The sequence below is a fragment of the Capsicum annuum genome, chromosome 11 (genome assembly GCF_002878395.1).
Source record: "Capsicum annuum cultivar UCD-10X-F1 chromosome 11, UCD10Xv1.1, whole genome shotgun sequence".
Lineage (NCBI taxonomy): Eukaryota > Viridiplantae > Streptophyta > Magnoliopsida > Solanales > Solanaceae > Capsicum > Capsicum annuum.
The window spans coordinates 577,320-649,408 of record NC_061121.1 but is presented as its reverse complement, the minus strand read 5'-3'; the positions used below and the strand labels follow the sequence as shown (position 1 = coordinate 649,408).

General features: G+C 33.1%; 4 protein-coding genes and 1 long non-coding RNA gene across 8 annotated transcripts; 3 read left to right on the top strand and 2 right to left on the bottom strand.

Annotated features, from left to right (window-relative positions):
• The first annotated feature begins 5,316 nt into the window (after positions 1-5,316).
• On the top strand, positions 5,317-8,579 carry LOC107852860 (uncharacterized protein At1g66480). The gene is made up of 2 exons (XM_016697912.2): positions 5,317-6,222; positions 8,110-8,579. The coding sequence occupies exons 1-2, from the start codon at positions 5,515-5,517 to the stop codon at positions 8,170-8,172; spliced, it is 771 nt and encodes a 256-aa protein (XP_016553398.2). The 5' UTR covers positions 5,317-5,514; the 3' UTR covers positions 8,173-8,579.
• A 5,635-nt stretch (positions 8,580-14,214) lies between these two features.
• Positions 14,215-23,637, bottom strand: LOC107852846 (putative 1-phosphatidylinositol-3-phosphate 5-kinase FAB1C). Its single transcript, XM_016697887.2, has 11 exons — positions 21,822-23,637; positions 20,320-21,102; positions 20,048-20,201; positions 19,621-19,965; positions 18,092-18,814; positions 17,661-17,995; positions 17,412-17,538; positions 17,128-17,292; positions 15,450-16,982; positions 15,040-15,306; positions 14,215-14,724 (listed from the first exon to the last, which is right to left on the bottom strand). The coding sequence occupies exons 1-11, from the start codon at positions 22,340-22,342 to the stop codon at positions 14,470-14,472; spliced, it is 5,208 nt and encodes a 1,735-aa protein (XP_016553373.1). The 5' UTR covers positions 22,343-23,637; the 3' UTR covers positions 14,215-14,469.
• Positions 23,638-41,883: 18,246 nt separating this feature from the next.
• On the top strand, positions 41,884-47,811 carry LOC107852855 (probable U3 small nucleolar RNA-associated protein 7). Its single transcript, XM_016697900.2, has 8 exons — positions 41,884-42,156; positions 44,109-44,174; positions 44,289-44,378; positions 44,458-44,590; positions 45,457-45,575; positions 45,910-45,977; positions 46,337-46,385; positions 46,644-47,811. Exons 1-8 carry the CDS (start codon positions 42,100-42,102, stop codon positions 47,649-47,651), a joined length of 1,590 nt encoding a protein of 529 aa, XP_016553386.2. The 5' UTR covers positions 41,884-42,099; the 3' UTR covers positions 47,652-47,811.
• Positions 47,812-48,862: 1,051 nt separating this feature from the next.
• On the bottom strand, positions 48,863-55,275 carry LOC107852854 (nicotinate-nucleotide pyrophosphorylase [carboxylating], chloroplastic). Of its 3 annotated transcripts, none has more exons than XM_016697899.2 (11): positions 55,122-55,242; positions 54,660-54,725; positions 54,116-54,258; positions 53,114-53,247; positions 52,948-53,011; positions 52,794-52,876; positions 51,652-51,735; positions 51,408-51,560; positions 50,627-50,803; positions 49,789-49,856; positions 48,863-49,133 (listed from the first exon to the last, which is right to left on the bottom strand). In XM_016697899.2, the coding sequence occupies exons 3-11, from the start codon at positions 54,243-54,245 to the stop codon at positions 49,037-49,039; spliced, it is 990 nt and encodes a 329-aa protein (XP_016553385.1). In that variant the 5' UTR covers positions 54,246-54,258; positions 54,660-54,725; positions 55,122-55,242; the 3' UTR covers positions 48,863-49,036. The 3 variants fall into 3 exon arrangements, with proteins under 3 accessions (XP_016553385.1, XP_016553384.1, XP_016553383.1); XM_016697898.2 differs by having other exon boundaries at positions 54,665-54,725; XM_016697897.2 differs by lacking the exon at positions 54,660-54,725 and having other exon boundaries at positions 55,122-55,275.
• Positions 55,276-64,761: 9,486 nt separating this feature from the next.
• LOC124888588 lies at positions 64,762-69,837 on the top strand. 2 transcript variants are annotated; one of them, XR_007047047.1, is made up of 4 exons: positions 64,762-64,855; positions 64,982-65,032; positions 66,482-66,630; positions 68,933-69,837. It is a non-coding gene; the product is annotated as an uncharacterized LOC124888588 (long non-coding RNA). The 2 variants fall into 2 exon arrangements; XR_007047046.1 differs by having other exon boundaries at positions 64,763-64,855; positions 64,982-66,630; positions 68,933-69,834.
• The last annotated feature ends 2,252 nt before the right edge of the window (positions 69,838-72,089 follow it).

Below are 72,089 nucleotides of genomic sequence, written 5' to 3'. Positions count from 1 at the left end.
ATGATGGAAAATATTTTTCATGGAGAATGTTTTCTTGGAAAATATTTTTCTGAAAAATAAGTTGGTTTTCTACTTATTTTATCATGTTTGGTTGGTGAGTGAAATGTTTTTTGAAAAATATTTTATTGTGTTTGGTTGGTGAGTAGAGAATATTTTTTAGAAAAATATTTTCTAGTGTTTGATTGGTGAGTAAAAAAATATCTTTTAGAAAATACTACTAACTGTTAACTAGTATATCAGTGACTTTAACAGCTCAACAAATTTGTAAGAAATAATTTAAGCATAACAAATAATATCAATATCGAATTCTAAAATACTACAATCACTAAATTTAAGCAACTATTAATTAGCAATATAGGAGACACTTTTTAACATTTTGTCAGGACAATCTCAAGATACTACAATCAACAGAAATATAACGAAACGACAAGCTTATTCAACCTCGTGAAATAAGTTACATCGATGACAAGTTAAAATATGCAATTAGCAAAAGTAACATAGTTAAGTCTTTCTCTATGAATATGAAAATAACAATACATTCAACGAACATTGAAAATGAAAAAAAACCGGGTTTCACTTTTTTTTATTTCAAGCAGTGAAAAATTGAAGCAAAACACAGTGAAAAATATTTTCGATTAATATAAATTTTTGAGAAATGTAAATTTTTTGAGTCATGTGAGTATGAGTGTTGTTGGGGTGGGGAAAAAGGATGGGGGTGGATCATAAGTCTCATTTATCATTTTCTGTCAAACAGAAGAAAATGAGTATTTTTCCAACATTTTATTACAACCAAATAAGAAAAAATTGAAAAACATTTTCCTATCGTACCAAACACACCCTAGATGTCACACATTTAGATAACTTAGTTCATAGTTTTAAAATACAATCCAATATAGTAATAACCTTCCACTGTCTCTCCACTAGTCATTTCGAAAAGTACTTTACAAATAGCATTGGAAAGTTAGGTCTATCCAATTTCAAAATTATTATTATTTGCTAGACCTTTCACTAGACTTACCCTACCTATAATTCAAGTGATGGACACCTCTTTTTATAATCCAAAATTGACTTAATGTGGTAAGTACTTTTTTTGAAGGTAGGTTGAACATCTGTCTCACCAATAATTTTTTTTATTTTTTTTTTTCATTTCCAAAATATAGCCGTTTATTTTTCTTTTGTGTAATGACAAAATATGTCTACATCCAAGAATTAAGAAAAAAATGTTAGGTAATTATCTTTCAATTTCTTGTTGGTTATTGGAATTCAAAATAAATGTCCTTTACACATTTAGTATTAACTTAAAGTGAGATGCTATATGTAATGAAGAATCATTCAAATGGCAAAGAGTTCACACTAGATTAATTGTCACTACGATATTCATTTTCATATAGATGAAGTGGAGTACTTAAATTACCAATTGATCTCAATTTTGAAACTAATGATCAATAATGATAAATAAGAAATAATTTTCGGTGCCCCAAAAGATTTATCTTGAAAAATCACTAAGGTCAATATATAACAATGTGAACATGAAAAAAAAGAAATTTGATAATATATAGTTCGATCGAAAATTTGACAAACATCCAATATCGTGCCTACGGTACATGAGATAATATAGAGGATGACAGAGCAATCACGCCTTGCTCCCACATGACATCTATTGGGAAGAAACCTAAATTGATAATTTTTAGAGAAAATATCCGATCATAACTTCAAATATGAATGTCAAATAGATCTATGAATTGTCAAAATTAAAATGCATAATTCAATATGTACGAACGAAAATTGTTAAAGCTAGAAGATCAATCGATCAAAATAAGCATGAGCAAGAAGATTTTTGGCTTGCAAAAACATTTATTGTTTGGCAAATGGAATAAAAAGAACAAATTTTTCCAAATATATCTAATTTATAAGAGTTTGATTTTGGTGGAATTAAAGGATGAACTCCATGTAGCAAACACATGGAATCAAAAGTTGAAAGTTTGACATAACTTTCATTGAAATTTCAAACAATTAGGTGTAATAGTATATTACAATATAATTTATTCTCAATAAAAATTAAAGAAAAAAGTATGAAATTAAAGTCATTTAAGTTGGCATGAAGAAATATGAGCCAAACATATCCATTTCATTTTTCATCAATCATGCTTTTTTAAGCAAAAATTTTCAGGATCTTATGTGTGTGTGTTTTTTTTTTTTGCATGTTGACAATCTCTTTGCCTAGTGTTTGTGTGGTATCTCGTGCCTTGAGCCGGGGGTCTATCGGAAACAGCCTTTCTACTTCATCAGAGGTAGAGGTATGGACTGCGTACATCTTACCCCCCAGACCCCACTAGGTGGAAATACACTGGATTTGTTGTTGTTGTTGTTGTTTTTGACAATCTCTTTGCCTAATAAAAAACAAAATAAAAATAAAAATTGTAAAATATAAAATAAGTGGCTAATTAATTTTTCAAACAAGGCTGACTTTTGGATTTAATTAGTCAAACATGTTGATTTCTGTTTTCAACTACCAAAATTGGATTTGTCTCCTGCTAGTCATCTTATATCCAAGCAAATTTTCATTTGTATTGATGCCAATACATACATATATATATATATGGTGGCGAATCCAGAATATAGGAGTCATGGGTGTTTGGGAGATTCGAACGCTCATATTTATATCAAAAGCTTTAAGATTACGTCTGAAAACCAAAACAATTAGCTATTCTTTTGGTTTCATGGGATATTCCAATTCTGCTTTGAGTTTAATGGATGTCGAAGCGCCACATATTTGAAATTAGGTTCACCCTGACTATATATTCCTTTTTATAGGGGCTATTCTGTAGCTTTTTTTTCACTTAATAGAGATTTGAATCTAAATCATCAAATTTTAACTTAACAAGTGTATTTTCTTTGTTTTATAATCTATCACTACTTATATTCGTGTTAATGATGCTTAAAATCAATAAGACATAATAGTCATTTAAAGATTCACGTACTGGTACATGAATCTCACAAAAGAAAAAAAATTGCATACTATTATTAATTGTTCAAGTGATTGAGCATCTTTACCATCAATCGATATATAAATGAAGGTTTGAATCGCGTTGAATGATAAATGAGAACACTATTGATTCACTATTTGTTATAAGTACTTAGGATGATTATATAATAAACAATTTGTAACATGCATTCATAATTCTATCTACGTGAATTCCAAGGATTAATATATTTTATTTGTTTACCATAACAAATTTGTAGACTTTTTTTGCATGGGGACAAGTTTATGGAAATTAGAATAAGTCTAATGTTTGGTGAAATTTTGATAATTTCAACATGAAATTTAAACAAGAGTCAAAAAAGCACATGAGATTATGACAAAAAATGGGATCTTTGTCAGCAATTCACGTATCCACACCATATTGTTATCATTACATTAATCCTATTTAATTATTAATTAATTACTTTCTTAGTTTCGTTTTTCGAATGTCAGTTTAATTAATTTTTTAAACTAAATTAGATCGAATTAATGTAAGTTCTTAAAATAAAATTTGGATATCCAAAAACAATACGAGAAATACTATATAAGTTTGCCATTTTTTTCATATCAATATGATAAAATATATAATACTATTTGCTTCTCAAAAAGCTAAGTGTAACAGGTAAAAATTATAATTAACCAATGAGATTAGATTAATATTAATCATGGACTTAATAACCAACAAATCAAGTCACACTACTAATTATGGTTCCCCACTATTTACGGATCACTTGTTTTCTTCTTTTTTTACTTTTTTTCTTTCTAATTTTTTTTCGATTGTCATTGAAGCCCCGACTAATTCAGATCAAACGTTGAGGATGATCTTTTTAAATTATTTTTCAACTAATCGTGATAGAATACGGGAAGAAGAATACATATATTTTTGAATGATTGAAACTTCTAAAGATTTTCTGTGTGAATTAGGAACTTCAACATGGTCAAATTTAATTTACTACCATGCAAAGATATTTATTTTACCTTCCATTAAACTTTTCATACAAAATTCTTCAGTTGAATGTTCAATTGGACATAGCACTTACATTTTGATTAGATAGCCATTAAGGTTGTTACTGCGACCATCTAGTTGTTGGTACTCCGCATCTTCACGGAGAATTCAATTTCATTGGTTTCATGTCGGAGATAACAGGGCAATCGTTATACCATTCATACAGGTTGCTACTTATGCAATAAGGAATTTCGGTACTTTAATTAGGACAGTTAGAGTTACTGCCGCTGTTTACCCGGGCTTCTATTCAAAGCTTATAACAGTTCTCCTTTCGACCTTATTATTAGCTTCCAACACCGGGTAGGTGTTAGACTTTATACATCGAGTTACCACTTCGCAGAGTCCTGTGCTTTTAATAAACAATCGCTACCCCCTCGATATGTGCCGCTTTCCTAATCGAAAAATAAGAGAGTACCCCTTCTCCCGAAGTTAGGGGGTCATTTTACCGAGTTCCTTCAACATGATTTTCTCAAGCGCCATAGTATACTCCTCTCCTCCACCTCCTCCCAAAAGTGCAGAATTTAACTCAAATGTATCAAAAATGTAAATATTTTCTTTTATACTATCGTCTATTAGGTCATTCAAACGATATCTTAAATGATTTATCATCTTGAAAATAATACAAGTTACTGTAGTAGGCGTTTGACCATCAAACTTTTTTTTCATTTTTTTCAAAAAATTATTTTACTTTAATGAAAAAAAAAAAAGTAAAAATAATGGTGTTTGGTCATAAAAATTATTTCACTTCAATGAAAATTATCAATTTATATTCATGACCAAATACAACATCAACTCCAACTCCAAAAAAATTATTATTTTCGTCACCAAACGGATACGTAAAACTATATGATAGTAGAAAGTCAAAGAAGTGCAAAATCGATTAAATGTGGGGGAACATTGTGGCTTTGTTGGCTACCAAAATAAGTAACGTCATCCATTAGATAACCAAATGGAAAATGACAAATTAATCTTGTTACTCATATTACATCATTTTGATCGTATTTTTCAAAAATATTATCAAATCCATATGATCATATCATTCTCCAAAAATTTACTATATGAAAATTTCGACAGGTAACTTTTCTTAAACTATGGAAAGTTGCATTCTTGAAGCTCGAACAAATTACTCATTGACTTGGCTAACGATATATATATAACTAAAACTCGTAATAAAAATAAAAAAGGTATTAAAAGTATTTTCAAAATTGCCAAAACTTGCAGTACTCTTTCTTTGACCCATACAAACAAACAGAACAACTATATATACTACTCATTAAAATCCCTTCAACCTTCTTTATTTTACACCCTTTTGTGCTCCACTCGTGCCAAGAGGATTCCAAGAAAAAACATATCCAAAATAAACAATATTGTTTCTTAATTGTAGTTCTTATATTATATACTCTTCATTGTATATATATATATATATAACACGAAGCAACAACGTTCAACCCTTCAACATATCTCAAAAAAAAAAAAAAAAGTGGATATGGGGAACAGTCTAGGAAGAAAAAAGAGTACAGAAGTTATGAAAATCGATGGAAAAACGATGAAATTTAGGACCCCAGTTTATGCAAACGAGGTTCTAAAAAATTATCCATCGATGGTATTATTAGAATCGGAAGAAGTTAAGCATTTTGGGATTCGAGCAAAGCCATTGGAGCCACAACAAGAGTTAAAGCCCAAAAGGCTTTATTTCCTCATTGAATTACCGAAATACCCCGAAGAGAGTAATAAAAATCCGAGGAGGGTCCGTTCGGGGATCCAAATGAGCGCGAAGGATAGGCTCGAGACATTAATGCTGGCACGGAGATCTGCGTCTGACTTGTCAATCATGAGGCCTGCAAGTAGTATGACTGAAGAGTACTCGTCTTATCATCATCATCATCATAATAATAATAGCTTCGCTTCAGGCCCGAGTAGCGGTAATGGGCCTCAGGCCCAGCCCATGAGGCTGAAGCTGAGGCTACCGAAAGCGGAGGTGGAGAAGTTGATGATGCAAAGCAAAGATGGGAGTGACGTTGGTGAGAAAATTATGAAACTTTGCATGAACAATAATAATAACAGTGGTGTTGGGACCGACTTGCTTCAAAGTAAAAGTGGACCATTAATGGAAGATGATCAAAGTCAATGGAAGAATAATAATAACAATAATGGAGGGATATTAATTAAGAAGGGAATTATTAGATCTCGAGAGGTAATGTTCTTTTCATTATGGACATAAAGATCCACTTTTCATGTTATGTTAATCTTTTTTAATTTAATTATTTTAGTTCATGTTCTTGCCATAATCCTAAACTTATAAAATAAAATGCATTACTATATAGTAAAAATTAGTTTAAATAATATAATTTACATTTTTAACTAAAAGATTACCTCAATGGGTTGAATCATATAGTATAATGTTATGTGATCGTATATAGATTCGCTCTGATCTTAATATGATAAATCGTCGATAAAAAAGAGTTTAAATTATATACATTAACAAATAAAAAGATTTTACATTATCAAGTTACGTATTTAGAAGGTATTTAATTATTTACGGATAATCTTTTCATTAGATATTTTTAATAAAAAAAATAATACGTGAAACTTTTAATTGGAATAATATATTTTACAATTATTAGAAATGTATATGAAAACAATATTTATGTAAGTCTTTTCTAGTTTCTCAAATCAAAATTGACTTTTAATTTTACTTTAGTATTTTTATCCTCTTTTATTCTACTGAGTTTCACAAAATAGAAATATCTCAAAAGTCAGAAGCTAGTGCATGGACAATTCAATTTTGTCAAATTACATTAACGATAAATATTTCTAGAAAAAAAAAAAAGTTTTCACCCAAGTGTGAAAATTTTCCATTTATGGAATTTAATTTCAAGAATGACTGCTTAATATTCTTTAAATTCTAAATTTACTTCAATCATCGACTTACTCTAACCATATTATTTAAATTATTTTAACAAAAGTCAAACTTTTATGATTTCAATGCTTTCTTATTTATATTACATTTTTGTATGCATATAGAGATTAAAAATATAAAATTGAGATCTCTAACCATAAAAAATAAGAAACTGGTTATGGAAAAGGAAAGTTTTATTTCCATATGTTAAAGAATACGTGCATGTAATGCTAGAAAATATTTTTAATTTGTAAAACCAAATTTGAAAAAATAAATGAAAGAGATTGAAGCTGAAGTGTGAAATAGTGCCTTATCAACTAATTTGTTACCTAACGTCTACCAAAAATAGTTTTTATTAATAAATCAATTTAGTTTATTCTTGTCAACTATCTTTATATAGCATTATACATTTTTTTTTCATGGATAAGATTTAGGAGTTTATGTATGATATTAAGAATAGGTCATACTGAAAGATCATTACTAATAATATGTGAATTTTTTATAGACTTTCTTATTATGACACAGTCGATTAATAGTCTGAAATCTCTTCTTGAAAAATCGTTGAAATTAAACTCGTCTGATTTTGTCAAAAATTTGATTTTTTCTAGTAGTGGATTAAGCTTTTAGATTTAACCTTAAATGTTAAGGAAGAAAACAAAGGGAGAAAACGAAGCGAGAAAAAGAGAATAACAATACGAGGTACTATCAGAAGTTGTGGTGCGATCGATAGATTCTCTCAGCCTTAATTTAGAATTCAATTGTGGATATAGAAAAATCTTAGTAAAAAACGTTTTCCTCGTAAATGGACCTTTTAACAGTATAATTTTTCGTTTTTTTTATTATGACATTATACAATTTATTTTTTTTTTTTTTTTTTGTATAAACATAACCGTCTATACACCAAACTAAACCAAACATGTACTAACACTAGCACGTGTGTGGTTTTAATTTGCCTGCCTTCACTATTGCACACGTAATAGATTCCTAATATTTTTTTTAAGAAAAATAAGTTCTTCACATTATTACTATATTGATTAATTCATAATTATAACTAACTATGATGTAAAGTTTAGTTGCACACCACTAACGTATCCAAAAAAATTATAATATTTTTTTAAACAATTTTTGATTATGCATAAAAATATTCTATTTGTTATTAACTTTTTTGTTAATGTAATGCAGAAACGTGTAGGGTTCTTGCCAATTACAGAAGGGGAGATTCAATTAGCAATGGCAGCTTCATAACAAAGAGAGCTAAAATAAATGAATCCATTTCATTATATTATATAGTTTTTGTGTAGTGTATGTATGTACAAGTCCTCTCCGAATTCACTTGCAGGATTTTTCAGCTATTTAAAATTAATACTATATAGGTCACGGATTCTAGCTGTTGGAAGCCTGGAACAATCACTGATGATTGTATTAGGGTTTGTGCGGCTCTTTTCCAAACTCTGCTAATGCGGGATGCTTTGTGCATCGACTGTTCTTTTTTTTGTTTTTTTTTTTTAATTGGGTATTAGTCATTTCTTTATAGTAAAAATTAAGAAGCTGAAAAATAGAGGTGAATTATGTGAGAACCTGCTTATGATATATTATATTACATTTGTATCAAATTTCAACTTGTGCTATTTCAAAGTACATTTATATTCAAATTTGGGTGTGTATTATTAGAATTTGCTCAATTCCTCTGTTAAACTTTTGGTTCGTTTATTAACGTTAGCAAATCACCTCGTATTTTGCCATTGTTATTAACGGAGATTCAGCATAAAATGAGTGCATTCCACGTGTCGAAATTCTTCTAGAAAAAAAGGTTTAAATCGCACAATTTCGACAAGTACAAATGTAAATGACCATTTTACCTTTTTTTCAATTATTTTGAAACGTTCTTTAGTATATTAAACAATGATTAAGTCAATCATGCATGATTATGGAAATTGAATTATTTGAGATGCATCTAATTAGTGTGTCAAATGGGTTGATAGATTCAAGTTGAAAGATTAAAATGAGTTGGATCAATAAACAGATATAATTAAATATATATTCAAAGTCAAGCCAAAATGAATTTAGTAACTTATCATAATTTGATTAGACTACGTAAAATTTGCATGAATTTTTCTTCTATATAGCCAAAATAATACTTAGCAATTTTAGAGTGTCAAATGCAGGTGCTTTGGTAAATTTTTGACATATAGCTCAAACTCAATGGATACGTCAATAATATCCATTAAGAAATTCAAAATCTAATGATAATATCCAACTTTTTTATTTTGTAATATATATTAGAATACTTTTTAAATTTGAAACATCCTCAAAACAACTGCAATATTTTGCAAATATCAAGATCATTTGCCTATGTATTTGGATGAATCACATGTACAAGACAAGAGAATGTGAAGTACACTATATAATAATGTGTGTAACAATGTTGGAAGGTTGTTCTTAATCTTTTTCACATGGCTGACAAAATCTTCATGAAAATATGTTTATCATAAAAGTCATAAAGTTAATATATTATGTTTCCATAAGGGTCCATTTTCTCTTAAAGAATTTCTCTTTTCTCCATACATGAAGGGAAGTGGCAGGAATAAAGTAGTGTACAACTCTTTCTTGAAAGAGTTGATGTTAATAAAAGTGGAACATGATATAGAAGACTCCTACTTTACTTTTCCATAAATCCAAAAGGAAATGGGAAGAAAATGGCTAGCTCTCTTAAAAAGACAATCCTTTTTTTTAATAACCTAGTGTTGGAGTCAGTTTGTGTGTGGCTCGAATATTTGTCCATCAAAGATTTGAACATATGAAATGATATTACCTAGTGGTTATGCCTACGAACCTGATACCTCTTAATGTTTAAGCTATATGCAAAACATACATTGGCAATATAGCCGCTCCCCAGCCTCCCTAGAACACGCCGATCGATTTTCGGCCACAACACGCCCGGACCCCGGGCCACTCACGAAACCGTGGGCTATAGCAAATTGATTTGGTCCGAAAACGCCCCGTTCATGTCGTTTTGCCCGTTTGACCACCCAAATGGCCCCGCCCACCCAAACGGCCCACACTAGGTCGCTCCCCAACCTGACATGCCTCGGTCGATTTTCATCCCACAGCACGCCCAAACCCCGGGCCCACCCACGAAACTGTGGGCTATATAGCACACTGATTTAGCCCAAAAATGTCCCGTTCGTACCGTTTCGCCCGTTTGACAACCCAAATGACCCTGCCCACCCAAACGACCCACACTAGGCCGCTCTCCAGCCTCCCTAGCATGCCCCGATCCATTTTCTGCCCACAACACCCCCGGATCCCAGACACACCTACGGAACCATGGACTATAGCACACCGATTTAGCCTGAAATGCCCTATTCGCGCCGTTTCGTCCGTTTTAACCACCCAAATGGCCCCGCCCACCCAAACAGCCCACACTAGGCCGCTCCGCAGCATCCCTAGCACGTTGTTTGAATTTTTGCCCACGAAACCCCCGAACCCCGAGCCCACCCACAGAATCGTGGGTTATAGCACACCAATTTAGCCCAAAAAAGCCCTGTTCACGCCGTTTCGCCCGTTTGACCACCCAAATAGTCCCGTCCACCCAAACGGTCCAAACTAGGCCACTTCTCAGCCTTCTTGACACGCCCCAATTGATTTTCGGCCCACGAAACCCTCATACCCCGAGCCCACCCACGGAACCGTGGGCTATAGCACATCGATTTGGCCCAAAAATGCCTTGTTCGTGTCGTTTCGCCCGTTTAACCACCCAAATGGCTCTGCCCACCCAAACAGCCCACACTAGGCCGCTCTCCGGCCTTTTTACCATGCCCTGGTTGATTTTTGGCCTATGGCACCCCTGGACCCCGGGCCCACCCACAGAATCGTGGGCTATAACATACCGATTTAGCTCAAAAATGATCCGTTCACGCCATTTTGCTCGTTTGACCACCTAAATGACCCTGCCCACCCAAACGGCCCATACTAGGCTACTCCCTAGCCTCCCTGGCACGCCACGATCAATTTTTGGCCCGCGATACCCCTGGACCCCGGGCCCACACATAGAATCGTGGGCTATAGCACACCAATTTGGCCCGAAAATGCCCCGTTCGCGCCGTTTCACCCGTTTGACCACCCAAATGGCCCCACCCACCAAAACGGCCCATACTAGGTCATTCTCTGGCTTCCCTAGCACGCCCAGTCAATTTTCGGCCTACGGCACCCCCGAACCCCGGGCCCACCCACGGATCCATGGACTATAGCACACCGATTTATCCCGAAAATGCTCCGTTCGTGTTGTTTCGCTCGATTGACCACCCAAATGGCCCCGCCTACACAAACGACCCATACTAGGCCGCTTCCCAGCCTCTCTGATACGCCCCGGTCAATTTTTGAGCCAAGGCACCCCCGGACCCCAGGCCCACCCAAGGAACCATGGGCTCTAACACATTGATTTGGCCCAAAAATGCCCCATTCGCGCCGTTTCGCCCGTTTGAACACTCAAATGGCCTCGAATAACCAAACAAACCACACTGGGACGATCCCCAACCTCCCTGGCATACCCCGGTTAATCTTCAGCCCACGATACCCTTGGACCCCGAGTCCACCCCCGAAATCATGGGTTATAGCACACCGATTTAGCCCAAAAATGCCCCGTTCGCGTCGTTTCGCCTGTTTAACCACCCAAATAGCCTCGAATAAATAAATGGACCACACTGGGACGATTCCCAACCTCCCTGGCACACTGCGGTCTATTTTCAGCCTACGACACCCCCGGACCCCGTGCCCACCCCCGAAATTGTGGGGTATAGCACATCGATTTGGCTCGAAAACTCCTCGTTCGCGCCGTTTCGCCTGTTTGACCACACAAATGGCCTCGAATAAATAAAGGAACCACACTGGAACGATCTCCAACCTCCCTGAGATGCCCCGATCGATTTTCGGCCCATGGCACCCCCGGACACACCCCCAAAATCGTGGGGTATAGCACATCGATTTGAGCTCGAAAACTTCCCGTTTGCGCTGTTTCGCCCGTTTGACCACCCAATATTTTAAATTCTATTTTAAAGTTCCAAGACAATCCATTAAGTAGATCGTCAGGGGCATGCTCAGGAAGTGTCAACCAAAACACATTAGCAAGCTCACAGCATAGGTCAACACACACGAAAAATTACAAAAAGTCATCAATTTCTAGTATCAATCTCATATATCTTTAGAAAAAACTTTGCACGTCCCTCCTAACCAACACGATACATTTAATATGTCTTAAAGGGCGTGCCTAAGAAGTTTCGCCCATAACCCTTTCGGACCCCCACCCCAGCAATCAATCCATAAGCTGACACAAACGAAAAATTGAAAAAATCCTCAATTTTTATTATTTTTGCTCATTTGTCTTTTAAAAAAAACTCCTGTCCACCCCTCCAAACCAGCAACTGTGTGCCCAAGTAGTTTCGCCCAAAATTCATTCGGACGTCCACACCCATCCATCAATCCACAGGCTAAAAAACACGAATAATTATTAAAAAAAAAAAAAAAAAAATCCTCAAGTTGGAAGAATAAAATGAGCCTCAATGGCTCAACCTACTCGAGTTTGTTAAAATCAGGATGAAAATAGGTTGATCATGTCATAATGTAAGTTAGGAATACCTTGTATTATATTTCGATTTTCTGGTAAGGAAGATAGCATTGGGAAAGCGATTGAGTAGAAACTCGAATTTCATTAAGATACACACTATACTCCCTTAAGAAATTTAAATTCTAATGATAATATCCAACTTTCTTTCTTTCTTTCTTTCTTTCTTTTTTATAAATAACATAAATCCCATCATTTTGAAATATAATTACATTCTCTCCCTTTTTTTCAATTAAAATTTTTCTCTTTGATTTTAGTTATTTCTATACATTATGTATCTGAATTAACTAATTTAACTACAATTAAGGAAATAAAATATCTACATTAAGTAAATAATGCAATTAACTCTATATTTATGCAATTGTGATTAATGAGTCACCTAAATTCAATAACATCTTTTCAGTCTTAAAATTCTGAAATATCAAAACAATTTCAACGATTAAAATAAGAGATTGAGAAATTTCGGGTTGATTTTGGCAGTTGCATCCTCTGTAATAATGTACGTTGCAAATCAATATATTAATTTAATATGCAATAAAACTTAAACAAAATTTTTCAAAACTTGAAAACATAAAACAATACTTAATACTAATGTCTAATATTATGTATATACGCTGAAATAAACACACATCAGCTTGTCTAACATAGTCATATACATAACGGTGTTACGTTTTTACCACATATACATAACAAATTTAAGTATATGGACTCATATACATAATAATGTTATGTATATGACATAAAGTAACAACAAATTTCATACATAAATATGTATATGATGTGACATAAACACTCCCGACAATGACAAATTCCATACATATACATTTCCTTAATATATTAGGTAATTTTCTTGATTTTAGGCACTATTTGAGGAGCACTAACAGTAGGTGAGATATGTATATGATGTTTGAGGAAAGAAAGTGTCAAAAAAGGGATTTTGTAATTACTTTTGATTGTTGAAATTTTATGTAATAATATAAATTTAAGTTGTAGTTTTAAGTAATTTTTCCTTTTTTTTTTTCTTTTTTTTTTGTATATTAGAATAATTTTTAATTTGAAACATCCTCAAAGCAACTGCAATATTTTGCAAATTTCAAGATCATTTGCCTATGTATTTGGATGAATCACATGTACCAGACAAGAGAATGTGATGTACATCATATACTATATTATATATGTAACAATGTTGGAAGGTTGTTCTTAATCTTTTTCACATGGCAGACAAAATCTGCATGAAAATATGTTTATCATAAAAGTCATAAAGTTAAATATATTATGTTTCCATTTGCTCTTTTCTCCATACATGAAGAGAAGTGGTAGGAATAAAGTAGTGTACAACTCTGGGTTAGCTTGTGTGTACTTCGACCATCTCCCACCAGCACAGGTACCTATGTTCATCAAAGATTTGAACGGATGGGATGATATCACCTAAGTGTTTATGCTACGAACCTGATACCTCACGATGTTTATGTTACATGCACTGACAGTATAAATGACGTTTACACAATCAGATCATTTTAAGGTGATTACACACTCAATGATAGTAGCGCCCCGGAACGCTAATGTCAGTAGATAGTAGAGCCCCAGAACGCCAAATAGTAGGGAACAAGAGTTGTCGCAATAGAAAAGATAGATAAATAACTGGTTTTGCAATAAGACACATTTGATTTTCATCAACTCAAATGAAGCTTTTTGTATGAATGTACAGATGGTCAAATGTACACTTTGCCAGAATTTTAATTAATAAAGATAACAGCCCCTACTTTTCTCATACCCTTTGAATCCCAGATGGCAAAACAAATATGAACCAACTGGAAAATATCTAACCTTTCCTTCATCTGCAAAATTTTGTGCAATTAGGAAAGGTATGCTTATTGACAGAAGGCTCTATAAGAATGAATAGATAATAAATCCAAGATTGTTCAAGATGACCATTGATCTGGTACTGTGAGAAAATAGGTAGTCATCGCTTTTCTGAATCTTTTCTTGTATTGTTTTGGAGAAACGATAGTTGGTGACGCGTTCTTTGGTCCTCCAAGTATGCCGGATGCCTTCACCCATGTCTCTAAGTGCTTGTCCCAAGTATATTGCCTCATGAAGTCTATGATCCCCAAGACTAGTTCTTTTCGTTCTTCATCCACCCCGACCAGCAATGAATAGTCCATCACGTCAACAGACTGTCAAAAAGTAGAAAGTCTATTTGCTTAACATTGACATATAGACGTTAAAGAAAGAGGAAAATAGATTCACAGCGCGCTGCTCCCTCAAGTTGTTCGTTACTTGATCAGCACCAGTAAACAGACATAAACAGTTATGTAATCAACTTTAACATCGTAAATTTGATAATTCCAAGCGTTTAAAAATTAAGCGCATAGTTCTCTACCACTTGACAGTTTAAAGGTGAACTCAGTAGAGTCACTAATTTCTACTTGATCCCTTATCCGATAGCATTATCACAATCTAGGGAAAGATACGAAGCGAAAGTAGCTTACTGCCAAAAAGGATGTATCATTCCAAACAGCTCGCTCGAGGCTTCTTTTGGCTTTGCCTCCAAGAAATATGGGTTTGGTATGCAATGTTTCTAAAAGATTCATATCCAGCAACACTTTGTTTGCACCAGTTGTATCTGCATTGTAGCGGGATCGTAGAGAACCCTTGAGATCATAGACCCTCGAAATCTTTCTTTCAAAAAAGAGATTCTCCATCACAATTAAATCCATTTTTGTTTCCCTGCCTCCTTTTAAGTGTTTGACCGAAACCTAAAACATTGTATACGAATATCAGTAAGTCATCTTTAACAACTAAAAACTAATTTGAAAATTAAAGGCACGCCATGTTTCACCATCAAGATAGGGATGTTATAGGAGCAAAGATAGGAGAAATCGATAGAAGGAAGTTCAACCTGGAATATCCCAAGAATTTTTGCAAGACAAGTTGGACTCCGCGAGTTAATAGAATGTGTTAAATATTTGAAGTACTCTGGTGCAAATTCTTCAAAAGAATCCAACTCAGTTTTCTGAACTTGTTTAATTATGAATCTTTCATCCAACGACTTGGCAAAGTAAACATTGCTCTTTCCCCCCTGGGCACTCCATCTTTTACAACGGCTTAAGGAACGTACAAAATCCAATTCATCAGGACAGCACTTCCTTCTAAGAGCATCAAACTGCTTTGCAAAGTAACAAGTGACTGAAAATTTCACCTTTCCCCCACTACTCGAAGATTCGTCATCGAAAGAGATCCTTAGGTGAGGAGAACTTTTTGAATCTGTAAAGAGGGAAGTAATTGTACTGGAAGCATCTTCAGAACCATAGCTCCCATAATGGATATAATCCATGTCTAGAGAGCCAAAAGACTGCCATGCCGAAAGGCTAGCTGCCACTCCAGATTCCTTGTTGGTGTCACTTGTGATCCAACTCCGTTCAGACACGGTCGACTTATCAGTGACCCAGTCATTATACACTTTCGAACAAAGTGCATAAGATATAACGCTAGTAGGTTCATTGTCATAAACAGCTAGAACAACATCTCTGTGACCATTGTGTGGAACCATCAACCTAGATCCATCAGGTATAAGAGATGCATAAGAAATAAACAAAGGCGGGGAACCCATTAGGAGATTAAACTTGTGAGCCTCACTGGGTGACATCTGTGAATAAGTTCTCTGAACACTGGAGACAGGATCTCTGATCATATTCTTGTAGTCTCCAGAAGCATGAAAAGACCTAATTGATGATAGATGCAATGAAGAAGGTGGTAGCCCCTTCCTGATTCTGTCTTGAAGTCTCATAGCAGAATCGAAGGAGTGAACTCTTGCAGGTAACCTTATCCTTCTAAGAGAAGGCAAATCAAGATGACTTGGTTGTCTGAGAGGAGCAGCTTCAGATCCATCTCCTTGTAGCAACTGAGCTTTTTTGGGAGAACGATCAGTGCCAGACCAAGCAAAATCTATCTGATCAGAAAGGACTGATGCAGCTGAAGGAGCTCGTTCCAAGGATGTTTTAGTAAATGCATTCTCTACTTCCATCTGCATTTCCTGCATTCTCTCACTCTCAGATGCGGTTAGTATGGAGCTTTCTAGCTCACCAGAACCATAAGGTGATACGCCAGTTCCCTCCTGTTCGGACTGCAAAGCTTTTTCTTGATATTCCTCTGAGTCTGAGAACTCAGGCAGAGACTCTTCATAAACATGTTCAAGAGTCTCATTCTTTAGAAACATGTCCCTTCTCCAGTCTATCAGCTCATTACAAGATCCACAATCCTCTGAACCCACTGAACCAGAACTCTTTTGGAGGAAGGACTTGATGGACAAAAGTCGACGATCCCAAACATGTGAAGCAATCACAAGGGAATGCCTCAAGCGATTCAGCTCAAGAATGTCTATTGATCCCTGTCTTGGGTCAAATGTTTCATCATCATCCAGCTGCAGGAAGTCCTATTGTACAAGCAAACAGAAACCAAAGAAGTAAGGAGAAATGCAGCACTTGTCATACATGCAAAGTCTGCAACCAACCTACATGATAAAAGTCATGAGAGGAAAGAGTACAAGTATTAAAGATTGCCATCCCGTTATTTCTTACTTGGTAATCGTTCTTTTCCTTCATAAGCAGGTCTTTTAACTCCAAAATGCAGTCATGCAATTGAGTTGTATCAGATGGTTCACGTTCTAAAGAGTAACTTTTGTCTTCAATCCTGCGGAAGGCACTTGATATTTCCGCATACAAAGCCTTGGCTTTACACAGTAACTGCATAAAAGATATATCAAATAGAGCTACTGTAAGCGCCAAAAAGAATCAAAGACACTGCAAATACTTCAAATGGATCATTTCAAGATAGCAGCAAAAGAACTTAGAATTTCTGTCACCTCAGCTGCTTCTTTCCTTAACCACTCCTGCTCTGTGTAGCCACAAAATTCAAGAGTTAATGGGGGCAGACGAACTGACAGAATATCAATAGGAGAATAACGGAAGAATGCAACCATACTTCCACACCTGCAAAAGCAAAGTCTGCTAGTCACTAAATAAAGATGGTGTGGCAATGACTGAATATCACAGTGATTTCGAACTCTGGCAGATGCCAACCCAATTCTTAAGGAATATCATGCAGTACGCACCCATAGTATCGGAGGCAGTCTCTTTGCAGAGAATGACCACAGCTAGCAACACGATTAGCAGTTGCATGATTTGAAAAACTAAGTTCCAAGAACTTCCCAAATGAAAGTCCCCAAGCAGCATCTGACATTATTACTCTGCGAGTCGCTGGTGGAACTCCTCCTATTTGTGCACACTTAAGGCATCGATGCCACATCCAAATCTTTTTGTCCCGTTCACCAGGAAGAGAATTCACCAACGGAAGACGTCTAACGTTTATGGTAAGATTCGCCTGCTGGTGTGTATAACAGATGACATGAGCCTCAGCTGGCTCCTTGCACGATTGACAGGACGACATCTGACATCACGAAGTACAATACAAAAGTAGCATGAAATTATTTTGATATTGGCATATCATGTATTGTTAAAGTTAGGGATAAAGGAGGATTGCTACCTGACCAAAAAGATCATCCAGAAGATACCGGCCAAGTGGCTTATCGAAGGAGCCATAAAACTTGATGCGAAGGAGCCGAGAACGTACACATACTGTTCCATTTAGAACACATCGACTAGAGAAGGACACTAATATGCTTTGACGATTGTCAGCAGCTGAATAGACTTCATTGGAGGCTTTGGTTTCATCTGATCTTTCAAGCTTTGATAGCTCTCCTATTTCTGTGGGTTGACTCTCTTCTTGACCTGAGGTTTCTAACGATCCTTCATTAGTTTGATCTTCAATTTCAACAGAACCAACAGGTCTTGGATCATGCGCCAAAACCAGTGCTAGATTTTCACGATCTGCAATAGTGAGAACATCTCTTGCTCCACAGTCATCTAGGTTAGATTGATCACCACATTGAGGGTAGTGATACTCCAACAATGACTCTGGTAAAACTGCCTCCACGTTGAAGTTGGATCCTACTTGAACATGTGGGTCATTAGCAACTGTCTGCGATCTTGCAGGCATGGAAGATTGAGAAATCACTGAGATAGCATGATCAGCAAATGTCCTCTCTGGTATAGCAATTGAGGTGGCTGCAGGCACTTTAGGTAGACTAGCACCCTCATCAGCAAGAAACGATGTCTCAAGAGATAGATGATATGCAGCAAATACAGCATACTGAACGACCTTCTTCAGCTTCTTGAGCTCTTCACGACATGAGCCCCTCAACAAGACCTGTAGATTGTGAAATGAAGGGATAAGTAACCCTCTAATTCTAACTCCAACCTCTTGATCAAGGTAAAAGAGCATTTCCCCGTCAATGATGAATGTTAGCCCAAGTGAAAATTAGCAGCCCTTATTGGTACCAAAAAAAAGGAACAAACATGAAAAGCACACGTTGAGTGATGAGGGAACCCCATTGAAGTTTCACATTACATTTTAACCAATGTTCGCGATGTTATCAAAAGTGAAATGCTTAAACATCAATTGTTTCATGGGCTTAAAGTTCAAAGCTCAAAGCGCCACTAAAGTATGTGGCTTTGGTGTATGTAATGCAAGAAATTATATATATAAATACATAATTTGGACATAGAAAATGAAAAAAGAACAGCGATTAAGTCAAATATATAAAGTGAAAACCCTCTTATTGAAGTCCATAAACCAATTTAAATTTCTTAATCAGATGTAAGGATAACACTTCAATTTCTACTTCAAAATTAGTGACTAGAAGGCAAAAGTACAAATGATACAAAAGAAACTATCATAAATGTCATAAAACAAATATACTGTAAAGGAAAAAGGAAAAATCTACTGATTATACATTGTACCTAGAGCAACGTGGTCAAAGTTAAATGGAGAGCATCATAAAAGTAGTACTTTAGGGGAACGTAGCACATTGAAGGGAGTAAAAGACAAGTAGACCAACCATTATGCATGATTAATCATACTTAAGAGTTCAAAAGATTTCTTCTAAAAAAAGAACATCAAAAGATTAGAGTTGCAATTAACAAATGATGGATTCTAAGAGTAGGGGAAAATACCGTGCAACCTAAACGCCTGGCACAACCATCAAAAAACATCAAAGTTTTTGATGGCTTCTTGTTCAACTGGTTAGCATGTTCATGCTCTTCAGAGACCTTTTCTAAGTGGAAGAGCTCACAATGTCCCAATCTTGTTGTGGCTATGTTATCAATGGATGGGGTTATTAGAGCACCAGTACATCTGGATACGCGCTCAAGCAGTGGAGCCTTAACATTTAACACCAAAGAGATCTCTTTTGCCAATAGAAGCTCCTGAGCATATGAAGACACACTTTTCTCCACAAGTAGCACATTAGGATGATGGGCCTCTATTCTTGAAACAATCATCTTGAGCTGCTCCTTTTCCTGTTAGGATAACATTACATTGTAAATGTGTTTCTATTTGATCTTATCTCATCACTAACAGATTAAAAAATCAACTAAAGACCTGTTGCAATAAGGTGTCAAAAGATGCCAACTGATTGGCAGCTCTTTGGTACTCAAGTGCTCCTCCTAAGATAAGTAATCGAGCATTTTTGTACTGTGAAGTCATGCGCTTGTGTTTGATATTCTTAGTACAAACTACTCCTTTAACGAGGGTGCTGCATTGAACCAAAACTGAATCATGATTCTAACTAAACAAGCCTAAACCCCCATATTTTCACGTGATAAAGAAAATGTTAATTTTCAATGTTCGCGTGGTAAGAAGATAACTTTTACCTTTCACTTCGGGTTCCTGAAGCTATGCACTTAACCTTGACATAATCAACTGGATCCATGCTGCCTCCTTTACTAGTATCGGGCTTCACATAGTTTGCAGCTTGCCATGCTAGTGATGTAACTATGTCAATCCAGTCATCAGCGGCGCTTTCTTTCCCAGAATGTATATCTTCTCCTTGCAATAGCTGCAAGACGAGAGCCCTGAAATGACCATGTACAACAGCTTGTAATGGTTCCTTGTGATTCGACTGTTGTTTATCCTTTGCAGGGAAAATACTGGAAAGGCTCCCACTTGAAGAGAATGTAGCACCTGTCTCTCCAATTTCATCATCATCATCGTCATATGTGAAGAAATTATTTTGTGTCTCGTCATCTTCATCATCAGGTGGAGGAGGAAACCACATACGACCATTGTTTTCAAAATCCAATGGCTTTTGCTGCTTCTCTAACTGGTCTCGGTAAACAGACAAATTGTCAGAGTCATCAGGATCCTCATTCCCTTTCTCAAGCCTTCCTAAAACAACCAAGGTTTCTTGATCAAAGGGACCATTGTTCTGAGATCTTGGAGTCTCGTGTTGGTCCTGAACAGAATGCCCAACTCTATTGGAAGTAAAACGAATCCTAGAGGGGCTGTGTGAAGGACTGGATCCAAATGATCTGAGATGGTAAAATTTATGTCTAGCACTAACACTACTTGATTCTAAATCAGAAGTATCATGACAAAAATCACTTGATGGGCTAAAAGATTGATTTGTGAAGCCCGCTCCTTCATCTTCATCACTCCTAAAATTATAAAGAAAGGTAAGATTTCTTAGTTCTGAAAGCAGCTTTAAAAACACAAGTTCATGTAACTTCGCAATCTGATAAAACCAGTGGGGTCTGCTAGATAGTTAACCAACAGAAAAATTGGAAGGGAAGGAGGGATATCGGAATATAGCTACATTCTGGATGAGGTAGAAACAGTACAGAAGATTTTCCCGGATGAGTCTAAGAAACCCATGTGGGGAATTAGGAGCTCCTTCATGTTTCACTTGTACTTTTGGCGTAAAGGAGATAAAGAGAAATTGTGTTTAGAAAGTTGTATAGTTTTGTTGGAACTTCAATGATACGACACAATTGTGAAGTCTGCGCACCACCTATGATCTTTTGACTTAAAAGGAAGAAAATAGAACATGAAACAAAAAAATACCAAAAAAATACAAGTTAAACATTAGGAGACTCTAGCTTTATACAGAAGATTTTTGCGTCAGCTACTATTAAGATAATAGACTAGACAAATCCTGGCATAGATCGAAATCTCTTTTTGAGAAAAAAAAAGTGAAACCAAGCTCTTATACCCACCAACTCCGGAAACTAAAACAACTAAATCAATAATTAGATAATATAATGATCCCGCCATATTAGATGGTTCTCTTTAATATGTTGACATATATGGAAAACACAAGATTTCACACTGGAATAATTACAAAGAAAGAAATTCTCAAATTATATCAGCTCGTTACCTGCTAGGCGAGTGATGCAAAGACACCGGAGATGGATGACTTGAAAAGGCTGTAAAACTACTCTTACTTGCATCATGGGTAGAATCACCATCAAACATGTCACTACTGAGACTTGGTGACGGCGGTTCTGGGCTTTCCCTGGGAGATTCAGAAGGATAAACTTTGTCGCAAAACTTCCTTGTGCTTTTATGACAATTGCTTAGGTCTGAACAAAATTTGCAAGTCTTGATATCGACCACAGCCCTGGCCATGCTTCCGGATTCTCCCGATCCAGATGCAACAACATCATCAGATCCAAAAATGTGCACAACACAATCCCTACAGAATACTCGACTGCAACTTGGGCACTGGAACTTGAGGCAAGAATCAGTAAACTTCACCTTGCATTCACAACAGGTTTTGCAACTTTCAACATCCATATCGCGTCCACCAGCCAATGAAGTTCGATCACTTTTACCCCACGATATCCAAGACCTAACTTTCTCTATCAAATCCAGTAGAGAACTATCTGGTACTCCCATAGACCAGCAGTCAACTCAACAAGTTTTTGCCTCAATTAGACAAGTCTGCAACTCTTAATTCTTATCCTAATCTAATGTTTGTGTAATCGGATTTCTTGGTGTTAAAAAGAAGAAACTCTATCAAAACTATAACCCACAATAAAATTAGTGGATTCAAAGTTATATTTAGTGTTTTTTTTCCTTTAACAATGAGTAAGGTTCCTCATAAAGAACTAGAGAAACAAAAGACAAGTAAGATTTCCCCTCAGAAATCACTAAATATCCAGAAGGGGACAACAGATTACAACAATTTACTTCACACCAAATTTGAATATATCTACAACCAAAAAAAGCTTGAAACTTGTGACAACAAAAAGGCTGAAACTTTTTGACCAATCTGTTGACTCAAAACCTAAAAACCCAACTCAGCCAATCCCAGAATCATCAAGATTTGATCCCAAGATCAAATTTTTCATAACAATCAAGATCAGATCCAGAGCTCAGAACAAAACAACTACTGAGAAACACTCATTAAACAGCTAAAACTATCAAAACCCCAGATTAGCAATATCTAGAGATAAATAAACAATCCCATCTAAAAAAGCAAGAAACTTTTTTCAACTTCAATGTAAAACAAGAGAACCCCAGATCAAGGAACACAATTGTAAACACTTTCAAGTAATTGAAAATTGAATTCTTTCTGAACTTCAATGTAAAACAATAGAACCCCAGATCAAGAAACACAAGTAAAAAGGCTTTAGGTAATTAAAAATTGAATCTTTTTCAACTTCAGAGTAAATTAACACAATCCCAGATCAAGAAACACAAGTCTAAACCTAAGTAAATGAAAAATTAAATCTTTTTCAACTTAGATCAAGAAACACAAATATAAAAACTTTAGGTTATGAAAATTAAATCTTTTTTTTTAAACACAAAGATTTATGTGAGCTGATGAAATTAAAGAACAAAGAGAATAAGAATAAAAAGGAGAAAAAGGAAGAGTACTAATGAAGTAGAAAAAGAAGAAGAAAAAATAGTAGTAGCTCTTATCTCCATGAACATAACATTCATCTGTTCCTTCATCAAAAACATTAATTTCTCTCTCCTTACCATTTTTCCCGGCATTGCTTTTGCTGCTTTCATTTTTTTCAATTCTATCAATTTAATAACATTAAAAAATACATATAATTTGAATTTCAAGATGCATTTTACATATAACTTTTTCTTCTTCTTCTTCTTATGACAAAATAATAAGTATTACTTAAAACAATTTGTTCAAGTATTTATCCATTTTATTCTTTTCCTTTTTCTCTCTCCAACTTTACTTTTCAACATCACTGTGCACTTTATCTTATGAACATGAATGAGACCTTTTAATTTTCATATTTTATTAATTGTTATTCTGTTGGAACTGATCTAGAGTTCTAATTACGAGTTATACAGAAGTAGATTTAGCTAAAGCTCTATATTTGTATCTAGAAATTCATTTACTATGTGTAAATAATTTATTCAACAGTAGCAATATGTACAGTATAATCTTACAAGTACGAAAAAAATAAAGTATACTCAAGAAAAAGAGTCGAAGCAGGTCGAGAAAAAAGTCATGACGAAATATTATGAGAGCATGTCAAAGAACTTTGAAGAATAAAAACGCGACTCGTCGAATGAAATTTCTCTAATACAATTTGCATCTCCTATATAATTTAATTTAAGAATTATTACATAATGAGCAAATTGTCATAAAATACTTTTCGTAAAGTGTTGAGCGAAAATTTTTCGTTCACCAATTTAAAATTCTAAATTTACTTCTAATATTGATATGGATTTGTTTGGTATGTAGTTAAGAAGCAATAGCCATTGGTTAACATTGGATATATATTATATTAACAATATGCTATTGGAGGGGTTTGGTTTGTTAATTATTTAATTTATTTTATTTCTGTGTTTGAATTATAGTTTATATTTTTCCATTTGAATCTTCTCTTTAAAGTGTATTAAAGTTCTTGAGCTACTATTGGCCAGCAACAGCTTATGGAATGAATTATTTTGGCTGCACAGTCAGAGACAGTATTAAGATAGTGAAAGATTTGTATTTTGTTTATTTATTTATTTATTATTATATGCTTTATCTTTTTTTCTCCTATTCTATTTTTTTCTTTCCATCAAAGAGTAGTAGGAGTAATTTTCAATGTACCACAACTACTCTTATTTTAAAGAAAATTTTATTTATATTTTTGAAGGAAAAAAGAAGTCAAGAAGAAAAAGCGATCGAGTATCAAACTCATACCTATTGTGTGAAAGTGATAGATATCGATTTTTTTCTTAATAATTTTTATTGCTTTGTTCTTAGTAGGTTCAACTCCTATTCGATATACGTTAGTGTGACCCTCCAACAAGTCTTTTGAAATTAGTCGTGTATCAATAAAATCTCATCACCCATATATAACGAATTGTTATGGTATATTCATATCATAATATATGTATGATTTCTAATCTTTTTTTTATTTTTTGACTTAATATGTAGCTATTTTTGTTCTTGACTTACAAGTGTTGAACTATCTAGATGATATTCATAACGAAATATGTCATAATCTAAAGTAGGCAAAATTGTTTTGTCAGCATAACTATGAATAAATTCCTTCAATTTGCAAACTTTAGAAAAATTAATATCATAATAGTTGAACTATATAAGCTTAAAATTTCATATAAAATTCATGAAATTTAAAGCAGATTTATGCCGCATTCAAATGAAGAAGATAAAAAGATAAACGAATTTTTTTGTATTATCTGAGTTGAAACATAACACATGAAGTGAAAATTGACATTGCTAAATATATTAAAAATTACATTCATTATCCTATTACACAAGACTTTAATTTTTATGATTATTTTTCAATTATAGCAGATTCCTCACCATTTCATGAACAATATATACTATTATCGTCTGAAGAAAAATAATCATAAGAATTGGGAAAATGTGAAAGGAATGTGATAAGCATGGGATTTCATATATGTAGATTTTAAAAAATATATATTATCGTCTATATAATTTATTAAAATTTATCCATCTACATAAATAGAGACAATGATCAACGTTCAAATTGATAGGACAAAATAAGTTTAATAAAACAAGCTGGGACTGGTTATTATATTGACGAAATGTCTAAAATCTAAATGCTAGTAAAATACTAGCTAGGGGATTTATTTAATTTACTACTAAAAGATATTCATAAATATTTTAAATTATATTAATATTTTATTTGCTTTGGGTTCGTTATCACAGATGAAAGCCTTAATTAATTTAAATTTGCGTTGGAAAGTTATACTTTAGGAGGCCAAAATGTCTTTCTTGATACTCCTCAATGATCCGATTATTCGCGGAACGTGAGACGCAGGTGATTAATAATTTATTTTAAAAATAAATCAAAAAAATTCTTATAAAGTGCTCACTATTGAAGGCGAAAACCCGGCCGATTAATTAATTCAGACTTGCATCGAAAAGTCACACACCTTAGGAGGTAAATGCAGCTATCAAAAATGGCTTCATACTTACGACTCAAATCTGTAACCTCTCTAGTAACTTAGCTTATAAAAAATGACTCTATAGTCAAGACTCGAATCCAAGATCTCTAAATAAAAAATATTTATTATTTCATTACAATCTTTCGTGATCTATTAATAATTTTTCTTTAATGTTTATGTGGATGACAGTTCATGTCCAAGTTGACATTTTTTTCAAAAGGATCCTATTTAAAATATATAGTGTTGGAGTACGGTTATATATTGGAGTAATTAAAATAAGAGGCATCTTATCTTTTGAGTTAATTATATTTTTTCCAAAAAAAAAATAAAAAAATTCTTTTGTCTACGTAATTTTCAATTATACAGTAAAAATTAACTTGTACCTAACTCCAAATTTTGTCGTTCATCTCATCAACAAATACATTACGTATAATTCTTATATATTATAAAACATGTTTCAGAAAAGGACATGTATTTTTTAAATTTGTAGGTTTAGGTATCCTCATTTTTATTTTAATAATAAAATAACCATGCAACTTTTTTTTGAAGAAAATTACTTTTTTTGTCCACTTATCTTATACCATAATATTTGATAACTACGCCTATATATATTGTATATTATCCATGCAGGGTTAGTTTTTTAAAAATTAGTAATCTACTTATCCACCTTTTGAGATTTATTTGGGGCACTTTTCTTATTTTATGTTTATACCATATGGATGTGGAATAGATAATTAACATGCATGGTATTGGTTAACATATCTAATAAAGTCAAAGAAAATTAAACAGATGTTTTTTTTTTTTCCAAAAAAAAAAAACTGATGGGGTTGATATAAATATCTTTATTTTGTGGTTTTGACTATTTTCTAATATCCATAACAGTCTTCTTATGCTTATTAACTGTCATTAAAGAACAAATATATGATTATTTATCACATAAAATATAGGCATCATGAGGATTAATTACTACTTATTATCTGTCCTTAATTTTGCGTATGCTAAAATATGCATGTGTTGATTTACTATAATCAACATACAACCTATGATAAATTGATATGATTCGTTAGTAATTCAATGTAACATACATTTAAATATAGCTAGCGGAAATTAAGTAATACCGTTTATCATGACTTGTATGTCATAGTTTACCGTTTTGATTGCTCTTGCCACCATTTTTACCACTCAACTTTAACTTATGACAAATTGATATGATTCATGAATAATTCAACGTATCATACATGTTAAATATAGCTAGCGTGAGTTAAGTAGTATTACCATTTATCATGACTTGCATGTCAAAGTTTACTGTTTTGATTGCTCTTGCCGCCATTTATACCACTCCACTTAACTTATGACAAATTCATATGATTCGTAAGTTATTCAACTCAACATACATGTTAAATATACCTAGCGTGAATTAAGTATAGTATTACCGTTTATCATGACTTCATGTTATAGTTTACCGTTTTTATTCCTCTTGCCACCATTTTTACCACCCAACTTTAAAATATTTTAATTTCAATTTTTTTCCGTTAAACTTAAAAAAAGTCATTTTCGTATTTAATAAATTAAAATTTCGAAGGGGGGGGGGGAGGGGGAAAGGTAGTGGTGGGGTAGTGTGGAACATAAGAAAATCTTTTTAGGATTAGCTTTTAACTTAGGCTTTCGGTTTGGTGAGATGACATTTGTGTGTCAACTGTCATATTATGTGTGCTCTCTCACAAATTTCCTTTTCATGTTTTATTTGTCCAAATATGTGTCAGTCTTTTCGGTGTTTGATACCCGCAATAGAATTTGACTAATTCGGATTCATGTAGGGTAGGGTTTATTCGACGTAGCGTTCTCTATCAAGAATTTTTTCATGACCAGAGCTCGAATTTGAGATCTTTGGTTAAAGGAGGAGCAGTCTCGTCCACTGCACCATATCCTTTGATGGTCAAATATGTGTCTGTCATTTTTCCTAATTTTTATATTTCTTGGCTCTTTATTTTACTCTTTTTCCTCTTGGAGTTTTCTTGATTAATAATCCATAGAAATTCCTCATTATCACAATATTCTTTTTATATAATCATAGTGTTCGAATCAATTTGAATGTTTATCGCATATCTAATATACTTTATCAGAATGAATATTGAGTAACTTTATCTATTTTGACTTGAATAAATGAAAAACAAATCGTATAATATTTTTATCTTCACTCAGATTCACTTCATTTTTATAGTACAATATTTTCTTATGTGACATAACTTGTGAGACTGTCAAAGGATATGATGCAGTGGATCGGGCTGCTCTTCCCTTAACCAAGGGTCTCGAGTTAGAATTCTGGATATGAGAAAATCTTTAACAGGGAGCGCTATCCTCAAATGGATCCTACTCGACGTGAATTTGAATTAGTCGAACTCCAATATGAATATCGAACACCAAATAATAAAAAAATGCATAGCTTTTGGGATTCCATCTCCTTCTTTCAATTTTATCTCTTTGGCTTTGTTTTCATCACAAAACATCTTAGAAGTTGTCAATTTAATTTGTTTCCTACTTTTTGTTGGGAAGTATAAAATCAAATAAATTGCTTAGGATTCTAGGAGTAGGAGGTTAGGTGTAAGGTGCACACCCCACAAAAAGTCTTATTTATACAAAAAAAAAGGTTACACATCACTTCTTCAACATTTCATGTCATTTTACAACTAAGTAGATTCTTGGCAAAGTAATATTTGGTCAATAAAGTGAACGTAAATCTTAGAAATTAGGATTCAAATCCTAATGTCTGCAAATTAAAATATTAGGTAATTTTCTCTTATATGTCTAAGCTTTTGGTAGATATATCGTATTCAATATCTATGCTAGTGAGAGGAAAAATATATATATTTGATTGAATAGTCGAACTGTGCATGCAAATTGGCTTGAAACAAGGTTAACTTATCAACTTCTCAGCAAAGAGATAATAAGTACTCGTGAGAGAAAGAAGTATCTAATAGTATAGTTGAGAATTTGAGATGTCTGCAATATGATTGGGAACAACATCAGGTTATTAATACCTCTACTAAAGAGATTATACTCTACTTATTAAGTATTAAATTAAAGTGTACATAAGTTATTGATCTCAACATGCTCGTTATGAAAAAAAAAAAGTTATCAGTCGAAATATGCGCAAACTAATCTCGAAACTAAAAACCCCACGAAACTCCACATTCTTATAAGCTTTTGGTAGATAGATCTTTATCCAATATCTATACCAGTGAGAGAAAAAACATATACATGATTGAATAGTCGAACTGTGCGTGCATGCAAATTGGCTTGAAACAATGTGAAGTTATCAACTTCTTCGGCTAAGAGATAACAAGTACTCATGAGAGAAAGAGGTATCTAATAGTATATATAGTCGAGATATCTGCAAATTGATTGGAAACAACATCAAGTTGTTGATATCTCTATTAACGAGATTATACTGTGCACACGAATTATCATTCTAGACACGCACGCTATAAAAAAAGTTATCAGTCGAAATGTGCGCAAATTGATCTCGAAACATAAAGAAGATAAAAGGGTGGTTCGGTGCATTAAAGCTCCCGCTATGCGCACGGTCCAGGAAATGGCCTCACCACAAGGATATATTGTACGCAGTCTTACCTTGTATTTCTGTCAGAGGCTATTTCCAAGGTTTGAATCCGTGATCTCCTGATCACATGACAATAATTTTATCAGTTACTCCGAGATAAGAGTAGATTTCCCTACCCCATGAAACTCCACATTCTTTGAACCCTGGATTAGAGCAAAAATAAAATTTTCCCTACCTTTCATGATCATTCATGACTCATCACCATGTGGATGATATTGTTATTTTGTGTAACTTTGAGGGGAACCCTTTTTTTTTTTTTCTTTTCAACAAATTATTATAAGTATATGTTTTGTCAATTTAGGGTTACAAATGGGTCCTATCTAAGTACATTTATTCTTTTTAATGTCCTCAAATAGCCTTACCAAATTCCTACTTCCTCGTGAATTGAAACCCCACACTCACACGTCCTTCACAAACCCTACAAATTTACATTCTACCTAATTATATTAATTTAATATATTGAAATATAAAAATATATTCTCTCCGTTTCAAATTATATAAAAGCTTTGATTATTTTATCGTTATTGATGTCTTATAATACAATCTTTCTTAATTAAATATGCTATTTATGTATCATCTGTGTTTGTAGTTTTGATGAGAATCAACTATTACTTAGGATAAAATTGAAAAAAGTAATTAATTTTGTTTTGAACTTCTTTAGACAATAATTAATATAATTTGAGATAATTATTTCTAAAAATCACAAAAAATAACATGAGACATTGCTTTTCTGATTTATGTAGTAACATCACTAGTTGGGAGTTAAAAAGATTTTTCTTGCCACATTTAAAATATTTATTTAAAAACTTAAAATATTATATCAGAATGAATGTAAATAATTTAAGTACGAGTTTTTTAATTCTCGTATTTCGAACCTTACCACGTAAATAATACTAGCCTTTAACATAGTACTACTATTTTTTTTTTCAAACATTCATTTCTTTTTCTTTACTTTTCAACCTTTTTCTCTGCCCATACATAAATTTATTTTATTTTATCAAGTATGGGCTAGTTATCTTGTTTGGTCAAATATTCCCATGTGGTATATTAGGGTATTTATTAAGTAATATTTTTCATTTCAATAACTCTTATCTAAGATTTGCAAATCAAATGACTTTTTTAGACCCACCAAAAAGCAACCACCTATAGTTATTAGAGCCAATCCTTTTAGTGTGAAGAAATCTTTTTTGCGGAAAATGTTTTTTCCTGAAAAATATTTTTCTATTTATTTTTTAATATTTAATAAACTAGCAAAAGAATATTATTACAAAAGTCATTTGAATGTAATATAGCAAAACATTAAGGGACCTGATAGGGTAGGTAGTGAGGGTTAGGTCGTTTGGGAGAAGACAATGAACTTAGAGACTATTTTTCAATTAAAACAATTTTTTTTCTCAATTAAAAAAAATTATTTTGCTAGAGAAATATGTTTCACAACATAACATATTGACTTCGATTTTTCTTCATTGTTCATTCCTTGTTAAATAATTTGTAGCTAATAGAATTTTTTATTATAGATTGTTTACTCATCGTTAAAAAATTAGCGATAAATTTTAAATTTTAGCAATAAAGAATCATTCATTTGTAATTCCTTTTTTTAATTTTATTTTGTAATATGTAATGAAATCAAAATAGAGTTTAATAAAAATTCTAGGACAAAAGTAATTTGACAAAAAATTGTAGCCATCATTTGACTTGTTGACTATTAGCTTTAAGAAATATAAAGTTAAAAACAATTGGTTGTAGTGGATTTCTTTGGAGTGCTCATTAGAACTTTATGGAAGGATTATTTTTATCCTCTAATCTAATGATTTCCTCCAAGAAATTAATTGGGTAAAAAACCTTATCCTTAATTTGTTTTGAAATGAAAAGAAAAAGAGGAGATTCACTTCTAGAATGGTTGATATTTTATACATAGTCGATATATATTTAAAGCAAATGTGTCTTATTTTAATGTGGGTAATATATTATTTCGTTAAATATGTAGATAATAAAAGGTTAAATCAGAATTTTAGGTCTGCGGGTTCAGAATTTTAAGACAGAGTAAAAAGCAAAAACACTAGGTGTTGCTTATGGGGTTCAAACCCACTTCTCTTGGGTGGAAGACATTTTACGCTCACCTCTTCTCCGCTGTATCAGCGTCCCATGTTTGTATGTGGGTTCTCAACTATATATTTTATATATTATTTCTGAATTTTATAGTATAAATATAGGGTCTATGTAAAAACTACACTGGGTTCGACCGAGCCCCCAAATATCCTCTAGCTCCACCTCTGAAAATAGGTAAAAGAAAAGTATTACCATTTGTAATGAAACGTCTTGTTTTTGTTTGAGAGGTTGAGAGTTTGAGCTTTACGATTTATCTTAGATTTGAAATAAGAAATGTTATCGAGGCTTGAACATCAACCTCTTACTAAAAAAGGAACAAAATTATTTTTTCTTGTATTATATTTTTACCTTTAGTCGATTCTTGATGTCTTTTTTTTTAGTTTTCCATCCGGTGTTTGGTAAGTTGGTTCGGGCATACGATGAGGAGGGGCCATGATGCTCCAGTGCGGAAGTGTGAGACTCTGGCTATGGATGGTTTTAGGCGGGCTAGAGGTAGATCGAAGAAATATTGGAGGGATGTGATTAGGCATGATATGGAGCAATTACAGCTTACAGAGGACATGACCCTTGATAGGAAGGTGTGGAGGACGTGGATTAGGGTAGAGGGTTAGGGGGTGGGAGCGCGGCGGTAGTAATAGGGGAGTGCTCCTTTGGGTCTGGAGTTTCTGGTTCGTAGTGTTGGGGCTGTAGTTTTTGGGGTTAGTGGTGTTGGTTTTTTTGCATCCTGTACTAGTTTATTATTCACTTATCTTTTGTGTTTGTTATACTGTTAGTTTGTTTTGTGTATCATACTAGTTTTTATTCACTTACTTTTTGTATTCGTTATACTGTTGTTGGTCCTAAGCTGGGGGTCTATCGGAAACAGCCCCGCTTCTTCTCTTGAGGTAGTGGGATGGTCTGCGTACACTCTACCCTCCCCAGACCCCTAGGTGGGAATACACTGGGCATATTATTGTTGTTGTTGTTTTCATACGGTGTTCGGTATACGCATCGGAGCCCGACTAATCTGGATCCACGCCACGTAGGGTCCCATTCGGGGGGAAGCGCTCCGTAACAGAGTTTTCTCCGTACCCAGAATCAAACCCTTGACTTGTGGTTAAGGGTGGAGCAGTCCGACCCCATCCACTGCACCACAACCCATGTTGGTGATTCTTGATGTCTTTATTGAATGTGCTTGTAAAATAAACGACTTTTTGAAACCATTTTGGAGTAATATTGTTGAAGTATTCTTAAATGTCCTATCGTTTTGCAGAGTGTCTAAAGATAATGCAAAATATGGTGGATTAACACTGTTTGTATTAATAATGTTTGTGTAATTAACTATGCTTACATTAGTTATGTTTGTATTTTTCTTATGCAGTGTTTGGTTTGATGTATTAAAAATAACATGAATTACATAATTTCTAGAAAAAATTACAAAAATACCCCCATATATATGTTGGAAAGGATGTGAAAAATTTTTGAGGGCTAATTATTGTGTCTTTAATTATGTTAATGCATGCATTAGATCCACTGCATTACTAATGTCATGAATTTTAAGGTATTAATGATATACATCGCAAATACACAATAAAGTGTATAACTAATGTCTCGCATTAGTTATATATAGGCTAAAAAATATATCAAACAAGATACTAATAATACATCAAACTAATGCACACATTATTCTTTTTAATACACTCTACCAAACTACCCCTAAATCGAAACCTACTCAATTATGGATATCACTTATAGAAAGTTTTCTGTGTATAATGCTACTATTGGTGTTTATACTAATTAGGTGATGAATATAATATTTAGTATTTTTTTTTTCCCATCCTGTGTCCGGTACCCGCATTAGAGTCCGACTAATCCGGATTCACGCCGGGTAGGACCCCATTCGGGAGTAGCGCTCCACCATTAACCAGAGGTCGAGGGTTCGACCCTGGACACGGAGATGCATACATTTATTGCTTATTCATGGTGCAGTAATATGTATTATATTCATTTGGTTAGTATAACATTTAATGCAGAAAAAAGGAAAAATAGAAGAGAAAATCAAATATATAGTTATTTGATTTTCTAACAAAAAAGTTATTGTTGCGCTTTTCCTATTATTTATGTTTTGATCCGAGGAAGTTTTGTTTGAAAATAATTTCTCTACGCATAAATATAGACGTAAGGTTTGTGTACTGTGTACATTTGATAACCAACTTGTCTGCTATCCAAATAATATAGCCATAATAGAGTTGTGGACTTAAACCATACGTTTTTAGAAGTTTGGAAGGCAACGTTTAAGCCGGTTAGGCTTACTCGAACTCTCTAGACTTCACTTACGAGATTAAAGTACCGAATATGTTTGTTGTTGTTAGAATTTGACGTTTACATTACGTAAAGTGGTGGTCTACAATTTTGTTTCATGATTTTGACTTTTCAAAGATAGACTCCAATTTAGCTATGTTATTTCATTTTCCTATTCTTCTTTTTCCTATTTTGGGAAAATATTATATCTTTTTCATTAGTTGGTATATTTCTCAATCATTCAGACAAAAACCAATGTGCTGGCCCCATGAAAAAAAAAATTAAAGAAGAACATTTATTGGAAAAAAACAGCCAAAAAAAAGGTATTTCAGTTGCATAGATTTTTTTATATTAATGGGTGGGTGGCTATTTAGATTTTTTGACTATTAGAAAAAGTTTGTACTAAAGAAAATGATAGATTTGTAGCAGCCTAATTGGTAGATAATTCACAAGAAATAACCTTAGGTTGGAGTTCCTTTTTTTTTTTTTAATGAATATGTAATCAGCTTTATAAGAGTTTTAAGTTTTATATATCGCACAATGCACTTATTTTTAAGGAAGTGTTGGACCGTATTGTTTATTACATACAATTTTATCTTACATTTTTATAAATGCATGATTGTCTGTGCGACTGAACTCGTGACTTCACAATCATATGCAACTGAACATTTATGACGAGCGTTAATCGATAGCCTAATAAAAATGATAATAAACATGTTATAATAGGAAAACCATAGAGAAGGGAAAACCCAAGAGAACTCAATTTTTGCAAGATCAACCCATGTGATGGCACAAAGTTGATCAACTTTTAAATAAAATGTCAATGTTTAATGGGCTAAAAATGGACCAACCTATTCATTTATGGGCCATGATAATCATGCCAGTATTGATAGTGGTCAAGTCCAAAATGTTATTTGAAAAACTCTAATTTTCTAATGGGAGAAAAATCAAAATATACATTTTTAGATGCTATATTGCAAGTCATGACAAAACATTCAAGATTACAACTTATAGCAAGTTTTAAGAAAAATAAATAAATTAATATAACCAAAAAAATGAATTAACCAAAAATAATAGAGAAAAATAACGTGATTTTATATTCTTGGTAAAAAAAAATAAACATTAGAAAAGGTTGTTAGTTACTAAAATGATTTCAATCACCTTGATTTCGCTCAAATGGCTTTAAGGTGACTTTACTCTTCTCCAAAAATATTCTTCTTCTCCAACAATAATCTGTAATTTATATCTATAATCTATAATATATTAAAAGTGTGAAGGGCCTTAAAAATGTCGTTTGAACTTTTTGTCCTTCATTAAAAGTCTTTACTTTAGACAAAATCATCTTTTCACTATTTTTTTTCTAATATTTAAGAGTTGAATATACAACAACAACATACCCAGTGTATTCCCACCTAGTGGGGTCTGGGGAGAATAGAGTGCACGCAGACCATACCACTACCTCAAGAGAAGTAGAGAGGCTGTTTCCGACAGACCCCCGGCTTAGGACCAATAACAGTATAACAAATATAAAAAGCAGGCGCATATAAACTAGTATGGTACACAAAACAAACTAACCGTATAACAAACACAAAAGATAAATGCATAATAAACTAGTACAGAATGCAAAAAAGCCAACACCGCTAGCCCCAGACTACAGCCACAACACTACGAACCAGAAACTCCAGACCCAAAGGAGCATTCCCCTATTACTACCTCCGCGCTCCCACCCCCTAACCCTCTACCCTAATTCGCGTCCTCCACACCTTCCTATCAAGAGTCATGTCCTCTGTAAGCTGTAATTGCTCCATATCATGCCTAATCACCTCCCTCCAATATTTCTTCGGTCTACCTCTAGCCCGCCTAAAACTATCCCTAGCCAGAGTCTCACACCTCCGCACTGGAGCATCAGGGCCTCTCCTCATCACATGCCCGAACCAACGTAGCCTCACTTCTCACAACTTATCCTTCACCGAGGCAACTCTCATCTTCTCCCGAATAATCTCATTCCTCACCCTATCTTTTCTGGTATGTCCACACATCCATCGCAATATTCGCATCTCCATCACTTTCACCTTTTGGATGTGGAAGTTCTTAACTGGCTAAGACCCCGTTTCATACAACATAGCCGTCCGGACTACCATTCTGTAGAATTTACCTTTAAGCTTCGGGGGCACCTTCTTATCACATTGGACTCCCGAAGTGATCCTCCACTTCAACCACCTTGCCCCAATACGATGCGTGACATCCTCGTCAATCTCACCATTACCCTGAATTATAGACCCAGATACTTGAAACTCTCCCTCTTCTGGATGGCCTGAGATTCTAGCTTCACAACCACTCCATCTTCTTGCGACATATCACTGAACTTACACTTCAAGTACTCCGTCTTGGTTTTACTTAACCGAAAACCTTTAGATTCAAACGTCTGTCTTCAAATTTCCAACTTATCATTAACTCCACCCCGAGTCTCGTTGATCAGAACCACATCATCTGCAAATAACATACACCAAGGCACCTCTCCTTCAATATGTCGCGTCAAAACATCCATCGCCAAAGCAAATAGAAACGGGTTAAGAGTCGATCCCTGGTGTAACCCTATCAAAACTATAAAGTGCTCCGAATCTCCACCTACCGTCCTCACACGAGTCTTCACACCATCATTCATATCCTAAATCGACCTAGTGTATGCCACGGGCACCCCTCTAGCCTCTAAGCACCTCCACAGAATCTTCCTGGGAACTCTGTCATATGCCTTCTCTAGATGAATAAACACCATATGCAAGTCCTTCTTCCTCGCTCGAAACTGCTCCACTAATCTCCTCACAATGTGAATGGCCTCAGTGGTCGAGCGACCAGGCATGAAACCGAACTGATTCTCAAAGATCGTCACGATACTCCTCATCCTCAACTCTACCACTCTTTCCCAATCCTTCATAATATAACTCAACGACTTAATATCTCTATAATTGTTACAACTCTGAATGTCTCCCTTGTTCTCATACACTGGAATCATTGTGCTCCACATCCACGCTTCAGGTATCTTAGCTAAAAATAATGTTAAACAACTTTGTCAACCTCTCCAGACCTGCCCAGCTAGTGCTCTTCCAAAAATTTACTGGAATCTCGTCTGGCCCCATCGCCCTACCCCGCCGCATCCTACGAATAGCCCCCCTGACCTCCTCAACCTTGATACGCCTACAATAACTATAATCGCGACCCTCCTCAGATATCTCCAAGTCTTCCAACACAAAATATTTGTTCCCCCCGTCGTTCAAAAATTTATGAAAATAGGACTGCCACCTCTCCCTAATGAGGGCATCCTCAACCAAAACTATACCTCCTCTCCTTTGATGCACCTCACTTGGTCAAGGTCACGAGCCCTCCGCTCCCTGGCCTTGGCCATCCTATACAACTTCTTATCTCCGCATTTCTCCTCTAAAGTCGCATACAAACTCTCAAAAGCTGTTGTCTTAGCCGTCGTAACCGCTAACTTAGCCTTTCTTCTAGCTACCTTATACTCTTCCTTATTCTTCTGCCTTTCCTCATCATCCTTACTCCCAGTCAACTTAGCATAAACCACCTTCTTAGACTCCACCTTTCTCTTGACCTCTTCGTTCCACCACCAGTCTCCTCGATGTTTGCCAGATCAACCTTTCGAGACACCCAACACCTCTTTAGCGGTTTTCCTAATACAACTGGAAGTCGTCTCCCACATATTATCCACACCCCCTCTACTCTCCCACGTCCCCTACTCTTCAACTTCTCTTCCATCTCCAAAGCACTAGCCAAAGTCAAGTTACCCCATTTAATCCTGGGTAGTGCCTCCCCACTTTTCTTATTTTTACCCTTATTCATAACCAAGTCCATCACCAACAACCCATGTTGAGTTGAGAGATTCTCGCTAGGTATGACTTTACAGTCTTTACATAGCGCTCTATCCCCTTTTCTAAGAAGCAAAAAGTCTATTTGAGTCTTGGCCACTGAACTACGAAACGTAATAAGGTGATCCTCCTTTTTCGGAAAGCTCAAATTCGTTATCCACAACCCAAAAGCCCTAGAAAAATCCAACAGAGAAGTTTCTTCTTCATTCCGCTCATCAAAATTGAAATCGTCATGCACATCATCGTACCCTCTTGACAGAGACCCAATATGCCCATTGAAATCCCCTCTCGCAAAAAGCTTCTCAGTGCTCATGATGCTCCTCACCACCTCATCTAAAACCTCCTAGAATTCCTTCTTCTCCTCCTCGTCCAAACCTACTTGCGGGGTGTAGGCACTACTAACATTCACCGTAGACCTTCCCATGACCAACTTAATAGACATCAGTCTATCATTAACTCTCTTTACCTCTACCACCTGCTCCCTAAGATCTTCATCTACTAAGATACCTACCCCATTTCTATGTCTCACGCTACCCGAGCACCATAACTTATATCCATCCACATCTCTCGCTTTAGTGCCTACCCATTTAGTTTCCTAGACACACGCTACACTAACCCTCCTATTTGTAAGAATCTTCACCAGCTCTATAGACTTACCCTGCAAAGTACTGATGTTCCAAGACCCAACTCGCAACCTAGAAGTTCCCTTATCCCGCCTAACCTTACTATAAATATATTTATAGTAAAATCTTTCCTTATTAGAAGACATCAGAATTAATGACAACTAATATTTTTTTCATTAGTTTAAGAAAATATTTATGACAAAAAAATTTCTTTTTAGAAATCATTAAAATTAATGACAACTAATATTTAAGAATTCTAAATCAACTAAATTTGATTTTAAGAATATTTAAAAAGTTTATAAATCTACATCTACATCTATAATATATTAAATTCATTAACCGCGTGAAACTTCTGGTGGAAAAATATATATGTGCTTACAATAAAATATATGTTTTGAACTTTTTGCACTTCATTAAAAACTTTTGTAATAGATAAAATCGTCTAATTTTAAATAATAAAAAATTACACATGCGACTAAACTAGTCTTCTTAATTTTGCAACAAATCAACAACACACACTAATTGAAATACCAAATCTCTCAATTAAGGATGATTTTAAGGCGGTAAATTAAATTAAAATGCTGACAAAAGTATTTTAACTGAAATTATGGTTATGTAAAGGAAAAAAAATTATAAGCAACATATCGATTGTGGGTTAGCAAGGAGGGTAATAATTTACATTCAATCATGATACAACATGGAGGAAGATGGGATATAGCATATTTTTTTCCTCTTTTAAAGGAAAATTTAATGTTATGTATTTTTTTTATGAAAACTTGATAAAAGTTCAGACAACTATTCTGGTGGTTGACGAAAATGCAAAATTATTTTTTAGAAAACTTAGTTATTTTGATGAAAATGTAAAAACGTTACTTTTTGTCTGGTGGTTCAAGTACCTATTAAAATTAATATTAAAATATATAATAAACATTAGTTCTCGATTTTTTAAGTAATGGGAATTAAGAATTTCATAATTTGGTATATTCTGAAATACTATAAGTCGACGGTTTTATATAATTTTTGATAGGTAGATCTATAGATTTTGGTGTTGAAGAAATTATGTATGATTCAAATACAAAGATTAACGAATTGATAAATTTAGTAGCAACTTAACTGAAGAGAGACACTACTGCAATTCAATCTGAGAATAGGTACATAATAAGTGATTGATGCCCGCTAATGACCATACACAATAATATAAGAGTAAAGATATATCTGGACCAAAAGATGAATATTGTAGATTTCTTCATTAAATTTTCATTGGCACGACATTAAGGGATATGGCTATGGATGTAATAGTGTGATGTCGAAGTCATTGTTGATGAAAGCATCTTACATTCAACTAAAGAGATTCGGGAGATAGAAGATCTATATTCAAATAATTGTTTTGGTGTCCAAGTAATAATCATTCTAATATAGAAGATCTATCAATTTAGACATTAAACATGATGTGATTAGTTGTGTTTGTTTTACTATATACACATTGATTATATTGTATTGTATGAAAGAGGTATATAACTTAGTATTGTTTGAAAAAAGTATATAAATTGTTGTCTCGTATGATTTGATTAGTTGTTTCATATTGCATGACAATAGCATATAAAAAGGTATATAAAATGATGTCTCATATGGTGTGATTAGTTTTTTTTGTATTATATGAAATGAATATAGGAGCATGAAAAAGGTATATAAATTGATGTCCCACATGATGTGATTAGTTGTTTCGAATCATATAAAAAGAGTACATGAAAAATGTATACAAACTGTATTCCATATGATATGATTAATTATTTTGTATTGCATGAAGAAAGTATATAAATTGATATAAAATTGTAAAAGTGTATGAATTCAATATGTAATATGATATTTTACGTATTGGGTAAAATATTTTCTTTTCAAATATTGAATCTGTATTGAGAAAACTACATATTGCAAATAATCTTTTAACATAACAATACATTGCCCAAACATTGATACACCAATTTCAGGAATAAGTAAAAAAGTAACTTATTTGTAATATCTAATAACTCATAAAACTTAAAATCACATATAATTTATGTTTACATATATTTGTACACTCGTTTCATGATTCTTTCGATACAAATTCGAACAAAAAAAAACTACAAATAAAAATCACTTCATCCATAAAATCTAACTGATATTTACTTGAATGTATATTCTTGTAGAATATAAGAGATAGAGCAAAAAGAGGAGAGAATAAATAAGATAATTAAGGTACATATAGGATAATTTTCACTAACTACAAATACTATATTCAAGCTAAGATGAAAAGATAAACACAATAAATTTTACCCAATAACAAAGGAAAGAATACAGTTAATTTATCAAATTTTACCCCCTAATAACTAAAAATATGGTAATTAAGGTAAGTTGGAAAGATAAACACAATATACAGGGGATATTCAAATTGATATATATTTATTAAATAAAATTTTAAAAAATAATATTTGAAGAATATATAATGGATTGAATAAAAGTGACCCCTAAAAACGAAATTCAAGCCTAAGAGAAAAAATTGGTCAAGACAAAACGGAGAAATAAAAATCGATACAAAGACAATAGCCAAAATAAGTGAATGGTTAGTAAGATGATTAAAGAAAAAAAGTTTGAATTTAAGAGAAACGCGTAATAATAGAAAAAATATATTGTTTCAATAAAGAGAGTTGAGAAATGTAAAACTTTTTAGGGAAAGATAAAATTTTGAATAAATGAAGATAATCATTGACCAGATTTTACTCCTACCATAATTATCAACATATTAATTTAAAAGATATATATATTACATACTAAAAAATAGGAGATAACCAGGTTATTAATTATGTATTAAATGAATTTTTTATTAAAAATTAATTTTTTAAAAATTGCTACAACTTGCAATATATTTTCATAGTTTAATAATTATATAAAAGTGTTGTTACAACTTGAAGTTGTTAATCCTACTATGAACTATGAAGTTGTTAAACATTAGTAGAATTTATTGAATAGTTATTTCAATCATAGTTTATCACAGGAATTAAACTTGGATTTGTTTGTTGTAGTTATTTTAATCATTTATTATTTGAGCTTGGGTTTTAAATCAAGATTTGTGAAGGTTTTTTTGAATTCTATTGCTTCTTCTCGACCCAATAATTAATCGTATGAAAATGAATTGAAGTTGATTCATAACATATACTATAAATTAGTATATATAATGAGGTTATATAATATGTTTTATTTGCTCGAGCTCATTAGCTTCGAGCATAGTTACAAAAATCTACAACAACAATGATATCAAAAGCATTAATCATAAACAAAAACTCTACGTTAAAGTTCAATAAAACTTACAACAACAACAATCTACTTAGTATAATTTTATAAAGTGAAATTTGTGGATAATCGAATGTACTGACTGTTTTCACTAGACTTTCAGTCGGACAAAACTCAAACTAAAAAAAAAAAAAAAAGAAAAAAAAAAAGATTAAAGGAGAAAAGTGTTATATAAAGAAAATTAAGGCCCTGTTTGGCTTATAACTATTTTACCTAATTTATTAACTAGTACTACTAGTACTAGTATATACATTTACACCCATTTCCCTCCAAAAACCTAAAACCCTAAACCCTTTGCCGTGGCCGTCGTCAATTTCCGGCGACTCCTTCCACGGCGGAGATCCACCATAAACTTCCCAGTGTACTTTCCCTTTTGGGTGTATTTTTTATTCACAAAGATTAGAGGAAATTTTCAATATGGTAGTGAAAGTGGAGAAAATAATTCCAAGCAAAAATATTACTGATACAGATGAGGTATTTTTTTGTATTAATTTTATAATTTTTAGACAAAATGGAGTAAAGGGCAGCTCAAAAGTTGATTTTCTTGAATATGTATTGGTAAAAATTTGATCTTGGTTACTTACGATTTAGAAATTATGAATCTTTTTTTTGTTGGATATTGGTAGTTGTATTGAATAAATGAGATGTTTTTATTGAATAAATGTGGATGATAATTAGGTAATACAATTGTTGTTTAAAGGGGTTTGGTGTTTAATTTGTATTTTTGCTTGTAGTGTACCGATCCTAGGTTATTTCTTCACACACTGTTTGGATTGTCGTTACATATTGTTTCATAATGTATCGTATTGTGTTGTATTGTATCGTAGTATACAATGTTTGGATAGATTGTATAGTAAAGTATACAAAGTATACAACGTTTGGATAGATTGTATAGTGAAGTATACAACGTTTGGATGATTGTATAGTGAAGTATACAATGTTTGGATAGATTGTATAGTGAAGTATACAACGTTTGGATGGATTGTATAGTGAAGTATACAACGTTAGGGTAGATTGTATAGTGAAGTATACAACGTTTGGATAGATTGTATAATGAAGTATTCAACGTTTAGATGGATTATATAGTGAAGTATACAACATTTGGATAGATTATATAGTGAATTATACAAGATTGTATAGTTTCTTCTTCTTATATAATGTCGGGCATCAACAATTTGAAGAATAAACCTACAAGAGAGTAGGATACAGGGTAGAAATACTATAAAAGGTAAGAAAAAAGATAAAATAGTAGACAAAATGAGAAAAAAGTAAGGTAAAGATGCGGTCGCGCAAAATTGGTCGTTGCACAAAATGGGACTTTTCGTCATTACCTAACTATGGATTTAACGTCACGATACAATAAATTTAAGTAACAGTAAAAACAAATACTGTATTTAAAGGAACAATACAATACGATACAATAGGTAACAAGTAACAACTATCCAAACAAGCTGTCACAGTAGTTCTTTTTTTTTCAAAAAAAAAAATCTCTTTATCTAATTTGAATGTTATAAGTGGTGGGAGTTCCCCCATCAGAATACGTGCCTGATTTGTGTGTAAAATAACCAGTTTTTAGGTAATATCAAACTATTATTTGAAAATTTGAATATCTAGAACTAGGTAGAATCGATTTCAGTGTCCAGAAGAAAGATACCAGCTTTAGATTTTCTATTACTTAGTGGCTTTCATGTTTGGCCACTATATCATTTGCTCTTTAGATTTGGTTGAGTTAGGTTAGACTACGGGTTATATATGGTGGTCATGATCATTATCAACACCTAGTAGAGTTGTGCTGTTTTTCTCTCTTATGCTTATTTTGAGGAGAAGAAATTTGTTGTGCAATACTATTGGACCTTAGTGTTAGACTCTTATGCTATGACATGCTGAAACTTAATGATCTATCCATACAAGTTAGCTCTGGACACCACCCTAACAAGTGGATAGCATGTGACCTTTGTTCAGTTAGTCAAAGTGGGAAAATTTGCTCTTATGGTCTTCTCCGGTTATTTTATCATGCGTTACTTGAGCCGCGGGTTATTGGAAAATTCACAAGGTGAAGCTTGTGGAGGTAGGGGTAAGGCTGCGTACACACCACCCTCTCTAGAGCCCACTTGAGGGATTACATTGAGTATGTTGTTGGTCTTATCCAGTTACGTCTGGTTATTTCCCAGTGAAAACATAAGACGGGGTAGGTGTTGTTCTGTCCCAAAAGAAGGGGAATGTTTTTTTTTCCTTAACGCGGTGTTTTGAAACGAAATAGTTGTTGGATCAAAAGGATTACAATTGATTATTAGATCAATAGATCCAATATTTCTTTTGTAGAAGTGCGAAGCATCAATGTGAATTAAAACCTTTAGCACATGGCCAATTGCTTTCCTACTCTTACTCAACCGCCTCGTGATTCTTTTTGATATCTTGATTGGCAGGTCATTTCTGAAGAGATGGATATGAAAAAGAAGAAATACCTTAGAGGCGAAGGAGCGAATTTGAAGGTACTGAAGTTTGTTTAGATTTCTAAATTTCCTTTTAACTTAAGCTTTGATTCTGGTTAGGTTTTCTTTTCCTTGATGATCATAAGCTAAAGAGCTACTTCTAATAATTTGCAGGAATTGAAAGATAAAAAATTACAGGGTCAGCTTGCTGTGAAAGAAGAATTGTATGGAAAATCTGCAACAGCTGCTGCAAAGGCTGAGAAGGTGTCTAGATTTTGTTCTGCATTCAATTTTATGCTTATCATTGAGATATGTTTGAATCAAACTCTTATGCTTTTGTCAGTGGCTTATGCCAACTGAGGGTGGTTATCTAGAGGCTGATGGTATTGAGAAGACATGGAGAATAAAGCAGGACACAATTGCCAGTGAAGTTGACATTTTGAGCTCTAGGAAACAATTTGATATTGTCTTACCAGGTTACGCTTTTTGTAAGATTATACTTATATATAACTACTGAAAAAGATACATAGTTGCTGGTCTTTATTTCATTTTCATTTGGATGATCATGGAATTTGGTCATGTCCTGCATGTTTATCCACTCAAACTTGCAAGCAGAATAGTGAAACATATGCGTAATCCCATGCAATTAAATGCTTTTGATCATTATTCATATGTTACATCTGAGATTTTGCTCAGACAATTCTTTGAACCTTATTAAAACTCTCATTAATGGAACTATGTAAGCTGCTGAAGATGAAAACCTTAGTACTGTTGCTTTATCAAAGAAATTTGTAGTTATGAAATGTTTAGTCTGAAGTAGTCATGCTATATGCTTCATTTCATACCCAGCTTTCTCAAATAAGAGAGTTGGTGGATATTCTTCTGTATATTTATTTTCAGTTCTTTGCCTAGCTTCGGATCTTCCCCTCATTTTCCCTTGTGCTTTATATTTATCCAGTACGAATATCGATGATGAGACTGCATTATCCATCTTATTAATTTTGATGATGAAGTGAGGCATTTTTCCTCTTAATACAAACTTCCTTAGATGGTGGAGTATGATGCTTTTTTTTTTCATCAACCTTGCTTTGTTTGTGGGTGAAATATGCACGGACTTATGTTTAGGTTGTTAATAAACAGTCCTTAACAATCTTTGGCAATGGGAACCGTGTGGGGATGAGATTCATACTATGGGAGGTTTTAAAACTTTTCATCTTTCAATAGCTTTCAATTAAAGTCCTTTCTACATCTCCTATCTGTTATTTTCTCTTTTATGCTTCCATAGATTATGGTTAAATGTAGTTCCACTGTTTCACATCAGTTGTTGACTTGTATTTTGCAGATTTTGGTCCTTACACTCTTGAATTCACTCCTAGTGGTCGCTACATGGCTGCAGCTGGACGCAAGGGTCACATTGCTATTGTAGATATGCAAAACATGAAAGCCATTAAAGAACTACAGGTACTTATTGCTGTTTGATTTATTCTCGATAAATATTATATAAAGCAAGCATATAGATTTTATTTTTATACTTCATAAAGGGATCAAGGATCTTACTTTGAGAGGTTTCAAGGCTGTCTAACCCGCATAATCTTAGGTTGCAGTTAAGACAATTTAGTATCATCAATTTCATCGTCACATATCGAACTTAGCTTATCAAATGGCGAAGTGTCAGCACCACTGTATCCGATAACACAACATCGTTGAAATTAAGTCTTTTATTGCATTTGCATTATGTGGTTCCTCACCAGTTTCTGCGGCTCAGGTTTACTTATAGCTTCCGTTTCTATTCCAGGTCAGGGAAACAGTGCGTGATGTAGTATTCTTGCATAATGAGCTGTTTTTTGCAGCTGCTCAAAAGAAGTAAGACTCATTTTATATCCATGTTTCTTGATTGTAATTGTTATAAGATGGGTTGCAAAGGCACTCTATTCCTTTGGGTATGTTTCAGAGTTCAATCACTCTTCTTGGATCTTGATATGAGAAGGATGACTTTCGAATGAACTTGTTCTAGCATTTCCTTCTTTCTTAGCGTCCACTTGAATTTTACTGCGGGATCCTATGCGATGCTCAATAATTTCTTCAGCAACTTTGTGCATGTCCTTTTAATTATATTCCATGTTCCAACACTCTCTCATTCCCATAGAATTCTTCTTATATTATTGTCTATCACAAATATGGCAGATTTTGTTTGGTAAACCTAAATATGTGTCATGTCACAGGTACCCGTATATATACAATAGAGATGGCACGGAGCTCCACTGCCTGAAGGTTAGTTTGACCTGTCAATGCCGCGTGCGTTGTGTTGTCTTGATAGTTAGATCATTACATGTTTTGTTGTTACCTTTAAGCTCCACTCATCAGTTGAATGCCCAGAAAAGAAAATTTTATGGATTCCATGTGGTCGATTGTTATTTCAGGATGCTATTGTCGAATCAAATACATGCTTATCATTTGCATTTCCCTGTAGGTTTTTAGCCAAATAGCAAGTACAGATAGAACTCACGCATGATCTTTCTAAAATTCCAGGAACATGGTGCTGTGCTAAAGCTCCAGTTTTTAAGGAATCACTTCCTTTTGGCTTCTATAAACAAATTTGGCCAGCTGCGTTATCAGGATGTTACCACTGGACAGATGGTAGCTAATATTCGAACTGGCTTGGGCCGTACTGATGTCATGGAAGTGAATCCCTTCAATGGTGTGGTTGCTGTTGGCCATTCTGGTGGCACGGTTAGTATGTGGAAGCCTACAAGTGCTGCTCCCCTAGTGAAGATGCTCTGTCATCCCGGACCCATCACGGCTCTCACATTCCATCCTAATGGACATCTAATGGCAACTGCTGGTATGGAGAGGAAAATAAAGATTTGGGATTTGAGAAAGTTTGAGGTTCTACAAACATTACCAGGTCACAGCAAGGCGTTGGATTTTAGTCAAAAAGGTTTACTTGCTACTGCAACCGGATCTTTTGTACAAGTTTTTGGTGATCTCTCTGGATCTCAGAATTATAGCCGTTATATGACCCATTCTGTTGCGAAAGGTTACCAAGTAAAGAAGGTGACATTCAGACCATACGAAGATGTTCTAGGCATAGGACACTCGATGGGTTGGTCTTCTATCTTAATTCCAGGATCCGGAGAACCCAACTTTGATTCGTGGGTGGCAAATCCGTTTGAAACATCTAAACAAAGAAGAGAGAAGGAAGTCCGCTCTCTTCTTGAAAAGCTCCCTCCAGAATCTATCATGTTGGATCCGACAAAGATTGGTTCAGTGAGACCAGAAAGGAAGAAGGAAAAGCCAACAAAAGAGGATATAGAAGCGCAAATGGAAGCTGCTATCGAGGCAGCTAAAAATATTCCGATGAAGAAGAAAACAAAAGGTAGAAGCAAGCCAAGTAAGATTGCAAAGAAGAAGCAAGAAGCTGTTGAAAAAGCTAAGAAACCTTTCATGGAGCAACACACGAATAAGAGGAAACTGACCGAGGAAACTCACCTTCCAAAATCTCTAGAACGTTTCGTTAGAAAGAAAACAGCAGCGTGATTAGTTATGTCAACTGTTCTTTCTTGCCCTTTCCTTGAGGGTATTGCTTATACAAATTGAAGCAGCAAGTGTTGTAATTCTTCAGATCATTTTTGCCCCTTTTCTTGCCATTAATATTATTTTACTGTTTTAATTTAAAGTTTAGGCATTCTTGTTTTGACATGGAGGTTTCCAGTTTGAATTGCTACTGCAACCAGGATCAACCTGTTAGTGAGAGGAAAGCAAATGAAAGGACCAAAGAGAGCTGAATGCAAAACTTGTTTACTATTGTATCTGAGGGTAATTTAGTTCTTGAACATACTTTCTACATGAAAGGATAGAAAATTCGAAGGTGCTTAGTCACATAACACAAGGACCAAAATAAGAATTTACTAAGGTGGGAGTGGCTTCAGTGGAGGACAAGATGCGGTAAGTAAGGCTGAAATGGTTCGGGCATGTGATGAGGAGGGGCACAAATGTCCCCGTTCGTAGGTCTGAGAGGCTAGCTTTGGATGGTTTCAGGCAAGGTAGGGGTAGGCCGAAGAAAAGAAATATTGGAGAGAGGTGATTAGACATGACATGAAGCAGTTACAGCTTATTGAAGAACATGACCCTGGATAGGAAGGTATGGAGGATGCGAATTAGGTTAGAAGGCTAGTGCATGTGGGCGAGTCGTAGCCAGTAGTTAGGAGAGTTTTGGGGTAGCCGAGCTAGTAGTCTTAAGATGTATCCATAGGTTAGAGCTGCTAGTAGGAGGGTATAGGGATGGTGGGTGCCTTTGGTCCGTTAGTGTAGAGTATTATTTTGTGGGTTCTTATTTCATCTTGTTTCATGCTTTATTACGACTTTATTTACTATATTCTTTGTCTTGAGCCGGGGGTCTATCGGAAACAGCCTCTCTACTTCTTCGGAGGTAGTGGAATGGACTGCGTACATTTTACCCTCCCCAGACCCCACTATGTGGGAATACACTGGGTTTGTTGTTGTTGTACTAACAACCAATAAAGTGTTATCATCCCCAGCTCCTTTTTCTTGACAAACAATATTTCAGAGGTTGGAAAAGAGCCATAAAAGAACCAAGTAACACAACTTTACATACGACAACACCATATCTAGGGTAATCCAACAAGTGAGGTTGGAATAGTAGAGTGTATGTAGACCTTACCCCTTAGCAGAGAGGTTTCCGATAGACCCTCGGCACATGGAAAAGCACAACTTTACATACACCAAGCTTTTAAAATCAAGTTTATTTCATTGTATCAAATTCAATTCAAGCAGTTGCATTGGAATAAAGCCAAACAAAATATTCCAGAAACTTTCATCCCTTTGGCTGGTCAAAAGGTGGTCACTTTGTGCTAAACTGCTGCTTCTACTCTATTGAGACTACAACAAAGTATAAATGTTGGTCATGCTCGTTTTGTACGTCGTCCAACTTCAAGGGCTAGCTCTGTATCGATTTTCAGGGAAATGTCAAGTGCTTTCACAGAATGCGTTAGGGCACCGCTGCAAACATTCAAAAATGTATGATATAAGTATCACAACAAACATTCGTGTGCTGAATACATATGCAACTAAATCAAAAGACAGATACTTCTATCAAAATATCATTACTGAACGAAACAAATATTAGACCTTCTCCAATATGAAATCCAAACAGCAAACAACTATTCCTCACTCCCGAACGAGTTGAGGTAGTCTATATGAATCCTCACTCACCATGTTTCCCGTTTAAGTACTAATATCAAAACCACTCCTTAAAAGAGATATACAGCAACCTAACATTCCGATAGATTTTAGAATTCAATCCGAGGAAATTATGGTACCTCATGGTGAATCATGTGCTTACAAATGAATTTTTCTAATCATATAAAATGACCTAGAGGTCCACAACCAAATTCACTAAGGTATTCTTGATCCATGTAAATGTTCCAGTGATCAATTTTGCCTATCAAGAGAACTTATACATAACATGGATTATCTACTGAGATATGTTTGTCTGATGTACACAAGTACACAGACCGTCTTATTATATGAGTAACACAGCAGAAGAAAGACTTTCCGGTTGTACAAATAACATAAACCGAGAAGTCTCTTCCGTTTTTATATCGTCTACTCCTTTTTTGAATATCTTCTGAAATAGAAAGAGTGAAATGCATACCTAGAAACGTAGGTAACGCCAGTTTGTCCAATTGAGTGCACCGTTTCAAGGGTAACATTTCCTGAAGCCTACCACCATTATAACCAAAACATCATGTCATCAGAAGATATAGTTGACAGAAATAATAATCGGGAAAACCAAACAGTGCTTTCTTGTGAGTTGAGAATGGAGTTTTTATCATTAAATTGAGATTTCAAGCTACTTCTATGGTTCTTACATGTTTAACTTGATAACATAAACCTAGAAAAATGACATGGGAGATTTGCACCTCCTTGGTCCTCAAGTTTTTGCCAGTGAACCAGGATATGTCAGGCTTAAATGTCTTTGTATAAAGCAGATAACAAGACATGATATGTTCCTTGCTTCCTTTCAATTGTCCATTAGGTAAAGAAGTCCCAGACTTTTATTTGAAGGTTTCTTTTCCATTCTTTTTGACTTTAAGAATTCAGTCGAAATGAGTGCACTTGTTGGATCGCACTGCTGAAGCAAAGTGTGGGTCTAGATAGATTTAACCAGATGATATTTAAGCTACTTGGAGGAATATCTCAGATGCCTAATTGTTTCATTTCTTGCATTATGTCTACGGCCACGAAAATACGATAGAGCTAAAGAGAAAATCAGAAAAAATACTTCGTATCTTGCTTTAGAAAATTTACATGTCATTACGTTTCACAATCTCAATAACCATAGAGATAAAACTGCTGGTATGTGCGGCGAGTCCAGTGACCAATAATGAATACTTACAACTGGGAAAAGTCGAGGTATTGCATCACACTAATCTTCTATATGCTGACACTTGTGTGAAGCAGTTAAATCTGAAAATAGAATTAGGAGTTACCTCTGTCTCAAACCTCCCATCGATCAAATCTACAGCCTCCTTAAGCATGGATACCTCAACATCCCCGTTAGATAATGGAATAACCATATTGTCCAGCATTATCCTAGTCAGTGAAGTCTTTGTTTGAGATGCATATTCTAAAACCTCATGTACTTCTGCAAGCGTCCTGGTTTCAACCTGTTGGATAGGGAAATTGGTTTAGAATCTGCCAATAATTACCACGCTGAACATATTTTAAAGGACCGTGACTCTACCTCCAAATACTATAATGTGATTTTGGGTGTCATAACATTACAACCTACTTGCGTATTTGGTCTTTAGGTGTAAAGGCAAGGGAGAGAGGAGCTCATAAAATAAGACAATTTGTTCCCTAACTGCTTTCACTTGGTCACGATGATCTCAATTTCCTCTCTGTTTCAGTTATATTAAATCATGATACATTCTAGATATACATATGCGACAAAAAGGTCTTGAGAGTTTTAAGGTCACACATCTCCTTCTTGGACTAACATTTGATTTTCAACAGATAAGAATTCAGTTCTTCAGTGAAAGGATATCAGAGGTAGCATCACTCATTTTATTCTATCTTCAAAATTATAACTATTTTATGACCGAAATGGCTCTAGCAAGATGTTTATTTGATCATAACCGACAAAAAGAGTATAGCAAAACCGCTGGCAGAAGCAAAGAGTATATTCTGGCGGAATAGGTCCGAGTAAATATTAGAATTCAGATCTACAAACATATCAAAGAATTTAATTCAAAGGTGTGTAACGCCAACCTCAACCCCCATTTGAAGTTTATTTTGCTCCAAATACTCATCCACTGATTTTAGAGCTTTGTTGACACCGCCAGCAGCAGATATGTGATTGTCTTTTATCATTACCATATCGAATAAGCCCATTCTATGATTCTTCCCCCCGCCAATCAATACCTTTAGGTTAAGCCAGGTAGAAAGTCAGCCAAGATAAACTACACGTCATAGCCTCTGACAAGTGGATGATTTTTGGTGAATAGATCTTTACCGCCCATTTATCCACCAAACGCAATCCCGGAGCAGTTTTCCTAGTTTCCAAGATGTAAGCAGGATGTGCAGCATCTGCCATTGCCTGCAAATATAAAAAAGTCCATCTCAACTTATGATTACTACAGAAGAAAGAAATTAAACTTCATGACATCTTGGAATAGCATGCTTTAATTGAACCTCACATTATCAAATACGAAGCATCTAGGTTTGTCGTTCCATTAAACAGACCAAGCTACAGTTTTGGATCACTGAAATATTTCAAATTCTTTTAAAACATGACGTATGCAGAAGTGTTCATATCCTGAAAAAGCAGCACATGGAATTGTTTTTTTTGGACAGATATTTTATATTATATTGCCTGATTTAGAGAACCAAAGGTATCCATTGAAAGGTAAAAGCAAGTTATTGTACCAAAAGCAATCAAAGCTCACAGCTCCTTCTCCAAATTCCAACCATAATTCTGTTTAGATTTCACATATTATTCCATGTCTGCAGTAAACACTTCTACATATCTTATTCGGTAGAAATCATTGCACTTTATAATTTAAATAAACATACTTAGTTATTTCATTTTCGTCTATGGGATTTTAGAAAATGGTATGTGTGTAGTTATGTGTTTGCGTGTGTATTAGCACCTAATGTTTGTTATGTAATACACAGAGGACTCTTTCTCATAGACTGATTGTAAAGTCGTTTCTAATATGTAGCTCAGCCACCAACTAAGGCCACAGAAGAGTGGATGCTCACAATCCTTATTATGAACACATGCCAAGGCTTGAAATCTTGACTTTTTGGTGAGATGGAAAAACATTACCACAGGCCAAGGTTGATTCTCATAGAAAAAGGAAAACAATGAATTTAGCAAGTTGCTTCGCTACGATGATAGCCTATATTATCATAGAGGAGTGACAAAATATGGATAGCCTATATTATCATAGAGGAGTGACAAAATATGGATCAAACATGTTCTCCACCGGAACTCGGGTAAGTTCGGACATAGAACAATTGATCAGTCTCAGACTTACACTTAACTTGGAATACTGATACCAACTCATCAATAAAAATAACCATTTCCATTCAAATGGAAATATGTTTCCGATCCTTGTTAATGAGGAGCTACTTACATGAGGACAAACACACCTTACTTAGTGTAGCTATTCCACTCATTCTTTGCATAAAATTGAGAACAACCCTCTCAGCTATAACAATGCTGTGAGCCTTTCCTACAAAAGTCATGGGAAATTTATTTACATGTCGAAAATTCAATAGCAATTAATCATTTTTCGCATTTTACCTTGCACTTTGCCAAATTTCAAGCCTTTATGAACTTTATCACCATCCTTTATATACCATTCCACCTGATAATGAGAACATGAAGAAATTATTTTTTTTTAAAAAAGAAAGAACTTCTACATAGTAGAAATACCGGTTACAGAAAAATCTAATTTGAAAATCAATACCTTTAGTGAAGGATCAACTTCTGCGAATATCATCTCAGCAAGTGCAATTCCTGCTACAATCCCATCTTCCTTTGCTAGAAAATAAGCTTCAGATTCCAAGTCAACAGGAATTGTCGCCTTACAAGACACGTCTCCTGCATTTCGCATAAGAACACATTGAATAAGTAGATCATTTAAAATTTAGTACTCAATGTCACAAGGATAGTTAGGTGCTGAAGAAATTGCGATATTTCCAACAAATTTAACTAAACTTTCTCAACACGCTCAGACTGATAGAGTACGTGACAATATCCTCAGCTCTTGCACTTAAAAGAAGCAACTTTTACCACCAACATTTTGGGTGGAGTGATAAGTGAAGAAGATTATGAACAATATTGTGTAAAAATACAACTCTTTATGCCTGCTCTTCTTAGCTAACTCATGCACATAATCTATAGCCCTATGACTACTATTGTACTATAGTATTAGGATTCTACGTCCTCATTATAAACTATATCAAACTAATCAATTGCAAATACGTTAATGTTACGATTCTACATTCTAAGCGTAAGCTATGTTGCTCTCCATCGTCCCCCTCAAGCTGGGTTGGCAATCATGAAACTCTAAGCTTGCTCTGATATCAGTCCAACCTAAGCAAGGGCCTCCGGTTCAAGCAAGAGAATGGAGTCACCTTTATCCCAAAGTAGGACTTCCTACCACGAATTCGGATGAGTAGATCCAATCTCCAACCCTCCACCCCCACCCCCAACACACACACCAAACCCCCAAACTGAAGATAATGCTTACTAATAACACATAACCTGTAAAATAATTGAGCCCACACAAAAATTTGAAGCTTGAAGTTCACAAAAACAAAAAACCATAACCAGTACCTCTCAATTAAATAAAAAGTTCACAACTAGCTTATCATTTCCTCAATATAAAAACTAACCACAACCCATTTAACAACAAATAAAGGGGTGGGGGGTGGGGGTGGGGGGGGGGGGGTAGGTAAAATCATACCTAAATCCCCAGCATCTTCAGACAGGGCAAGCTGAATAACAACCTTTAAATCATATGTGGGGTGTGCTGGTGGCTTCACTACTAATGACTCCACTGTTTTTCCTGCACTCTTGGTGGCTGTTGCAGACATTTTCAAAACCAACCTGCAATTTTCCAACAAAAATTCAATCAAAACTCATAAAAGAACAATATTTATCAGTAAAAAGGGGCAGCCCGGAGTACTAAAGCTCCCGCTATGTGCGTGTCTGGGGAAGGGCCGAACCACAAGGGTCTATTGTACGCAACCTTTACCCCACATTTCTGCAAGAGGGTGTTTCCACGGCTTGAAGCCATGACCTCCAGCTCATATTGCAGCTTCATCAGTATTTAACCAAAAACATGATTTTCAAGAACCGTTTTTCTCCTTTTCTGGGTTGAATTGAACGTTTTTTTCACACAAAATTTGATCAAAACTCATAAAAACAATCTTTATCAGTATACAAGTACAACAACATCATAGTATAATCCCACAAGTAGATCCCGGGAAAGGTAGAATGTGCCAGACCTTACCTCTACCTCTCATCACAAGGTAGAGAGGCTGTTTCAAATAGACCCTCAGCTTAGCTGGTACCTGCCAAACAGTATGAAAAAAAAAAGGTATACAAATATGAGAGAAATTTCAATACAAATTAATCCAAATAGATATCAGTATATAACAAAAACAAAAGAAAAGATTTTTTCAAGAATGTTTTTTTCCTGGGTGGAATTGAATGGTTTTTCCACACAGAATTCAGTCAAAACTCATTAAAAAAACAATCTTTATCAGTATGTAAGAAGTACAACAACATCCCAATATAATTCCACAAGTGGGATTGTAAAGAAATTGTTTCCGATATACACTCAGCTTAACTTGCACGTACTAAACAGTGTAAACAAAGATACAAATATGGAAGCAATCACAATACAAATTAATCAAAATTAATATTATATAACCAAAATAAAAGTAAATTGAGTAGGTATATTGAACCTTGGAGGTATGATTGCATAAGGGTGTACAGTAGTAGTGAAGGGAACAACTCTAAACATTGCAATTTTAAGGTGTCTGAAGCAATTTTTTATTTTTTTTTTGGTGCCTAGTTAATTGATTTCTGTGTGGTGAATTCTTGATTTTTTTTTTTAACATGATGGTCCTCTCATTATGTGAATTGGTGATATTTGATCCATAAAGTTTCATATGTGACCACAAAAGGTCATGTTTTTTATTTTCCATTTTGCTGATTTTAATGAATATTAGCATATGCCTTTCAGTTCTCTCAATTCTTGTAGAAGAACAAAAAAAAAAAAAATCAAATGGAGGAATAAATAAATAAATAAGCTTAGGTTTTTCATAGTTGCTCTATGCATGCTGCAACAATGAAGATAAAAAAATCGAGTTATTAATAAGTAAAGTAATACGATAAAAATTAATAATTGTTGATCCTCATTGAAATATTGATGGTGTGCATGGTGAAGTAATCATTGCACGTATTATTACCTTGTGGATAGTTAATTAGATACATAACTAGAAGACACGGATAATTATACGGTAAAATCATACCGTTGAAATGTTTTTTTCTTCATATATTTAAGTTTTTGAATCGCATGAGATACGTCTTATATCACCACAAGCCAACCATGCCAAAAGTGCGAATGCATCAAAAAGTAAATAGTTACATTTCCATATGTTACAAAATTTGGGTTTGTAAAAATAGAAAGCCAACAAATTCCACTTGATATACATAATCATATCAACTAATACCACTTTCTTGTTTTATGACAGATGGTGTTGACATAATAAATGTAGTTATAATCATATCAACTAATACCACTTTCTTGTTTAATTACAGATGGTGTTGACACAATAAATGTAGTTATAATCATATCAAAAGTAAGAATTTGTACTTGTTTGTCAAATCTACTGTTGAATATGTTAGCTAGAAAGTTTTGAAAATTGGGATGTTCAGATTTTATGTCAATTAATTAGACACAGTATTAATTATACAACTGTTGACTCTAAACATATATAGTTGTTTTAGTCAATTAACTATTATTATTTTATGGTTGAGGGTGGCAAAAGTTACCACTTATTTCTGCTTTTAAATCCTCATTGTCTTTTGATTAATTGATGTATACTTCTAGAGAAAGGTTAGTCATTAGTCGTGGATGAGGAAGTGTAGTAAAAAAATTTCTTTTATTTGGTGATCGGAATATATTCCCTTTGAGACTCGATTAATTTTGTTTTATGAAATTCCACTTGGATCGGAGATTTATAAATTATGGTTACTATGAAAGACCACTTCATTCCAAAGTTCGAACGAATGAAAGAATATATATTTTACATATATATACCAGTCTATCCTATCATAACATTTTGATGATCTTTGTAAAAAGACGAAGACTTAAGTTTTATATGCCATGACTTGGTAAATTTTCGCATTAGATAATAATGTCGTGTTTGGTTGGCCACATAAAAAATAATTGTCATGTCGATCATATATAACTAATGCTGCATTTCATTGGTAGTATTAAATAAAACCTACATCACTATTTTATGCTAGAATTTGTTGATTATTTTATGCAAAATAAAATATGAAATTAAAATATTGTATCAATAAAACAAGAATATAATTGTATAATCCAACTAATCAATTTAAATGGTTTGATATCCAGTCAACCATGCATGGCATTCAAGATTATGAGGCTAGTAAATCACATTTATTTTATTTAATATTTTATTAGACATTAAATCAAGACACACATTCCTAAAGAAAAATAATAAAAATGAGGAAAAAAACATAACTATATATATCAAACACAACATTTGTTGGTGTATGTGAATGCATAATATATTGTAAATATTATATATTATACTTTAAAGAAAATGACATATCCATTTTCCTCCCCAATTCTAAAATGTCTGCCAACACTTCATCATTCAACTTATATGACTTGTAAAAAATAAAATTCAAAGTCTTCCAATAATAAAAATAATAATAAAAGTATTGTCCTCTAACTTGTTTTAATTATTAGTATTTTTTAGTCATGAAAAAATTGTAGTAGTACTATATATTTACATTATTTCACATTCCCAATCAACTCATTTGTTAGCAAATTCTTTCTTCTTCTTTTTCTCCCCCACAAGTTTTTTTTTTTTTTTTTTTTAAAATCGAATCATTCAGAAGCCTGTCAGAAGCAACCTCAACAGAAAGACACTCGTTCAGAATCGTGTTCATCATCGACTCTTTGATAGCATGCTAGAGAAGAAAATGTCGATGTGCAATCGACGAATTAATATACTTCGTATGAAGGATTTGGTATTATTTCTTCTACTAATTACAACTATGAATTCAATTAGAGTTGTTGAAAGCATTAGAGTTATGAAGGAGAAATTGGATTATGAGAAATTGTTATTAAATCAACTTCCAAGAGGACCAGTACCACCTTCTGATCCATCTCCATGTCATAATAAGCTTGGTCCTAATTATAGAAAATTTAACTATCCTCAAGATTATTATATTTTATGCCCTTAATTAATGGTATCATGATTAGTGAATAATTAATAGTAGATTTTGTTTGTTTTTGTTTTCATTTTAATTAATTAATCTCTATATTATAGTTTGTTTCTTCTATGAGATCTTATTCTTTATTTTCCCCTTCCCTTTGGGTTCTTCATGATAATTAAACCATATTTGTGTTTGGTTAATGGTTACTAATGAACCATTAGCTTTGATAAGATCAACTTTAGACCCGTATGTTTGAAATTTGACACTTTAGACCCGCGGGTCTGAAATTAGTGTAAAACGATTTCACTTATAATAAATATTTATAAATTTAGGCTATTCTTTAAATAGAGGTTCTCGAATCGACTATCTCTAAATATGGGCCTCATTTGCAGGCTTCCTTTCTGCTTTTGGGCTTAATGGGTAAATAACACAAAGTCCACTAGTATCGGAGCTAATTACCTTTTCAACCATGATTTTTTTTTATTTTTATTTTTTTTTAATATTACCTAATTATACCACGATAAAAGAAGCCGGATACATGGTTTAGTGATACGGATATATGGTCCAGTCGCAGTAGATCTATGTATCATGGGGGTTACGGCTAAGTCGCATGTATCCAGGGGCTACTGCATGTATATGGGGGAATTATTAAAAAGTGAAATATTACGTAATTAATTTGAAGTAGTGAGAGAATAAGTAGGTATGATTTTAATATTTGGTTATTTAGGTAGATTTCAGAATTATTTTTTTTTAAGAAAAAGAAGAATTCAACTTGCTGTATCTAGTATAAATATGATATATAACCTATAAATATTGTTTAAAATATAGAAAAATGGGGCCAAAGGAGCTCTTTTTTATATTTTTTTATATTTGATAAAGGTCCTTTTTGTATTTAATTTTTGTAAGTGAACTTTTTGTGATCTGATTTTTAGGACAATAAATTTACACTAGGTCACAATCCTTGACAGAGATATATTGTATATTGTACAAGTTTCTCCACATGAGGTTTAACAAACTACGTATTTTTATTTTTTAATTTATTTTAAAAGAGAAAATTATTATGAAAGGTGTAGTTTTCAGATTTAAGAGTCCTTTAAGTAGGGTTGTTGGATAGTAATTTGTTTCGATACTTGTAACTTTTCATTAATGGTATTAAAATCGAGACGTAGAAATAGAAAACTTGTTGGTGCGGAAGTTTTTAATATCTTTTAATGGCCTTATACTATGTGAATTTAAATTAGTCGTGCTAGTAAATTTTGAATAAAATTCTTAATTATTTTCTAATTTTTATTATTGAAAAATAACTATCGTGGTAAACTAGTAGAGCTTCAAATTTCACATTTGAAACTTTAGGATTAACTTGCAAGGATTTTCACTTGTAAAATATGAAATGGTTGTTTTTAAATTAAAGGATAAAAATAAAAAAAATAAAAGACCAGTTCTTATGAATCTCATTGAGTGCCACTTTGTAAAAAATGTCTAAGCTAATATAAAAAATAACATCCTAATCAAAATTATAAATAATTAATAGCTTAATTTATACGTAGTTTTAGTTCCTTGACCTTGTGAGAATAATACTTCAATATTTATCACTTAGACAATTCAAATAAAGTGTTCTAATTAGCCACTTTTGGAAAAAGTTTACTTGTGTCATCATTTGTCTGTTATTATGTAATTAATTTAATTGCATAGAATATGTTATTTTCTCTAATTAATTGCATCAACCTTGATTAGAAAATGCTTTGAGGTAATTTTACGTCTTATTGAGGCAAATGCGTATATGAACTTGGGCAATCCTCCCCTCATGAGTTAACGTTCGAGGTTGAGTTAAGTGCAAGATCCATATTTGCTTATATGTTATGAAAGAATGCCCATCCCAATTTATGATCTACCGATTTTGGCCCTCATGTTCAGTCCTAGCCGTGAGGCGGGGTGTTAACTCCTACATCGATTGGATAAATAAAAAATAGACTTTGATATCGACATGAGTACTAATCTTTTCTCGGTGAATTAGCTTTGAGGTTGAGTTGGTCCAAAATCTATTTCCTTAGAGGTCGTTTAATATATATAAGTGCGGATATTCCATGAGCTGAACATGAATAAAGTTGATCCAAAATTTTATCGTAAAATTATTTTCTTTATATGATGTACCAAACGAACTCTTATTGACTTCTTGTTGGCCTTACTTTTGTACACTCAATTTTACATTTGCATACAAATTCATGTTGGTAGGTGGTGTATTTGGCTGTGAATTTTCCTTCAATCACTTTTCAAGAAAAAGGGAAGTTTTCAAAATTTGGAAGTGGACCTTTCAAGTATTTCGTTTTTATACTGGCAAAAATGTCTCACTAAGAATATATATAATGGGACTTTTTAGACTAATCTTTAATAAGAAGCTGATTCAGAATTTAAAGTTTATGAGTTTATGCATTAATCTCAAATCAATTTTCAATGATACCTGATTCACAATTAAATATTCATAACATTTCATTGAAATTTTTAATATACATACTCTACTACGAGCAAAGCTATTGAGTTCTCGAAAATCTGTAACCAAACAGCTGGATCCATCTCTATCATTATTTAGAATACGGAAAAGGTATACGAATATACCCCTGAACTTTGATAAATAGTATAGATATATTCTCTGTCATACTTTAAGTACAAATATATCCTTTCCATTAATGAAAAGATACATATATACCCCCGAACTTTGATAAATGGTACAAATATATCGTTCGTTATACTTTAGGTACAAAGATACTCCTAAACTCTGATAAATGGTATAGATATATCACTCCGTCATATATTTGGATCAGTTTGTGGGTTAAATTAGAGTTATTTTCGAGTAGGATGGGGATAAATTAAATTGAAAAAGGGCAAATGAACAAGATTGTGACACGTGTCCTATCGTTAGTGAGAAAGGCATATATATATATATATATATATATATATATATTTCTTTTCATTAACGGTAAGGGTATATTTGTACCTAAAATATGACGGAGGAAATATTTGTACCATTTATCAAAGATCAGGGGTATATATGTGCCTTTTCATCGACAGAGGGTATATCTGTACCATTTATTAAAGTTCAGGGTATATATGTACCCTTTTCATTAACGACAAACGTATATTTACACATAAAACATGACGAAGTATATATCTGTACCTATTATTAAAGTTCAGGGTATTTTCGTACCTTTTCCATTTAGAATATAATTTTAGCATCATATTTTTTCATTCTCAATTCTTTTAAATTGGGAATAAGATATAGTAGTTTATAGATATTAAATAATTGAAAATTTTTAAGTGTTGAGTGCATGTATTATTATTAAATATTATAAAAAAAAGAGTGCAATTATGTACATACACTATATATATGTGTGGTAGTTCCCATTAGTGGCTCATAGTTGCCCAACTTTCATGAGAGACACAAATAATCAATAAACCATTTAAAAACTTTATCTTTTTTGTCATCTTTTCCATGATATAAAGTACTCCGATCATGATCATATTTTGGCTCCACGTAAAAATAAATATTGTTTCAAGATTTTTTTTTTTTTTCCCTTTTGACAAGTAAAAATAATAGATATTTTATAAGAAAAGAACAAATAAGTGGACCATATCTCAACATAGAGCCCTGAAAAAAGAAAGGTTGTTGGTGAAGGGTTTTTATATATGTAGGAGGAATATAAGGAAATTGGAGCTGTTAAAAATAGTAAAAAAAAATTAAAAATAATTTTAAAAAAGAAATTGGAGCTGTTAGAATGTGAGGAAGAAAAGGTGTTAGGTTATTCCGCCAAACTTGGCCAAGTTTATTTTGTGCATACCTAAATTATTTCTTACAATAATATAATTATAACTTGACTTAAGGTTATTTAAGGAAGTTAAAGACTATCAAAGAACTCAATTTAGAGTCAATAATATTTAGATGTGTATAGAATAAAGTATGTCAATTGTTTAGGTGTGTCGCTCATAACGAATGACAGGTCGATAAAGATGATCAGTTAGTTATGCACAGAGAAGGACCAATATATAGGCTTTCAAATCGATAAGCATTTGAAGAAGAAGATGCACGTGATACTTATATTAAGTGAATCTCTCATCTGAACAGATGAGAATTCGAAGTGGAAAGAGTTTTGTAATTACATATCGCATATTCATATGAAACGCGTATTTTTTGACTCGATGATGATGTAGTTTGAATGACAAACTCATGGATTATACAAATAAAGTTGTCATTTCTGATCTCCTATAGTTTAATTTATTGTTATTCAAATAAAATTACCATTTTTTTTATAATACAAAGTTTCCACTTACCACCTAAAATGGGGTAGGTAGGGATTTTCTAAAAGAAGAAAGAAAAATAGTAGTAGTTAAATGGCATCTCAATTATATCTCATTTGCGGGTGATATAATTTGGCTCGAACTTCCATAATAAAGAATGTCTTGATGTGTTTGGAGTATTTATTTATTTATTTGTATATTATTCGATTTAACGTGAATTTGAATTAGCTGGAGAAACAAATGCAATAGAATATCTAAAGTAAAAACAGTTTTAAAGATTTAGTCTTCTATTATTTATCACACGAATTTAACTAATTATACTACTAATTGTGTAAAAAGATTTGAAATTATAAGGTCATTTTTACTTGTTATAGTAAAGAATTTATCTTATATTGGAGAGTACAATGCCCATTTTTTTTTTTGTAGAAAAATACTTATAATAAATATCTTTAGATTGACATGATATGTACAAAAGGAAATTCACCATAGATGAATATAAGTTAAAGTCTTATCACTAGGAGTTGGTGCTTAATTAGGGTCATACATGCAACATTTTATTACGTATTTTTTCAAATCATCATGTTATATATATATATATATATATATATATATATATATGTATATATATTTATTGTAGAACGTAATTTATCTTGTTTTTACGTATTTGACTTCACGTATTATAAAGTTTAATTCTGTGGATGACACTCTCATATTTTTTTTCTTCATTTGTACACGTCTAGATTCAGGATCTTCAATTCAAAGAAAATAATCTGGTGCACTAAAGTTCTCTCTATATATACAAAACCTCATATTATATTTCTGTAAGGGACTATTTCCACGACTTAAATGCGTTACATTATAATCACATGACAATAACTTTACTAGTTACTTCAAAATTTTCTATTGAAATTAAATAATTTCAACGTAACCATCTCACCACAATCTGCGACTCAGTGGCGGAGCTAGCTAATAGTGAGGGGTTCAGCCGAACCCCCTTCGACAGAAAATTATACTATTTATACAAGTTTAAAATTATTTTTCATGTATATATAACAGACGTTGAACTCCATTCGACTATTTTTTTTTGTTCATATTTTTTAATTTTAAACCCTGTTAGTTAAGTTGTTGGCTTCGCCACTGCCGCGAATAATATACAATTTGTACCTACCAACTACCATGCTTTGGTAGTAGCTAGCAACACGAGGGGAGCAACTAACTCTCTACTTGTCATCTCTCTCCATATTTTTATTATTTTATTATATTACTATAAATGAAATTTCGAATTTTTTTTTGTGTTAATACAAACTTTTCACTTGCTACCTAAAAAGGGGTAGGTAGGGATATTTTTTTTTTCCAAAAAATTCTTAACCATTCAAAGAAGTAAGAAAAATGGTTAGTTGGAATCTTAACAATATCTACACTACACTAAGTTTGGTTCAAATTTGAGAATTATTTTTTCTCTGATTAATTAGGTGGGTGTAGTAATTTTTTCTACGCAAATACAGATTAATCGAATAGGGAAATTTCAAATATCAAATGTCTAAATGATAAAAGAGTTTAAATTGTGATGTATAATCGATATAAGTGATTTTTATAGCATTAGATAATATTATTTGTGATAGGAGATTAATATATGTTACTTTTAAGATTTTAAATTTCAACTTTTATGGAATAAACATTCTAAGGAATTTATATTATGTATATTACAAATATAAATGTTTTTTACACTAAGTATGTAATTCAAATAATATTTATAAATAAGTTTCCTTAAAATATCGAATTCGTATTCTTAGACACTTCAGATTCAAAATTTTTAAAAAGTTTTTGCTTGTATTCTCACTAGCCTACCTCCAGATAAATTAAGCATTAAAATAATCCCCTTTCTCTAATTATGCGCATTAGCCTCAATAAATCTACAACCTCATGCATATTTCAGCTTTCAATTGATTTTGATTGTGATTAACATGTTTACATAATGAGCGCTCATAAATACATGGAGAAAAACTTTTTCAAAATCTGTACAAGTAGGAAATGTTTCTAACAAAAATATTTCATTATACATTGAGATGTTCGTTGGGGTCTATCGAAAATAACCTCTCTACTTCATTTCTGAGGTAGATAAGAACGCATACACTTTATCCTCCTTAAACTCCTACTTTGTGAGAATATATTAGTATCTTGTTGTTATCGTCGTGTACATTGAGATGTTCAATTAATGCACATCATAATTGTTATGTTCGGACAGAATAAGCAATACCATAAAGCAACAGAAAACAAGAAGAAGACACATATTTACGTGAAAACCCTTGACGGAAAAAATCACGGACAGAAGCAGAGGAAATTCACTACGAAGGAGAGGAATACCAAGATGGAGATAATAGTCTCAATTACGTGTATTTAAAACTGTCCGAAACAGCCCACTAAATGCACTTATCTAATATGTGTGTACAAATAAATCCTAAGTCCAAAAACATACAGGTCCATACCGCTGGGGCTTCACCTTGCACCCCTCACGGGATCAATGGTGGGCTCCGGGATCGGGTCTATTGGCCTGATCCCTCCGCTACCACTAAAAAAAATCACAAACATGGATCGCATCATAAACTTTTCAGGACTGAATCAATAAAATTCGGGTCACAAACTCTAACAATAATTTAAAAATTCATGTCACTAAAGTTTAGGTTCCATACAGACAAACACAGTAATAAAAGCAAAGCCAGAGCTTCACACACTTCAAAATATGATAAAAGACCCCCCACCCCCACCCCCACCCCCACCCCCACCCCCAGCCCCTAATTTTTTCCTATAAATAATTCCCCAACAACCAATAAGGCATAAACACTAGAAGCCCAATGTACACACTATACAGTGATATTCTTCCAATCTTATCTTCAAAGATCAAATACTATTTGAATTGAAACAAGCTAAGGTACTACTTACTTCTCTTCTTCATCATATTGCTTAATTGAATAGGTATAATAATAGTACTATCTATTGATTGAGTTTCTTCTTGACTAATAATTTTTCTTTGATTGTTTTTTTTTTTTTTTTGCAGAAAAAAATAGTTAAGAAGAATTGAAGATGGAATTTATTATATATATATGTGGTGAGTGATTTCCATGCTATGCTTGTCAAGTGAGCAGTCCTTTTTTGCTCTTAACCTTTGTCTCATTGTCTGTTCGACCTTGAATAATATAACCAGCTTAGATAAATTTAAAATATAAAAAAGTAAATACACGTACTGTGAACAAGATTCAATATCGATCAACTGTATATATATATATATGTAGATTAAAGAAACTCATCTAATATATACGTGTAGTTTTTCGACGTAAGGTTATCCTAGCTCCAGCCTGTTCACAAACCCTAGCTATTAGGTGAGTAATTAAGTGAAAAGTCACACATCTCAACCACTTCATATAATTACCATGATTAGCTCTCTTGATTTTTGGATTCAATTAACTTGAGTTGCAGAAATATTTTCTCTCTATGTATATTAATTGGAAATCGAAATATAGGTGTAAATAGTGCTATACCTACTAATGATTTGCGACAATAGTATTGTACTCTTTGATTGTTTTCTCAAGAAAAAAGTGGACAAATTAGGAATTACGATTCTAGTCACGTTAGGAAAATTCTCGGTAGCTTAGTTGGTTGACGAACTGAACGTTCACCTTATTGGTGAGGTTTTATTTCTCGTCTTCTGATCTCCTCCCCCGTTTTTCCTTCGAATCCCTTATAACCTCAATTTAATTAAAAGATTTTTCTTTTAAAATAGCACAAGTAGTAGGAAAATCGTTGTAATTTTAAAAGAACTTTTTCTTGATAAAGGATAAATAATTAAGAGGTAGTTAGGGTACAAGATCTTAGAAGTATATAATTTGTATAGAAAAGGAAAAAATAGTCAGTTTTAATCAGGACTCATGAGTTTGGTATAACTCATTTTTTAATGTAATTTTTTCTTTTTTCATAATCGTGGTGTTTGGGTCAGCTTTTGCGTATCTCAACTAAATCCACGAGATACCTCCCACCAGCAATCGACATCAGAAAACTCTGGGTCAGCTTTTGCGTACCTCAACTAAATCCACAAGATACCTCCCACCTCCCACCAGCAATCGACATTAGATAACTCTGTCCACCAAAGATATGAGTTGACCATATAATGAAAAATAGACAGAAATAAGGGTAATGACTTTTCCTCTCTGAAGTTTGTTAAAAACGGATTGCGAAGTATAATTGGTGACGACGTTTTAAATAAATTGTTTAATTTTGTTATAAAGAAGATGAATTATTGAAAGTGTATCTAATAATCCGATCATTGATCGTTTTCAGAAATAACAAGTCATCGAGTGTAGTTGCAATGATAATATTTAGTATATTTATGTACTATTAAATGATTCGTTGCTTTTTAAATATATTGAATATCAATACGTGTTAGTTAGTTTGGTGGTTACTATAGATAACCTTGAGGTCGTTATTCCGTCCTAAAATTCAAAACCCCAAACTTTAAATCCTGAAATCGCCTCAGTAGTTGATGCTTTGTTATGTACTTAAGGTCGAACAAACAATGAATCTAAGGTAAAAAAGAAGCAAAAAGACTGCTAATTTGACAAGGTTTGCATTGAAATCAACACCAATTCTTGAAGCTCACAGTTACCAGAATCATATGGAAGTTCAGCTTTCAACTTTTACCAGTTGTAGCAGGTATTAATCGATTTCTCAAGTTACATTCTTTTTTTAAAATGAATGAGTACTTAATACGTTATTTTTATGTGACATGATAGTATAAAGATTCACTATATATCGAGATTAAACTCGTATATATGTAATATATTGAGTCTTCTGGACAATTTTTATGTATGTGGAACATGTAAATGATCACAACATTAAAATGAATTATCTTACGGATAATCAACAACCCCTTGTTTGAACCCGAGCACCTATTAGCGGAGAGCTTTAAGATTAACCTAAATGTCAGTGCACCTAACCCACTTCTTATTTAGTGGGTGTTTTATATAATTTATACCTATTTTCGTATATTTTTTATGTAATTATACCTATTCCGCATCGAGTTTAGTGGGTACCGGAGCACCCAAAAATTATATGTAGGTCCGCCCCTGATCCCAACCTTATTAGAATTATTTACACTCTCTCCCACTTCCTTAATTACTTTGCTCTCTCTCCCGATTCATATACATAACAAAACCGACATATACATAGAAACCTTTGTATATGATAAGGCCGCGCTACATATACATAACAAGGCCGATTCATATACAAAACAAGTATGACAACGTCGACATATACATAACAAGGCCGATTCATAGACAAAACAAGTATGACAACGTTGACATATACATAACAAGACCAACATATACAAAACAAAGCCGATTCATATACATAACAGGAACGACATATACATATATTTTTTTTAAAAAATGAGATTTTTGTAATAAGTGAAACTTAAGTTGTGTGTTTGTGTAGAATGGATTAATGGTTCACATATCTATTAAAGAGCCCAATTTCGTCACGAGGGGAGCCATGTGATTAGGAGGTCACGTGTTTAAACTGTGAAAATAACCCCTTGCAGAAATATAAAATAAGATTACGTACAATAAATTTTTATGGTCCGACCATTTCCTGGACCCCGCATTCATACTCTAAAAGGGAGCAAGTGGGCTTTATTAGAAATGGGCTACATTTTGTGTATACCTGTCTGATTTTGGGCTTCATTGGGCCACAAAATTACCACAGGTTGCTATATAATTTGTCATGGATGATAATTGTTACTCATTTGATACTGAACCAACCGATATCTTATTGGTTGGATAATGAGTTAGTACATTTAAATATCAATCTCTACTTTGTTACATACAATATTCAATTATATTGTCAACCTAAGGTAGAGAATTAATCGATATGTACTTAAGTAGGCGTTTGGTCATGAATATTATTCACAATATTTTCAAATACGTTTTTACTTTATTTCAAAATAATTATTTTGTCATAAATATTTCGAAATACGTTTTCACAATATTTGAATTTTTGAAAATTACCTCAAGACAAGAGGTGTTTTCACTATTTTTGGTTTCAACTTATGCACATTTTAATTAATTTATTTTTTTAAAAAATATTTAAATTCTAAATATTAACTTCAAAATACTATGACCGAATACAATTCCAACTCAATTTTCAACTTCAAAAATACTAAAATAAATATGTTTTTGATTTTCATGACCAAATGAGTCATTAAGAATGACTTTGAGATCCAAAAAGGTAATAGGGGTATTCTTGGATCAAACTATCGATAATAACAGGTGAATTTTGGGATCAAATTATTATTATAGGACATTTTTGTTCAATTTCATATAATTTAGAGGTTATATATTTTGAGTATTTTTGTATATTTTATTTATCAAAAGGTACAATGGGTGAATTATTTATTTCTTTTGATTTGCCACGATGTTTGGCACTCATTTCTCTCCAAAAGTTCTAGATGTTTCATATCAAAGTCGACTCTCTTCTCGTACCTCGAACCCTAAAAATTCAGACCAAGGATTGAGAAATATTACGAGCATTGATTATTGGGTGATATTATTTGATTAATCTCTAATGTAGTTTTCGTCGGTTCGATATGCTAAAAATCATAATTTTCGTTTTTCTTGTACTTACAGTGACTTTTATTGCTTATATTGGAACAATTTGTCCACTTAGTCGAAGAATTATAAACTCCCAATATGCAAAGGATAAACAAAATATAAAACCAATAATTTTTATCAGCACTTTTTATGCAACGTAGTTGATTTAACCTATGTAAATATATATATATATATATATATTAGTTTTAATTTATTCATAGGTACATTTAATTTATAGCACACATGCATGTACGTGTATTGATGGGTGTTCTGATTTACTACAAGCCAATAATATATATCGTAAGCTACACTTTTATTCATATTCTTTTTCTTCACACCAAACTAACACTTTTCTTCATATTATTCAGAAACACACACACAGCTTTGCTAGCTAGTTGATATGTTCTTCAAACTAGCTTGTTATTAAGGGGAGAAGCAAATACACAACATAAACACACACAACATATTCGGAGCAAATAATCCATTATATATGTCCATGGATTATAAATAATATATCATGGCAGGAAGTTACATGAACGATGTCTTGTACCATCTACTGACGTTGACCATCCACAGTATCAACATAGATTAATGCCAGTGCAGGCATTTGGATCATCTGGATTACAATTGCTGCCACATAACTTGCAATTTTAAAGTTCCAGGCATATCAACTGCATGCATATATATATATATATATTAATATCCATCAACGTAAACTATGATCAATATATAAATGTACGTGTACATATGTAGAAACATTGGAAATTAAGAAAAAAAAAAAGTTTTAAAAGTTACGAACCAATAGTCATGGTCAACAGAACAAGGAAGAAAATAGCAAACTTGTTCACTGCAGCAGCCATATTTTGCAAATTAAAGCTAATTTGGATTATATTGCTGTGTGCTGATTTCTTTCATGAAGAAGGGTCATATTTATAAGCCCCTATATATGTACACTAATATTAATTAATAAAATGCCATTTCTATCGTTTTAAAAAAAATAAAAAATGAAGAAATTAGAAGTGCATGTTGTATATTTTGAATGACTCGAAGCTCACATGGGCATAATATTATGAAGATAAATATTTAGATACTGAATCATCAAAATCCATCGAAGTTGTCATGTAATCTTTTCATTTCTTTCTTCAAACTTAACTTATGTATATAATCTATATCTATAATTCAGAATATACTAAAAGTGTGAATATCTTTGAACCTTATTCCCTTCATTAAAAGTCTTTGTTTTAGATAAAATTATTTTTTTACTATTTCTTCCTAATATTTAAGAGTTAAAAATTAATTAAATATATTTATGGTAAAACATTTTCTTATTAGAAGTCATCGGAATTTCACTATTTTTTCCTCATTTAACACTTGAAAATTAATTTAAATATATTTATGGTAAAACTTTTCTTTATTAGAAGTCATCAAAACTAGTGACAACTAATACTTTTTCTATTAAGAATTCTAAATCAACTAAATTTGATTTTAAGAACATTTGAAAAATCTAGAAATAAATATAAAACGACTAGAATAAGAAAAAATTTAAGAAGTACCACATTGTTAAAAGTTTTAAGTACGTAATAATAATGTAATCAATGATTTTGTAAGGATTTGACTTTAAAAATAAAGAAAGATTTTGAATATAAAAAAATAATCGTAATACAAATATAGTTCAAATTGATGTGTCTCTCTTAGCATGTAACAATAAGAAAAAAAGGTATTATATGACAAATGCAAAAGTGATGATCCATCAACCACCTGAAACTTCTGGTGGCAAAATATATATGTGTATATGCCTATGTTTACATTATCATATTAAATTATGAAAGATTTTTGAAAAATGATTTGAACTTCTACACTTAATTAAAATCTCCGTACTGAACAAAATCATTTAATTTTAAATAATCAACTATTACACGAACAAAACACGTACGATTAAACTAAAACTCGGAACCAAAATCAGCCACAAAATTTAAAAAGTGACCATAATAGGTCACTTATTTAAAAAGTTACCAAAATAGGCTAAATGTAATAAATTATTACGTTTTCCACTTTTTCTTAACGGTCAACACAGTTTGTAAAACGTAATAATTTATTATGTTTTAAAAACAGTGTTTGTAAAACATAATAATTTATTACGTTTTTCACAAAAGATAAAAAAACAAAAAATAGTGTGCTATCACATTTTCTTTATGTCAAATCACGTAGTTTGTAATAATTTACTGCAAACTACAAATAATGTTTGTAAGTTGTATTAAATTATTACAACTTATACCTTTATACCTACCCACATCACATTACCTTTACTTTATCTACTTTTAAATTTAACCCACCCCACCCTACCCCACGTGTAACCCTCCCACCCCACCCCACGTAGAATCCTCCCACCCCACCTCACGTAGAACACTTTCACCCCACGTATTAATACTTTTACAAATTAGAACCTTGTTATTACAATTCAAAAATTGTAACTATTAATTACGTTTTTAGTCCAAATTTTTTTTTAAAAAAGTTATTGTTTCGTTTTGTTAATTTCAAGAATTACCTAACCCGCTTTTTTTTTATATTTTTTTTCATAAATAGTATTAAAAAGTTACTTTTTATAAATAAAAAATGCTTAATTAAAAATTTCATTTTACAAAAATGTAGTCCTTGCGTGACTATTAATTACGTTTTTAGATCAAAAAAATTTAAAAGAATTTCAACAACGACATTTCTAATTATTCAGTCCTTGTGTATGAGTGGTCACATCAATAATTATATATTTAACTGATAAATTTAGAAAAGAATGTAATTTTTCACTACGTTTTTATAAAATAATTTTTGTAATTAAGCACTTTTTTCTTTATAAAAAGTAACTTTTTAAATTAATGACCTATTTTAATCACTTTTTTAATTTTATGGCTTATTTTAATTCCGAGTCCATTAAACTAGAATATATATAGAGAGAGAACCTGCAAAGCAGGAACTCCTGTATTTTATATACTCAACTTGCCATTCTTTAAGGATCTAAACTTGTACTTTTATTACATATAATATTTAATTACGTCTATCATAATCTTAAGATACTGTCTAAACCATCACGAAAAAGAATGTAAAGTGAATATGATGCCTTCATCTTTAATTAGAGATTTGAATTTGAGTCTTGTGAAGTAATAAACAAATTTATCCTTCACAAAATAGTCAATTTAATGGGGTCGTCAAGTACATATATAAGATAGCGATAATAATCTCAGGATTTATTTTATGTTTTGTTTGAAGCAATTACCTAATTTCAAAATTATTTTATTTCACTATTTGTAATAAAATGGCAAAGTTACTATCACACATACTAATAGTCTTAAGATAAAATAATCTCATAAAATATTATTCGTTAACTTATCCCACCTACCAATCGATCCCCCACTAATTAATGTCCCTTCAAATTTGACATCATTTAAAAAAAATAAAAAAAATTCTTTTTAAAAATAGATAATGCATCAAAACCCTCCGAATTTGTCCCAATAACTTAGTTTACCACTTGAA

Bases quoted from the DNA above. Each gene is read 5' to 3' on its own strand.
- LOC107852854 (XM_016697897.2), bottom strand. From the start codon at position 55,180: ATGTTTAGAGTTGTTCCCTTCACTACTACTGTACACCCTTATGCAATC. The intron at 49,857-50,626 runs GTAACTCCTAAT...TAATGGTGGTAG, and splicing joins ATGGGAGGTTTGAGACAGAG to GCTTCAGGAAATGTTACCCT. The intron at 49,134-49,788 runs GTATGCATTTCA...GAATGTTTGCAG, and splicing joins GGCGTTACCTACGTTTCTAG to CGGTGCCCTAACGCATTCTG.
- LOC107852855 (XM_016697900.2), top strand. From the start codon at position 42,100: ATGGTAGTGAAAGTGGAGAAAATAATTCCAAGCAAAAATATTACTGAT. The intron at 42,157-44,108 runs GTATTTTTTTGT...CTTGATTGGCAG, and splicing joins ATATTACTGATACAGATGAG to GTCATTTCTGAAGAGATGGA. The intron at 45,978-46,336 runs GTAAGACTCATT...GTCATGTCACAG, and splicing joins TTTGCAGCTGCTCAAAAGAA to GTACCCGTATATATACAATA.
- LOC107852860 (XM_016697912.2), top strand. From the start codon at position 5,515: ATGGGGAACAGTCTAGGAAGAAAAAAGAGTACAGAAGTTATGAAAATC. The intron at 6,223-8,109 runs GTAATGTTCTTT...AATGTAATGCAG, and splicing joins GAATTATTAGATCTCGAGAG to AAACGTGTAGGGTTCTTGCC.
- LOC107852846 (XM_016697887.2), bottom strand. From the start codon at position 22,342: ATGGGAGTACCAGATAGTTCTCTACTGGATTTGATAGAGAAAGTTAGG. The intron at 18,815-19,620 runs GTATTTTCCCCT...CACAATCTACAG, and splicing joins CCAGGCGTTTAGGTTGCACG to GTCTTGTTGAGGGGCTCATG. The intron at 17,293-17,411 runs GTGACAGAAATT...TCTTTTATGCAG, and splicing joins TAAGGAAAGAAGCAGCTGAG to TTACTGTGTAAAGCCAAGGC.